This window comes from Mobula hypostoma, chromosome 13 (assembly GCF_963921235.1).
Source record: "Mobula hypostoma chromosome 13, sMobHyp1.1, whole genome shotgun sequence".
NCBI classification, from domain to species: domain Eukaryota; kingdom Metazoa; phylum Chordata; class Chondrichthyes; order Myliobatiformes; family Myliobatidae; genus Mobula; species Mobula hypostoma.
Genome location: NC_086109.1, coordinates 29,734,444 through 29,806,532, shown reverse-complemented (window position 1 = coordinate 29,806,532; position 72,089 = coordinate 29,734,444). Strand labels below are relative to the sequence as shown.

General features: G+C 39.5%; 1 long non-coding RNA gene across 1 annotated transcript; it reads right to left on the bottom strand.

Annotated features, from left to right (window-relative positions):
* Positions 1-24,737: 24,737 nt before the first annotated feature.
* Positions 24,738-71,402, bottom strand: LOC134355931 (uncharacterized). Its single transcript, XR_010020223.1, has 3 exons — positions 71,316-71,402; positions 26,235-26,358; positions 24,738-25,210 (listed from the first exon to the last, which is right to left on the bottom strand). It is a non-coding gene; the product is annotated as an uncharacterized LOC134355931 (long non-coding RNA).
* Positions 71,403-72,089: the final 687 nt, after the last annotated feature.

Below are 72,089 nucleotides of genomic sequence, written 5' to 3'. Positions count from 1 at the left end.
TGCCAGATTTATAAACTAACCCTCTGCTCCATGTTGACAAATACAGTACTGTGCAAATGTATATTCTACTCAAAGTGGTAGAATTTCATGCATATCATTTGTTCTTTCTGTGATAGCCAAATGTAATATGCATTGTTCTATACTTTAGACGTAGGATAGAGATTTTGAGAAGATTTTGAATGAGCTGACATTCAGAAATGATTATGATCTCATCCTGTGATGAAAAGACGCCCTTTGTTGCAGACAGCACGTTAAAATTGCTTTGCTTGTTCATCTTACGGATTGTTTTGGACGGTCTTTGAGTGTATTATTGTTGCAGGATTGTTAAGTGAATTATAATGACCACTTTGAGGAATGCCATTGAAGAATACAAGAAACCATGACCCAAGTGTCTTTGATGATTCACTGAAGTCTTTTACGAATAGTTAGACAGAAGCAAGCACAGAATCTGAGGATCTGGTTAGTTGAAGTAGAAGAGATGCAAGCCAGATAACTCTACAAGCTTTAATCTTAGAAAAAAGGCCTGACACTATTGCTAGGGTGAGACCGGTTGTTAACTGCTCATTTCAGAACTTTCCCCTTCTCTATTTACCAAAAGATTTCTTTCAATATGTATATTTTATCTCAGCCTTAAGCAGTTTGCATTATTGCAAATCTCGCCTCCATAGATCACAGTGAACGAACACAGGAAACTTTGTAAAAAGTGTCAGACATTCATCTTGCTTCTGGAAAAGATGATTTATGACTGAAGATAGGTGTGTTCAACTGGAGGAAGAGAAAGATGCCAGCACATTCCTCAGGTCCCTTCTCATAGAGCTACACCCAAACCCAGTGATAATGCAAAGAGGCTTGAACCAGAAAATTGGGGTAATGAATGTTCGGACAATCGTCACATTTCAAGTTCAGAAATGCTGTCTAATAGAGATCCATGAGCTCACTTTTGACATTTATTTAATTGGGTGTTTTGCATAGACCATAGAATTGACAAAAGAAAACTTAATTTGTTTCATTTAACAGAATGGGGAAGAAAAGTTTAATCACACTTGAAGTGAAACCTCACCCAGTGTGATGCTCCTTCTTGTGGTTTTCTGGTATTTATGAGAATTATGCAATGCATTTCCAGTGCTTGCAGATGCAACAAAATGATGTATATGACAGAGTCCTGATGCAGGGGGTGACTGTGTGTTTGGAAAACATTTCGTTCATTTGTAGAATTCTCAGCAAAATTCAAACTTGATTTTATGTGTTCCAGCTTCAAGACATCTAATATGAACTACATTGAAAGCAAATTCATTGTCTTTGCTTTTTTTCTTTATGAGAAGAACTCAGCACAGAACTGGTCAAATTTATTGACGGTTATCAGATCTCACCATTCCATTAAGGGATAAGTTTAGAGTTCATCTGTCAGTTTTATCCAAATGGAAGTCCTTTTAGGTTTTTGCTCACAATGGCAAATCCATAGCTGTCTTTCTCATCTGACTGATTTTAAAATGGGATTGTTCATATCAAAATATTGATTTTGGTGCATTATTGCATTTCACTGGTTCTTTTATCAGAAAGTAGTGTTCTACTACACTAATGCATAAACCACATGATACTTCTACCTCAGTTGTGGTTTCTTTGCTTGACCATTTTGAAAGTTCATCCTCCTCAAAGTTCGGGGAAGAGTTAACGGTACCCTAGTATTTCTTTGCAACTTAGATCTGTTGAAGTACCTTTATATCAGGTTGTCAGGTGGGTGGCAAGCTATTTCAAGCTGATAGTTTAGCCCTGTTGTAAGTAACCAAGCTGGACACCAATGCAAATGGTGATTTTCCTCTAAAAACATCAGTCAACAAACAAGTTATCACTTTAACTCTTAACTCCTGCTTAAAAGCAGGCATGTCATGGTGAAAGTCAGATGTTTATCCTCAGTTTGATTTATCACACAATAAAATATGTGCATGAACATTCAAAGTGAGAGGTAACTAGACAGCCTCCACAGATCGTTATTTGAATCAACTGCTATCAGACAGCCAAGGCCAAGGTAATTGAAATGCAATGAAAAGAAACATAAATGGGATTGAAAATAGCAGAAATAAATCCCAGCTCACTTGTTTCCAAATTAATTATCCTTTTTTTTTACTTTAACAGTGGTATGATTTTACAGCTTTAGATTTTTTAAAATCTGTCGCTTATCTCACTTATCCACCTGGTACAGTTTTATAGTTGGTAAATGTCTGGTTGAGCCTACATTGTGCCCTACAGCTCTTCAGAGCAAGACTACAGCGTTGGAAATATTGATGTTAAAATGCACAAGGTTTGTGTTATACTTTCATTATTAAACTTTAAAGGTCTTCTATTTTTTTTAAATAATTAGATAATTATCTAAAACATTCAGGCTGATTTAAGGAATTTTATAGAGATCTGAGCATGATATTTGCAGTTATAATAACAGTGAAAATATCAAGATGTTATTATTAAGCCTTGAAATTGTCAGCAAATATGCTGTTCCATGCATTTATGATTTTATTCCTAATAGTTGTATTCTACTCCACAACCCATTATCTAGGAAATCAAAGGATCAATGACAATTTGAGATTATTATGAGCTGTTGTTAAATATGCTGAAATTGTCAAAATTTGCAGCCTGAGGCATTAATGACTTTTTAATGGCATCTATATCTTTTATAAATATCATCTATAATTATTTCTCAACAAATTTTCTAGAACCGAAAAAAGTATTTTTATGTTTGTGAATTATGAGTCCCTTTAAAAAACTTCAAATTATATTGGAGCAACACACACAAAAAATGCTGGTGAACGCAGCAGGCCAGGCAGCATCTACAGGAAGAGGTACAGTCGATGTTTTTGGACCGAAGAATCTCGGCCCGAAACGTCGACTGTACCTCTTCCTGTAGATGCTGCCTGGCCTGCTGTGTTCACCAGCATTTTTTGTGTGTGTTGCTTGAATTTCCAGCATCTGCAGATTTCCTCGTGTCTGTGTTTTTAAATTATATTGGAGTTAGTTTCTATTTTATTTTTTGAAATGAATTTATGTACTTCAACTTCCAGTTTTATGTAATGTTCACATTTCTCCCTTTATTCTTCATCATACATTCTTAGATTTCTGCATGTCCCTTCTCTGGGTGGTCATGATGAGAATTATTTAATAACTGGCTGTTCAGTCAATTTGATTATGTCATTGTTGATGTGCCCGACAATCCCCTTGAACTACAAAAATTGAAAAGGTCAAGTTCATGTTAAAGAAAGGTCTGGATATTTGCTGTTGGATTTCTTCAAGGTTAACAACAAGTATCATTGTTTTGTAAACACAAGAGATCCTACCAATGCTGGAAATCTTAAGCAACACACATACAAACACACAATACTGGAGGAACACTGCAAGTCAGGCAGCATCTATGGAGAAGAATACCCAGTCAGCACTTGAGGCTGAGACCCTTCAAAATTGCTTTGTAGTTGATAACAAAATCCCGGACAATATTTGAGGTTATTTTAGACCGTAAGGCATTGGAGCAGAGTTAGGCCATTCAGCCCATCGTGTCTGCTCTGCCAATCCATTTTGGCTGATTTATTATCCCTCTCAACCCCATTTTCTTGCCTCTCTCCTGTGGTAAACCATATATATATATATATATATATATATATATACGTTGTAACTGGGTTACCTGTCTGGACATGCCTGGCTCTGCTGACTGCTCCTGTGGCTCCTCCTACAGACCTCTGAATAAAGGCGATTGTGCCATTGCTCCTCCCTCAGTCCAGGGCAGATACTCAGCACGGACGTTGGACCATTTACTGTTAATAAAAGCCTTTCAGTATTTACTCTACTTCCAGTCTTTTGGAGTAATTGATAGTGCATCATCCCCGTAACCTTTGATGCCCTGAATAAGACCAATTTCATATCGTTATAAAATTCCTTAAATCAGACATTTTCATGCCACCCGACATTTCGTGACCTTATTCTAATTGAATATACAGACTGATGATGGACCAATCTGCAGTTTGTTCTCTTGAATATAATGACTGAATATAATTGCAATTCAATGAATGTTACAGATAAGCTAAGGGTAAGTTAACATATTTTCCTCAGTTATCCCTTTTCATATAGTTGCAGAAATTAATGTTCCAATAACTTTAATGTTTTCCTTCTATTTATCATTCTCTCTCAACACCCAGTGGTCAAATTTTCTCTGATTTTTCTTTTGGCAAAAATATTTTTAGTAAGTTAATATATAAATTTTGGCATGAAACAAGCAGAGAGTAATGTAATGCACAAACTAACAAGATTAAAAATGCTCTGGTTAACAGCAAACCATCGTGAACTGAGTAAATTAAAATTATTTTCTTGTCAGCATGCTTAAGAAAATACAGCAAAGCGGAATACCGTAATGCAGAATTACCTAAAAATAGCATCTGAACTTAGAAAATTCCATAGTACCTCATGTGTTTTACAGATACATCCACAAATACTTTACTGGTCAATTTATCAGTGTCTGGAAATAGAATGTACATACCTTCTTTGCAGAAGTTATTTCAATGCAGTCAGAATGATGAACGACCTGAGTGAAATGATACTTGGCATATCATCCCACAGAGACCCTGATGCAGTGAACTGTGTTTATGGAGACTGTGAATTAAGCATCATTACCAATCCAACAGAAGCAAAATAACTAATGCTAAATAGAAGACAAAGATTCCATTAATATATTACCTTTCATTATCACAGGACAAAATATTTTACAGTTCAGTAGAAGATTTTTGAAATGTAGTCTCTCTAATAATGGAATAAGTCCAGCTAAAAACTTGCACACACTGAATCTGGATAATACTGAGCCTCAGCCAGGTATCAAGGTCCACAGAACTGTAAACTCAGAAGTTGGCATCTTCCTCAATCTGACTCTTTCTATCAGACTTTTCTGTGTCATTATTGGGGAACTTGCTTCGACAGATAGTAATGGATTCAGCTCCAGTGTCACGACGGACACCTTCTGCAGATGTGCAGTTGAAAGCATCCTAACCCGCTGAATCACCGCGTGGTGTGGAAAATACACTGCAGCGGACGTGCGGGCTGCAGTGCATTTTCCATTCCACACAGCGATTCAGCGTGTTAGGACGGTTAAAGTTGCCCGATGCAGCACCAGCACCAGTCTACTCGCTATCAAGACAGAAAGGTGTTGGGAAAAAGCACAAAGGATCCCGCCCATGCTGTTTGCCCCACTCCCATCAAGGAAGACGCCACCCAGCATCCATGCCAGGACCGCCAGACTCAAGAAGCATTTACTTCCCCTAAGCTGTCAGGCTGATCAACCTCTCCACCCATGTACCCACCCACCACCACTACATCCCCCTTTTATAGGATTGCTTTTCTATTCATATTTATTATGTTTTAATGCTTATTGTGTTTTTAATGTTGCGTCGGATCCAGAGTAACGATCATTTTGTTCTCATGTACCAAAGAATGACAATAAATAATAAACAACGTTGATCTCAAACAATTACTCAACTCCAGAGCATTGATCCTTCCCAATCCGGTCACAACCATTTTAAAACCGGCTCTCCTCATGATAACTTACCTTAAGCCACCCTACTGCCTTCAGCAATGGAATTCCCCTCTGATAGCTTCAGCCACAACATAGCGTTAAGTGGGATACATCTTATTTCATGTGCAATTCCTTTTGAAAATTACACTCACATCAAAGTGTTGCAAGCCCCCATGTGACGTCATTTAACAGCTGCTTTTCAGATTCAGATTCAAATGTCTTTATCACATGTATATTGAAAGATATAGTGAAATGTGTCATTTGTGCTAAGAGCCAACACACCCAAAGATGTACTGGGGACAGCCTGCAAGTGTCGCCATATGTTCTGGTGCCAGCATAGCATGCTGACAATGTTCAACATAGCACAGAACAACACAAGCAGTAGTAGCAGCAACAACAACAGAACAAAACAAGACAACAGTAAAAACCCCTCTCCTCACATAGGGGCCTTCAAGCCCAGAACAGGCCACCTGTGTGCTTCCAGTCTTTGGCCCCGGACTCTCTATCTCACAGACATCAGGCCTCTAACCACAAGCCTCCATCTAAACACGCAGACTCAATCTTCGGCTTTAATCTGTTGTTAAAATTCTAGGCCTGTTGTGTTGCAATGTTGACTGAGTGGTAAATATTGGTCAGAGTACTGAGAGTGACTTCACATCTCTTTGCTTCAAATAAGTGCCACAAAATCTATTTTGGTCATCTGAACAATCAGGCAATGCTTTGGTATAACACTTTGAAGGATGATATCTCAGGTTCTTTGGCACACCATCAACTACTCCCCCTAATTCACTGAGGAGTTAGTCTAGATTTTTTGCACACAAATTTCTGTTGCAAGACTTGTAAGCATAATCTTCTGACTTAGAGACAAACAAGTAAGTCATAGAGATTCAATGAAAGTGAATGGAAAATACTAGTAATTTAAGCAAAATATTAGAAATTGCATCCAAGATTCTAACTGCAAGGATTGAGTCAAATGCAGAAATAGTTAAGACTCATAAAATTGTAATTTAGAGTTTCTCTGAAGAACAAAACTGTGGTGAACATGGTAACCATTTTTAAATGGATGCAGTTGCATCAGACGACGATGGTTCTGATAAAGAGTCCTGGGTCTGAAATGTTAATGGTTTCTCTTTCCATGGAGACTGCCTGACCCACTGAGTATTTCCAGCCATTTCTGTTTTTTTATTTCAGATTTCCTACATCTGCCATATTTTTCAATAGTTAATCAACACTAAGGTGACTAAGTACTGAGGTGAAAAGGATATAAGTTGAAGTTATCACTGTGGGACAAATTGGAAATTTATTAGGATTCTTTGGGGTGGTGATAAAATGTTGGACAAGGTAAATAGAATGGTTGTGCTGATTGGGAAACTTCAGAAATGTTTTTCAAAGAACCACCCAGGATACTTTGGGAAAGGAATTAAAGTGGTTAAAATTTATGAAGGTTGGAATAAAAAATAACTGACTAAAAAAGCGGAACTATAGCAGTGATGGTATTTTTTTCTATATTACTGAAAATGAATGAATAATTCTGAGAAACAAAAGAAGTTGTAAGACACTGCTGGTAAGATAATGGGTGGTTAGAGTTGATTCAATTCAGCTAGTCTAAGTACATTTTACTATAACAAAAATGAACTTTGAAAGCTTGGAAGCTGCAGAAGAACAGAATGTTCAGGGAAATCAGGTAGAGAAAACATGAAAACAACACTTTATTTGAGAAAGTAACAATAATTGAATATAGTATTATATTTCATTTTGTATTCAGGTGAGAAAATTCCATCATAATAATGGATCTGTATGTAATCTTAAAAAGCTACCTGCTGGAAAACTGTATTCAGTTTTGGTTTCCACACTATAAAATGATACTTAGTTAATGGAGGGTGTCCACAGTGTCATTAGAATATTGCTGAAATTAAAAGATTAAAAAATTGGGAAAATGCTTTAAAAATTATGTTGATTTGTTTGCAGGAAGTTGCTATATAATGCGATAGAAGTTCTCAAAATTATAAATATTTGAGACAAACCATCTCCTGTAGATTGAGGTCTTTGGAAAAGGAAATGGAGATAAATAATTCTAAATAACAAAGAGATTTTGTATGTAAGGTAGAGATTTTTACTTATATTTAGGTAACACTGAATATTCAGAGTTAGTTGCAAAAACGTTTAAAAATAAAAAAAAATAGATCAATAAAGAAAAGAAGATCAGTTGAAAATTGGCCACTCACATTAAGGGCAATTGGTTAGTGAACGAAAAAACACTGATGTGGATTGGTTAGAAAGAAATGATGGTGTTATTTTTCAATTTCTGTGCAGTTCAATGCATTTTTGAGTTTACAGTGTTACGTACCCTGTAACTGGGTTGCCAAACCAGCAGAAATGGATCACTCAGTTGGGGTCTGGATTACTAGAACTAAGAAAGTTTTATTAAAGAAACAAGCAACACAGTACTCTAATCAAAAGGATAATAAATGCAACAGTTCAGCAATGATAAACACACATGTACACAGAATTAGGATAACAGGATCAATCAAGCTCTATTGTCGTCTAGGGGTAAATGACCAGTTTCAAAGTGACGCAAAGTTCAGTTCAATTGACTTCAGTTCAGTTCACCGTAATCACTGCCGTGGGAGATGGACAGTGGGGGGAAGGAGAGAGAGAGCAAAAACGAATGAATATTCAAACGGCTTCCACACAGACCTTCGATATTCTTTGCAGTCAGCTTTCGGGTGAGCCCTTTGTGATGTCTTCTGAGGTCACCGACCGTGACCCCTCCGTTTCCAGATACGATCATTTCTCTGCGGTGAACCTGGCACCCAGGCAAGGGCGGACCCACACCAGGTTCCCGCCGATCGTGCCTTTCCACCCTGTGCGTCTATGGCTTCATCCCGCGACCAGCCCTCCAAAACTTTTCACTGACTTGTGGGAGACGCACCGCTTCCAGGGTCTTGTTACCTCGGGGTGTCGTGTGTTTCTTGCCTTAGCGAACCTGTCCCTTTTTATCCCCCTGCTGGGGTATCCCCTGTCCATCACTTCAAACAGTTCAGGGTTCAAAGGGGGAGCCGATCTTGACAGCTCTCCTTCCGTTAAACTCTCCCGTCCTTTCATTAACATCTCCAAATGCTGCTCCATTGTTTTCCTTATCTCTCTTTCTCCTGAAGACAGGTGGCAGACCAACTGCTGATCCCACTGGTGCCAGCACAGGACAGCTAACATCTTAATCTACATGTATTCTCGTCACAACAGATCTCCGTGGCTTTTATTGACTGTTTATCTAGAGGAAAGTCTGGATAGTAAATTTTTCCACAGTACTACAGGTTTCTTCTCCTCTTCTCTTACCTCCAAATATTAAATCCTAAAGAGGGGAGTTCCCATGACAGAAAAAAAATTGTGACCTTCTGCTACATTTGTTTAAAATCTCCATATCAATGTGGGAATTTTTCAAATAATACTAGGTGTCTTCAGAATATTAAAAAGTGAGCAGATACATAAGGAGACGTTAGGTGGCTAAAAATGCTGAATATTTATTTATTTTATTGAGATTTGGCATGGAATATGCCCCTCTGGCCCTTCGAGTTGCGCTGCCCAGCAATACCCCGATTTAATCCTAGACTAATCACAGGACAATTTACAATGACCAATTAACCTCACAACCGGTATGTCTTTGGAACGTGGGAGGAAGCTGGAGCACCCAGAGTAAACCCACACAGTCACAAGGAAAATGTACAAACTCCTTACAATCAGCAGAGGTTTTCTCAAGAAAAACTGTAGTACACTGTTCCTTCTGGTCACAAAACATCCCAGCCTACCTTATGACATTTGAAGGTACAAAAGATACTAGAAGCTGGGTTCTGGAGCAAAAACGAGTTGCAGATCCATTCCACATGAATGGTCTCGACCCAAACTTTCAATTGTCCACTTCCCACCATGGGAGGGAGGGATCGTCGACTCAGACCATGAGAGGCCTGCGCGGGCATTTTCATGCCTTACAAGGCGTAGATTGGAAGTTTGTGTGGGGCGTCACTCCTCGTACAGACACTAGAGCAATGTTTGGTTAAGTGCCTTGATCAAGGGCACAAACACGCTGCCACAGCTGAGGCTCGAACTAGCGACCTTCAGATCACCAGACGAACGCCTTAACCGCTTGGCCACGTGCCCAACACATGATGCTGCCTAAACCTCAGATTTCCTGCAGCAGTTTGTTTTATGCTTATTACATTTGAAGTTTGATTATATCAAATTAAGAACTTCGACTGATGGCCAGTGCGAAGGACCAGGAAGGCCCAGTCAGTGCTGGCCAAAGTGGCAGTAAAACATAATGCTCTGATCTGACTCCATTTTCATTTGCGAAGTAAAAATAAAGTTAGATTTATTTGTCACATGTGCATCAAAACATACAGTGAAATACATCATTTGTGTCAAATCAAATCAATGAGGGCTGTCCTGGGCAGCCCACAAGTTTCGCCATGCTTCCAGTGCCAACATAGCATGGCCACAACTCACTAACTACAACTGTATGAATTTGGAATGTGGAAGGAAACTAGAACGCCTAGAAGAAACCCACATGGTCACAGGGAGAATGTACAAGCTCCTTACAGGCAGCAGTGGGTATTGAACGATGATCGGTGATCACTGGCACTGAAAATTAATGCGATGGTCAATTGATCAATTTCTCCTTGGCCTTAAACCTCACATGCAGAATCCAACTTGACAAACTTGCATTTTACAGCCATTCTCACCTCCAGATGAAGATGGGCTGGATTTTAAATGGAATATAATTGAGCTATATATTCTCTGTGTCTTGAATTCTGACAGTTCTGGTCAGAACTCGCACTAGTGAGATTAAACATTACCAAACTATCACAATTTTAGAGCACAGAGGTGCCCCAAAGTGGATAAGAACTGAATAATTACCCCTTGTGCAGTGAGTATTGGGAGAATATGGGGATGAGTTGATTGACTTGTGAAAGTTACTGTACATGGAAATAAGTGTGAGGGTAGAATTTATGGAATTGCTATAAGAGATGGTATACTTTCAGTAGGTTAATTGGCCTCCTTCTATGTCACAAGAAACATTGAATGTGCAAAGATACTTACAAAGAAAGCCATTCAACAGTCAGTGACTTTAACGATAGGAGAGGAAACACTCACTCCCCCAAAAACAGTTGAAGAAACACTGAACCACAGTACATATTATATTATAATGTTTGAGTATTGCCCAATTAAGTAGAGTCCATTTACAAATTTTCACTAATATGCTATTGTCTTGTTTTACAGTACCTTTTCTCAATTTAAAGATCAATTTTCACTATAGCAAATAGAACATCAGTCTCTACCCATCGGAATAACTGTACCCATACTAAATTTCCATACTCCATTTACTAAATTTTTCTTACAACTTTCTTCTACAAACCTAACCCTTTTGTAAAAGAAGGAGTAGCTGAATGGGAAATCCAGTAAATCTGAAAAAAAAACACACACGGTTTTTGGTCATGAGTATCCTTTATTCTGGGTATATCGACCTCCAGAACTGGCAAATGTCACAAGCAAGTGTGGGTTGAATCATAGCAGTGGGAAACAATCAGTGCTGTTATTTCTCACAGCTATTAAGCACTATGATTGAAGGTAGGCTATAATGTAGGTTACATTGTGGGTTAGGGCTTTTCCAGGTCCGTGTGACATTCTGCTCGCTGAAATGGGTCACCAAATGACATAAAACCCATGGTGGTAGAAAAGGTACATCCATCTGTAAATGATTATTGCTAAAACAAAAAGCATCATGCTGCAAGTCAAGCAGAAAATGCTAGTTTGATGAAAGTGGAAGTTGTTTATCATTAGTAAATAAGCAAAATTAGTAGAGCCATGACAAAGAGAAATAAAGATGAACTAATTACTACTCTTCTTTGATTTTCAATTAAAAAATAGATTTGTTATTCAAGCCCAACTAAAACATCTTCATCTTTCAGTTCATAAACATGAGAAAGTCTGTAAATCCAGAGCAACATTTACAAAGTGCTAGAGGAACTCAGCAGGTCAGGCAACATCCATGGAAATGAATAGATAATCAATGTTTCCGGCCAAGACCCTTCTTCAGGACTGAGAAGGAAGGGGGAAGATACTAGATTAAAAAGATGGGGTGAGGGGATAGAAGCTAGCTGGAAGGTGATAGGTGAAGACAGGTGGGTGGGAAAGATCAAGGGCTGGGGAAGAAGGAATCTGGTAGGAGAGGAGAGTGGATCATAGGAGAAAGGGAAGAGGGAGGTGACCTAGGGGGATGTAATAGTCAGGTGAGAAGGAGTAAAAGGTCAGAGTGGGGAATAGAGGAAGAGGGGTAGGGAATTTGTCTACCAGAAGGAGAAATCAATACTTATGTTGGAGGGTATCCACACAGAGTAGAAGGTGTTGCTCCCTCACCCTAAGGGTGGCCTCATCTTGACACAAGAGGAGGCTATGGATCGACTTGTTGGAACGGGAATAGGAATAGAAATTAAAATGTTTGGCCACCCGGATATCCAGCTTGTGGTGGATGGTGGGGAGGTACTCGACGAAGCAGTCCCCCAGTTTATGAAGGGGCTCACCAATGTAAAGGAGGCCTCATCGGGAGCACTGGACACAATAGACGACCCCAGCAGATTTGCAAGTGAAGTGTTACCTCACCTGGAAGGACTGTTTGGGGCCCTGAATGAAGGTAAGGGAGGAGGTGTCTGGGCAGGTGTGGCACTTAGGAAGCTTGCAGGGATAGGTGCCTGGAGGGAGATTAGTGGGAAGGGATGAATGGACAAAGGAACTGTAGAGGGAGTTTGGAGATGGCAGAAGTTCCGGAGTGTAATGTATTTCTGTTACTAGGTGACCATCAATAATGTTTTTAGTCTTTTTTGTTTTGAAGGTAATGACTTCAAACACAGTTCTTTAGTAAGAATGAAGATTGAGGAGGCTGATTTTAAAAAAGTGCTCCATTTTTTCATCACACTGCATTCCCTTTATTATGTGCTATTATTTCTTGAAGTTGATAACTAACATAATGTTACATAAATGTTGTAGCCATCATTCCGGAGCGTTTGTACTTTGGCTTGATTAAGTGCAGTATGTCCACGTCAGTCCCCTACAAGATTCAGGGTAAAATACTCTTACTAATTAGTTAGCAAACTTACTCAAGAACATTGAACATTCTAGATCTCTTCTGAATACCTAAATACAAAACCCCACACTGACATTTTAATGTATTCCTGAGAGGATGTGAGGCTGTTAAAAGTTTACTTCTTTAGTATGAAATATTAAATCTAAGTCCCAGATTTCAGTCTCAGGCGCTGCAAAATATCCCACCACTATGAAGATGAGCAGAAGGGTTACCTTTGGTATCTTAGTACTGTTTATTCCTCAAACAATATCAATGAAGCAAATTATATGATCATTGCCCTCAGACAGGTTTTTCCAACCTGCTTCATGCCATGGACAAATACCATTAAACAAAGGTCCAAGGACCCTAGGTTGGGAACTCCTGCCCAAATATCAAGTCAAATTCTGTCAGCTTCACCACCATCCTGAGATGTTCACTCTGGTTAAAACACCATTAAATACTCTGACATGCACATTATAGTGGACGAGCTCAGCAAGTGAGGCAGTATCTACGGAGGGGAATAGGCAAATAGCATTTTGTGCCGAGACCCTTCATCTGATTCCTCCAACATATTGTGTGTGTTGCTCAAGACTTCCAGCATTTGCAGAATCTCTTGTATTTATTATTTCTTCTAAGAAAGCTATAGAGATAATGTTATTTCATCCAGTGCTTGTTCAGATAGGATTGGGTTCTAGCAATATTTTAAAGCAGACAACATAATCAAGGACAACACCCACCCTGGACGTTCTCTTTTCCCTTTCTCTATTAGACAGAAGATACAGAAGCTTGGAAGCACTTATTACCAGGCTCAAGAACAGCTTCTATCCCATTGTTATAAAACTACTCAACATTCCTCTAGTACGATAATAGAGTCACGGACTACTACAGCACAGAAACAGGCCCTTCAGCCCATCTAGTCCATGCTCAACTATTATTCTGCCAAATCCCATCGATGTGTACCTTGACCATAGCCCTCCCATCCATTTATCCAAACTTCTCTTAAATGTTGAAATCAAATTCACATCCATCACTTCCGCTGGCAGTTCATTCCACCCCCTTGCCACTCTTTGATGTGAAGAAGTTCCCCCTCATGTTCCCCTTAAACATTCCATCTTTCACCCTTAACCCTCTAGTTCTAGTCTCATCCAGTCTCAGTGGAAAAAGCCTGTTTGCATTTAGTCTATTAACACCTCTTATAATTTTGTATACCTCTATTCAATCTTCCACCATTCTCCTACAGTCCAGGGAATAAAGTCCTAAATGATTCAATCTTTCCCTATAACAAGGAAGGGTATGATTCTTGATACTGGCAGCTTTGCAAGGTGGATTGTGAGGTCAAGAGTCTATCTTATCATACAAGGGAACCATTCAATAGTCTTAGTAATTTCTTTGAAAGTTTGTTCCATATCCTCGTCACACTGTAAGTGAACAACTTGCCCATTGAAATTTCTCCCCTCTCCCACTTGCTTTAGACTTCCCTACCCAAGGGAAAGGATGGTGATCATTCACACTATTTGTGTCCCTCATTCATTACGTGCGGAGTCATATGAAATGTGTGATCATGGTCTTTGACCATAATTGTTTTTGGCAAACTTTTCTACAGAAGTGATTTGCCATTGCCTTCTTCTGGGCAGTGTCCCCAGCCATCATCAATACTCTTTGAAGACTGTCTGCTTTGCACTAGTGGTTACATAACCAGGACTTGTCATGATCCTGACAGCTTGCCATAGAAGATTGAGCTTCTTGAGTTTTTGAGCACCTATATTTACTAAATAATCCCTTAACTAGAGTTGTTAAGCCCTTGTGTTTTCTGTTTAATATTGTTAAGTTAATTGTGCCTGGCACGTGTTTCCCGCATTCTACAATTATTTAAAAAGGTCTCCTGTTCAGCGCCTTAGTGGGGTCACTGTGTTGCAAAGGAAGAATTGCCTCGTAGTGTTGTTCAGTTGCTCCTCCGAGGTTCTGATTCCGATGTTCAACCTTTTGGTTCCATCTCTTCCTCAGGATTCCGCTGTCCCTCTGCACCTGGCTCCAGTCCTTCAAGAGCACGCTATGACAGGACTTGTGATATGCACCAGTTGCTCATACGACCATCCACCACCTGCTCACATCATGACTTCATGTGACCCTGATCAGGAGGCTAAGCATGTGCTACATGTTGTCCAAGGATGACCTACAAGCTAGTGGAGGGAAGGGGTGCCTTATACCTACCAGAGACATATCTGCACCCTGTCAACCACTGTATCCCTCAGGATTTTATAAATCACTGTCATCTTAGAGCCTCCTTTGCTCCAGGGAAAACAATCAAGATTGAAGATTGTTTAATGTCATTTCCAGTACACAAGTACAATGGAGAATTAAATAGTTGTTACTCCAGATCCGGTGCAGTGCACAAAAAAATAGAGCTTATTCGACTTCTTCTGATAAGTTAAACTGTGCAGTCCTCTGTAGCTCTTTTCAGCACCCTGTCCAGCTTAATAATGTCCTTCCTAGAGTGGACGTGAATAGGATGTTTCCATCAGTAGGAAAATCTAGGATCCGAGGGATAGCCTCATGTAAAGGCACGTCCCTTTAGAACTGAGATGAGGAGGAATTTTAAGGCAGAGGAATTTTAAGCAGGAAATTTTAGTGTTTTTAAGGCAGAGACTGATGGTCTTTACGGTTACAGAGAGAATGGTGTTCACAAGAAAAATAAAATCAGCTGTAATGGAATGGCAGAGCAGATTTAATGAGCAGAATGACCTGATTCTGGTCTTGCTCCTTTCAGTTACATGTCCCATCAATAAATGTACAGGGGATTCTAATTTAAAGGATCTGGGTTCTTAGAAGGTTGTCGCTCTAGGGATTGTGCTGCTCGTGAATCGGCTCCCATCTTCACTATGTGATAACGTTGAGATTGTTCATTCATTATGTGCCGCGTAATTTGACCTGGGCGATCATGGTCTTCCCATGACCACAACTGTTCTTGGCTAATGTTTCTGCAGAAGTGGTTTGCCATTGCCCTTTTCTGGGCAGTGTCTTTACAAGAATGGTGATGCCAGCCACTATCAATACTCTTCAGAGATTGTCCACCTGTCATCAGTGGTCGCATAACCGAGACTTGTGATATGCACCAGCTGCTCATACGACCATCCACCACCTGCTCCCATGGCTTCATGTGATCCTGGTCTTTGGGGGAGGGGGGGAACTAAGCAGGTGCTACATCTTCACCTTGCCCAAGGGTGTTCTGCAGATTAACGGAGGGAAGGAATGTCTTACACCTCCTTTCGTAGAGAAATATCTCCACCCACCATAAAACAGACACTTGATCTCACATTGTATCTCTTTATGGTCTTGCACTTTATTGCCTATCTGCACTGAACTTTTTGGGTGTCTATGATACTTTATTTTGCATTCTGTTGTTTGCTCTTGCACTACCTCAATGCAGGTTGTACATGATCTGTATGGATGGCACACAAAACTAAGTTTTTCACTTTATCTCGGTACATGTGTCAATAATAAATCAACTTAACCAATTACTCCGATTTTACAAAATTCTGAGATAAATGAGGGAGGAGAAGATGGCGGTGCGACGCAGCTCGCAGTGGCCACTCCGGTGGTGATGTCTGTTATTTGTCAAGTAGGGTGCCGTGCACAATCCTGATTTGATGGAGATGGACGTGAGAGCACAGAGGAACATCTGTTGAAACTTCTGAAATGCCTTCTTCGCTGCTGCTGCTACTGTGTGGTCCAGAATCTCCGGAGGAGAAGGCCCCGAGTCCTTGGCTTTGCTTGTTGCTCGGTGGCCAGGGTGGGGTTGAAGCACTCGGCAGAGGATGGTACTCGGAGAGGCTGTACCGGAGAGGCTGGTCGGAGGCTCGAAGTTTTCGGACGGACTCAGAGACAGCTGCGGTCGGGTGCTTCCAACGCATTGGCAAGTTGTCGGCGCTTGGAGGTTCATGGCAGGGAGAATTTCTCCCTTCTGCCACCTGCGTTAGATGATGAGTTGATCGGGACCTTGAGACTTTTTTTTACTGTGCCCATGGTCTGCTGTTTATCAAATTATGGTATTGCTTTGCACTGTTGTGACTATATGTTATAATTACGTGGTTTTGTCAGTTTTAGTCTTGGTTTGTCCTGTTTTTTTTTGTGATATCATTCTGGAGGAACGTTGTATCATTTTTTTAATGCATGCATTTCTAAATGACAATAAACGAGGACTGAGTGTCCTCATAACCTAATCTAATCTAAATACCTCGAGATAACTTTAAATAATTTGCACCAGCTCAGAAAACCTAGGCAGATAAAAAGATGTTTAAACTTAGGAATTAGATGAAATTATTTTCTAGCTTAACTACTTAAAACAGAGCCAGATATAGACACAATAGATTCTGCTGATGCTGGAAATCTTGAGCAACATACACAAAATGCTGGAGAGAATCAGCAAATCAGGCAGAATCTATAGAGGGGAGAAAACAGTCGACATTTTGGGCCGAGATCCTTCATCATGACTCAGATATAAAGATTTCATTCCTTTTTCGAAAAACAATTCTTGTTTCAGTGTCAAATGGGTCCACAAAATGGATTGAAGAACTTAGACAGCATTAAGTACAATAAGTATTACACAAAAGAAAAGCCAAGAGCTTTTGATGGTCTTATTATCAACATATGAAAACTTACCCTGAATTCCCACAAATGCTAATTATTGTTATAGCTTTGACATAAATATTATGTTTTGTCTTTCCTGTTACCCAGACATATTAGTATTTTTGTTTATATTTTATCCATATTCAGCACTTTTTACATTCATTGTATTATGAACTGCAAGGACCATCTGTCCTTAATAATATCTAAGAGTTCTATACAAGTAGGACAAACTGTTTGTTAACTACTAATTGTGCAATTCCAAAAAGACAGCTATGTTATGGGATATTTTTTTCATACATATTAAGTAAAATATAATCTTTGCTCTGTTTATTAGTTACAAATAGAAACTGACAAAAAGAAAACCGTAAGATCTGTTTGTGTTGCATTCAGCAGACATGTTGTGAGGCACATGTTTGATGTATATAGCACAAATGAATCAGGTTGATCATGTATAATTTTTATTATATTTCATCTTTGGGTCAGTGAAATCAGTAAAATCTGCTGGGTAGCCAATTCTTGTCAGAACCAATATTCGCTTAAAGATTACAGCTGAAATTTTTCATACTAACCTAATGACATTCACCTGAATATCACATAGTACAACATTTTCTTGGCAGAAATCCTTACGGAATGATTGCTACAATTTATATTTTTCACACAGAACTGTATATGTAATGACACAAAACTCCACAATGAATTCTATTTAGTTTTGATTAACAAATTGTTCAGAGGGTTTTACAGGAAGTTAGGAAGATAGACAAGTTAGGGGTGGAGTGCCACATTATCAGTTAAGTGATGACAACATGTAAATGGCAGAGCCAAAACATCTCAATAATAGTCCCCATGTGGTTGATTTGTGGATTCTTTTCTGGATAAAGCATGGTTTCTATTTTATTTGAGGATCGCTAAGAGACAGAAGATAGTTATTGTGGCAATTTGAGGATTTTCAGCTGCCTCTCCAAAGTAAATGACATTCAATAATAATTTAAGAAAAAAGAAAGCCAGAAAGAGTAGATCATTGCAGAAAGAATACAAGTCATGTCCTATCTAGACTGAAGCTTCAAAAAATTTTTTTGACTTGTATACTGGCCTAGATACACTGACAACAATTTTTAAAAAACAGCTGTGACTTCATAATACTGTAGGTTTTCGCAAATAAAACGATGTGAGGCATTTTATGTTTAAGTACAACAGTAACAACTCATTTATTGTATTCCGAACATTGAACACAAAGTGGGGTAAAAGTACTTTATGTATTTACATCATAACATCTGACTAGCCTCTTAGAATGAACCCCAAATGTTGGTGGTTGAGAATTATGTACTTTTCCAACAATTAGTTTACCCTATAACATAACCTTCAAAATCTAAGAACTTAACCTCACTTTCTAATTCTTCTTTTTGAGACTTTAGCTCCCAGTAGAGCTAAGCCATTGATGACCTCCCAACTCCATCATCTAAAGTTGATGGTATGGTTGAAGTTCATCCATTGCATCCACTGTACAGGGGAAAGGGCTGTACAACTTCACCAGAGCCCTTTTGGGTGTCCTCACCTATTCCACCTCTCGTAGGGTTGGACTTTTGAGAGGCTCACTTTCGGGTAATTTTATAGTAATGCTCAAATTCTTTGGAAACATACAGTGTTATGTTTTCTAACTTTGAAACATAAAATTAATTCAAATAAAGACACAGGAGTCCAAAATGTGAGTCTAACTTCGTCTTTACTTCCAGTGAGGCATGCATGTATGACATGATAGCACGATAGAAACATAGAAACATAGAAAATAGGTGCAGGAGTAGGCCATTCAGCCCTTCAAGCCTGCACCACCATTCAGTTTGATCATGGCTGATATCCAACTCAGAACCCTGTACCTGCCTTCTCTCCATACCCACTGATCCCTTTAGCCACAAGGGCCGTATCTAACTCCCTCTTAAATATAGCCAATGAACTGGCCTCAACTGTTTCCTGTGGCAGAGAATTCCACAGATTCACTACTCTCTGTGTGAAGAAGTTTTTCCTCATCTCCGTCCTAAAGGGCTTCACCCTTATCCTCAAACTGTGACCCCTCGTTCTGGACTTCCCCAACACCGGGAACAATCTTCCTACATCTAGCCTGTCCAATCCCTTTAGAATTTTATATGTTTCAATAAGATCCCCCCTCAATCTTCTAAATTCCAGAGAGTATAAGCCTAGTCGATCCAGTCTTTCATCATATGAAAGTCCTGCCATCCCAGGAATCAATCTGGTGAACCTTCTTTGTACTCCCTCTATGGCAAGAATGGCTTTCCTCAGATTAGGGGACCAAAACTGCACACAATACTCCGGGTGTAGTCTCACCAAGGCCTTGTACAACTGCAGTAGTCAAATCCTCTTGCTATGAATGCCAGCATACCATTCGCCTTTTTCACCGCCTGCTGTACCTGCATGCCCACTTCCAATGGCTGGTGTACAATGACACCCAGGTCTCGTTGCACCTCCCCTTTTCCTAATCGGCCAGCATTCAGATAATAATCTGTTTTCCTGTTTTTGCCACCAAAGTGGATAACCTGACATTTATCCACATTAAATTGCATCTGCCATGAATTTGCCCACTTACCTAACCTATCCAAGTCACTCTGCATCCTCTTAGCATCCTCCTCACAGCTAACACTGCCGCCCAGCTTCGTGTCATCCGCAAACTTGAGGATCTATGCAATTAATTTATTTTTACATTTAACCCGTAATTAATTAGTTAAACAAACAAGAATGCTCAATCAAGCAAAATATACACAAGATTATTCTAATATTATTGAATTATTAAATATACAACATACATTAATGTTCAATGTAGCCTGCTTTTAAGTGTGAAAATCTAAACAATTAGTCAACTACTTTTTTTAAATATGATATCAAATTGAGTTAATACTGGGCTGTTGTAATAAGTTACATGCACATCCATCTTCATCATTATTTATACCAGTACAGTAGATGCCAATTCAATTGCCCAAATTATATGGGCATGAGCCAATGCTATCACATCTGAAATTGATTGTCTCCAAACGGACATGAGAAAAAAAGCAGCATGAAGACCACATTCCTCACTGTCAGACCTCACCCTCAATAACCAAATACAAATTATTACCATTTGTAGTGCTTACAAAACATCAATCACTGGTAAGTGTTTTCATTTTAAGATGGTGTCCTCAAGTACTGCGTATCGCTTGAGAGAAGGAAGTAGATTTTCAGTAGGATCCAGGATTTGCTAATGATTCTTTCTTGATATGTTTCATTCTGCATTCTGCATCTGCAAATGACAGAGGCTTTTATACAGGTCAGCTATATAAAAGTTGTGAGTATTTTGTGACAGTAAACTCTGTTGAACGCATGCTCTAGAATGTATCCAGGCAATGGGCCTAGTCCAAAATTCAGTTTACACCAGCACATATACTTCAGAGTATTTTATGCTGAAACTTCATACATTCCTCTTTCTTTGAATATTTCATAACCCACTTATTTGATATTTATTTTGTTGATTGCTTTCAAAGATCCTCATTCCCCTATTGATCGCTCCGAGTTACGCCTGTAGTAGATTTTCAAAGTAATCAGGTACTCTTCTGTTATCAGATAAGCCCGTGAATGCCAGTAGGTTCCCTAACCATATAGGCATAAGACTAATCTAGGAAACTAGCTGAGGCGGACTAACAACTTCATAAAGAAACGCTATCTTCTCAGCTGTTCTTTATGAGCCAACACCTGTTGGAACAACCAAGTTACAGTGACTTAAACAACAAGTACGACCGCTTGTACAGGAGGGAATATGCCACCAATGCACTGAATCCGAATGTTAAAAACATAAAAGTAGTTCTAGACTTTCCAGAGTTTAGAAGGCACATTCCCCAGAAATTTTGTATCCTTTATCAAAAATATATTATGACTATAAAACCAGAAAACCCAGGAAGAGAACTAGGCCCTTTGGTCCATTGAGCCTGTTCCATAATGGGTAATTTATTTTCCCTCTCAATCCTATTCTCCTGCCTTCTCTCCATAAAATTTGATGCCTTACTGATAAGAACCTACCAAGCTCCACTTTAAATACACAGTCATCTATAGCAATGAGTTCCACAGATTCATCTGGCTGAATGAATTCCTCCTTATTTGTGTTCTAAAGAGACATCTTTGTAGCCTGAGGCCGTGCCTTCTGGTCCTAGAGTCTTGGAAACATCCTCTTGTGTACATTCTACCTTGACTTTTCAATATTAGGTAGGTTTCAATGAGATCCCCTTCAATCTTCTAAACGCGAGTGAGTACAGGCCAAGAACCATCAAACACTCCTCATACATTAACCTTTTCATTCCCAGGATCATGCTCATAAACCTCCTCTGGACCCTCCCCTAATGCCAGCATGCCATTTATGAGATTTGGGGCCCAAAACCACTCACAGTACTTCAACTGTGGTCTGATCAATGCCCTATAAGTCTCAGCATTACATCCTTGCTTTCATAGTCTAACCTCTTGAAATGAGTGGTAACATAGCATTTGAATTCCTTACTACTGGCTCAACCTGCAAATTAACCTTTAGGAAATCCTGCACTAGGACTCACAAGTTCCTTTGCATCTCTGAATTTGCGCCCAGTTTAGAAAATAGTTCATGTCTTTATTCCTTCTACGAAAGTGCATGACCGTGCCCTTCCCTACACTATATTCCATCTGCCACTTCTTTGGCCATTCTCCCAATCTGTGCAAGTGCTTCTGCAGACTCCCTGCTTCCTTAACACTACCTGCTCCCCCACATGTGCAGACCAGGCCACAAATTCATCAGATCATGAACACGTAACGTGAAAAGTAGATCCAACATCGACTGCTGTGGAAAACCACTAGTTACCAGCAGCCAACCAGAAAAAGGTCCCATTTCTTCCCACTATCTCTCCTGCTAGTGAGCCAAACTTCTGTCCATGTTAGTGTCTTAGTATATCTTCTATAATATCACGGGCTCTTAAGAACAGTAATTCTCAATAATATTTGATACCACAGTAACATTAATAATTTGGCACTGCTGCATCACAATGAAGCTACTGACATGATGAAGGTAGCCTTGAACACCACCAGAGACGGACCTTTATTGCTGCCCTAAATGCCAGCGCATAACAAGCAAAAGAGAGAGAGAGAGAAAGAGAGAGTATACAAAATATACAGTATACAGTATACAAAATATCAATATGTTGGTCATTATTTGTATTTCTATCTTCAGCCATCATGTCGCCACTGGTGAGACTGTCTCACCACAAAGCCCAATCCCCCTCTCCACTTTATACTGGCTACCTTTCATCTACGCTCTCAGTCCTCATGCAAAATGGTGACAATTCTTTTCTCCCTTTGACCTTCTGAGCTCCTCCAGCAGATTATATGTTCTTTAAGTAATTAAAAGATTAAATTACCCTCAATCACACTTGTTGTCTTTGGCGCAGAATATTTGGCCCATTTATTTGGCCAGCTGTGTGAATACCAGGCTGTAGCTGTGTACTTTGACAACAGCTGTATTGCAGTGTTACTGATTGTAACAAATGTACGTATTTTTCCCAGTTCATCCTCTCTAAGTTCTCCCCATATCTCCTGGATTGGTAGGAAATTTTCTGCGGTGTTTGCTGTATAACTCCAAAGTTTTATAATCAAAAATATAAATAAAATTGGTTCACTTACAGTTTTTTTTCTCACTCATTGTTATACCTACTGCTGATAGTGCAACCCTACAATACTCAAAATATTGATCAATGCATACTGCTTAATTTCTGCTGTTATTGTGCATTGATACACTACACTTGGCGACAACTTTAAGTACTGGAGTAGAGCCTAGTGTGGTCTTCTGCTGCTGTAGCCCATTAACTTCAAGGTTTGATGTGTTGTGCATTCAGAGATGCTCTTCTGCACACCACTATTGTAACACGTGATTATTTAAGTTACTGTCGCCTTCCAGTCAGCTTGAACCAATCTGGCCATTTTCTTCTGACCTCTCTTTCTTTTTGCCCTCAGAACTGTTGCTCACTGGATTTTTTTTGTTTTTTTTTGTACTATTCTCTGTTAATTCTAGAGACCATTGTGTGTGTCCCCAGGAGATCAGTAGTTTCCAAGATACTCAAACCACCCCATCTGACACCAACAATCACTCCACAGTCAAAGTCACTCAGATCACATTTCTTCCCCACTCTGATGTTTGGTCTGAACAACAACTAAACCTCTTGACTATATCTGCAATCTTTAATGCAATGAGTTGTTGCCACGTGATTGGCTGATTAGATATTTGCATTAACAAGCAGGTGTACAGCTGTACATAATAAAGTGGCCACTGAATCTACTTTCCATCTATGCAGTGTGGCTCTTCTCTGTCTCATCCAAGGAAGTAAAGTTTTGGATGAGATAGTAAACAGAGACAATTCCAGCCCATCAGGTGGACATAAACGATTTTGTGACAATTTCTGGAGAAAAACAGGCAGGCTACCTGGTGTCCTGGCCAACCTTATACTTCAAACAACTTCTTAAAAAAATGATTTTATTGTTTATTTCATTACTGTTGGAACATTTCTTTGTGAGAATTGGCTGCCACATCTTTCTACATTTTCACATTGACTGTTCTATAATGCTTCATTGACCAGAAGATGCTTTTAGGCACCAAATTATGATCTCCCTCCATAAAGGATACAGTATTATTTCAACTTCTCATGTTTTAAATATTTATTTATTTATTTATTTTCAAGGGCATACATGAAAGACACAGCAAGACAAATGAAAAATGTTACAGCATCAGTAGTGATATGAAATCTTTCATTGTCGATCACTTTGGCAAGAATCCCAGAAGTGTCTAGTTTCATGCAGATGTGCGAATATACAGCTGGCAGGTGACTGAGTTCACTTCTGTTTTTGTTTTGAAGGGTTGTTGAGGCTGTATGTGATGGTGAATACACCATTTGGTGAAGTGTTAATATATAATCTCAACTGGGGTGATGGCAAGATACTTAGAACATTCGGTCCCCAGAGGAGTAGATAAGCTGGCATTCCGAGGAGACAATGCCCTTAACTGCGCACTGATGATGGCTTCTCAATTGGAGCTGAAAAGTCATGCAAACATTTTGATCAACCAAACTTCCAAATGCTTAGAACTGGTTTGATGTCACGGTGTTTGCCAAGCTTGGCAATTAACTTGCCGACATTTCATCACCAGTTGAAGTGATGTTCTCAGTACACAGTTGTTGGACGTCACCTCAATTGGTGATGAAACGTCTACAAGCTAATGACCAAGCTCGGTGAATGCCACAACATCAGATACCTCAACCAGAGCTACCAATATTCACCACCATCCCAAACTAAGAACTGGTCTCATTTCTAACTATGGTGAGGATGAAATTTGACCAACATTTTCTTTTGTTTCTTAATTATCAACCACAGCGAACTAGATTTAAGTCAACATTGTGTGAAAATCCGGCAGGATTGTGACATTCTCTGACTATCCAATAGTTTGGGAAAATAAGTCTTGCACTCACACAAAAAGTTCAAAGTACGAAGTATGTATACTGTATACCAGCTTGAGATTTACCTTCTTGCAGGCAGCTTGAAAACAAAGAAACACAATACAGTTCATGGGAAACCCCTCATTACAAAGACAGTCAGACATCCAATGCGTGAAAACGAAAGAACTAATTGTGGAAATAATTTAAAAAGCAAACAAATATTCCACAAAACGTGAAACGTAGGTCCCCAAAAGTAAGTCCACAGCCGTGAAGCCAGTTCAGTGCTACAGGCCACAGTCATGGAGAAAGGTTCAGTGTTGAGGAGCAATTTTCATGTAAAGCTCCAGAAAGCTGTAATGCTAAACACCATGAGAATAGTCCAAAAGGTCCTTGCAATTGAGAAATGAGTGTGTTTGGCTATGTTCGTACCTCAGGTTTTACCACCTTGAGCTGTGAAAATGAAAAATATAATAATAATAATTATAATAACTGAGTTAGAGAGCACTTTTCATACAAATGATGTATTGTAGTCAAATTTGTTTTACAATAGGATTAAGTGAAAACATTAAAAAAAGACAAAATTATGTTGGTCAAAGGCAAGTTTAAATAAAAAGGGTAGTAGAGTTTTAGAGGGCTGTGGGACAAAAGCAGGCGGATGTGACTAGCTTGCAGGGCAATACAGTTAGTATGGACAAGTTGGGTTGAAGGGCCTACTTCCTTGTTGTAATTCTTGATTTTTTTGTTTTCCAATAAGTATTTCTAGCATTTTCTTTTTTTTAAATTTAACTTTATATAAACCATATAATTTTCTTGCATAAACCTAGGAACTGCACTGGAGAAGCATATTAAGCCCAAATGGCTAAACTTTCTTAATTTATACTTGTATTTCATATTTAAATTTAAAAGTTGTATGTTTAAACCAATAAAGGCCTCAATATGCTTGAGAATCAAAGAGGAGATTGATAGATGAAAAATGCTTATGACACTCACTAAAATTAAATTGCCTTTAAATAAAATTTGGCATTCAAAAGACACAGTTCTGTGGTCACTACTATAAAATCAGTGGGAATATTAAATGCGTACATTATTATGAATAAGCATTTAAAGAAAAGTTGAGTAGTTCCATTGTCAGTCCTAAGTAGTCAGGAACTTGATTTTCATAAATTCCACTGCCCCAGTTTATTTATATAATCTCTTGGATGGAACATATCCTAAGAGAATGTAAATTATTGATTCTGTCAGCTGTTCAAGAGCTCCTTGTCATCACCAATTAACATTTTCTTACAGATTGCATTTCTCATTTTATGAAAATATAAAGCTGAATATAATAAACCCAAAACAACGTTGCAAAAGGTCAAAATTTTAAACAGAGGTGACATTCATCCATTGCTATTATAGAAACATAGAAACATGGAAAACCTACAGCACAATACAGGCCCTTCAGCCCACAAAGCTGTGCCAAACATGTCCTTACCTTAGAAATTATCTAGGGTTACCCATAGCCCTTTATTTTTCTGAGCTCCATGTACCCTATCGTATCCGCCTCCACCACCGTCGCCGGCAGCCTGTTCCACGCACTCACTACTCTCTGCATAAAACTTAATTTAAAAATTAGTTATAACTTAAATATAGTACCTTTTGCAAAAAGCTAGCAAATTTCATCAGCCAACTCTTAAATACATAACATTAAAATCAGTATTGAGAGCAATTGCATGTTCTCTAGTTAATTAAGCAATCTCTAAATTATAGTTTATCATATATATATACACATAAAGGTTTTGAATTTTTACTTAAGTGTGTATATTTCCTATTACAGTATTGTTAAACAGCAGCTTTTACAATACGACAGAATTTCAATGACTAGATGCAGTGTGTATATGATATGAAAACTGTGGAAGTAAGCGATCTATTGATTACTTAAGGCAATCTTATCTCATAAAATCTCATAAAAATGACACATTTCACGGTGTAATAGTTAGATATATCACTTATTTGTATCGCTGAAGTTTACCAGCATAGGTCATCAGTTCTTGCAATGAAAGAGATGAATCTAAGGAACAATTGCTAATTTCATGGATTATTAATTTAGATGTGGTTTAACACAGAGGATCTAAACTTTCTCACTCCAACTTTACACATGTGGAAATGATACGAAAACAGTGATGCCAAATTATCATAATAATATCCCTTTGTTGCCTGGAGAGATAGATTACTTCGTTTGGTGTTAGATGCAGGACCTTTTTGCATTCAATACTGGCTTCACCTCAAAGGTTTGTTTGAACGCGATAGATTTTGTTGCCAAGTTTATTGCACTGCAGAATCCGTACTCCCAAGAAAACTGCAAATATACGTTTGTTTAACTGCCGAAAATATCACCTAAATGATCAAAATATACAAAATGTAAAGACATCAATTATAATAATGGACTACATTTGCCCAGCTACACACTCCTAATTATGTGCTTAAAGATTCTACATCAGGGTTTCTCAACCGGGGTTCCGTGGAACCCTTGGCTTCCGTGAGAGGTCACGAGGGATTGTGATTAAAAAAGAATTGTTTTTTGAACTTCACGCGACACACGATGATAACACTCATGGTGGGCAGTGACTGAGCTGACCTGTTAGAAATCCTGTCAGAGGTCTCTCAGCCCTCTATGGCAGTGCACAGTTGGACCATGGTTATTTGTTTTGAGTCCATTCTCAGTTTTTAATGTGAGATAGGGGAGGCCATTGATAATTAGTGAGTGTTGTATTGCACACAGGAATGGTAGGCTGGTGAGGAGCGCTGTATTGCACGGAGGGGAGGATGGTAGGCTGATAACTGGTGAGTGCTGTATCGTACAGAGGGGAAGATGATAGGCTGATAATTGGCGAGCGCTGTATTGCACGAAGGGGAGGACGGTAGACTGATAATTGGTGAGCGCTGCATTGTACAGAGGGGAGGACAGTAAGTTGACAAGTGGTGAGCGCTGTATTGCATGAAGGGGAGGACGGTAAGTTGATAATTGGTGAGTGCTGTATTGCACGAAGGGGAGGACGGTAAGTTGATAATTGGTGAGTGCTGTATTGCACAGAGGGGAGGACGGTAGGCTGACAATTGGTGAGCGTTGTATTGCACAGGCGATGGCATTAAGCTGTTGAGAAGTGGGAAGGATGTTTTCCAAGCATTGAATGCAAGCCCCACTTTGGGCTGTGTGTCAGTCTCTCCCTCCCAAATAATCTCCCCCAACTTCCCTTTATGCACTGCTGAGTGACTTATGGGAACAAACAAACTTTACCGTTGTATTAGAAAATTGGACGCATTTTTTTGTTTTATGTACTGTCCAGTGTGGCGATTTTTGAAGAGGAGCTATGAGATGGAAGAGGAGGAGGTTGATAATGAAGAATTAAAATCTTCTGAGTCATTTCACTGCACTAGTACAACAGTGGACACAAAAAGTCTGTCTTTTTTTTACAAAGCTATAAAAGTTTATTTATACAACAAATGCACAAAGTACAAACTTTAAATATTTACAAGATGGTGAATAAGTTCAAATTAAATTATGATTACTACTGTCTATAAAACAGTCAATTCCCAGGGGGGAGGAGGGCACTGCTCCCAGAAATCCCCTACTGTACCCACTGTGACTGAATGCTCCTTCTCTTAGATCAGCAGAGCATGAACGTATCTTCGCAAGAGGGGCAGGCTGTCAGCGCTGGCAGAGCCCTTGACTGTCTGCCGCCTAGACCCGTGAATGGCCATCTTGGCCAGGCCGAGGAGCAAGCCTATCAGTAGATCCTCCTCACCACCCACACCCTTCAGAACTGGGTGCCCGTATATGAGGAGTGCGAGGCAGGAGAGCAACCAGGACCTGAGCAGCAGCCTCTTCAGGTACTCAAACAGGGGCTGCAACCTCTCACTCCATAAAAGCATGGTACACTGACTTCTCCTGGCCACAGAATAGACAGGTGGATGGGTGTCAGTGAACCTGCTTAAAAACCTGTTGCATGGTATTATGCTAAACAACACCTTCCACCCCAGGTCCCCAATGTACAGGGGAAAGACCCCTGCATAAAGAGATCTCCACTGGGGACCTCTTCCATTTGATGGTAAAACAGATTGCCAAGGCAAGTCTGGTTGGCAGACGAAGGCAAGGAAGTGAAGGGTGTACAAGAACAGCCCGTACAAGAAGTGCTTTGGAGTGTCATGGGAGGACATGGTAGGCATCCTGGCAAGACAGCTCACGTCGTGTGAGACTCTCTCCCGCGTGGTATCCCAAGGGCTGGGTCCAACGAGTGGTGCAGGAATCCCTCCATTTCCCCGAACCCCCCTCGACATCCACAGTGAAAGGATGGAGACCAGTCCTCCTCGCATCTAGAGCACAGTCCCCCACCGGTGCCTGAGCACCCTGTCTGGGTCAGACGAGACCCCATACCCTCAACAGCTCTCAGTTAAAGTGAGGCCGTTCCCTCAAAGCAGCGTGGCTGATGCTGTCTGCTGGAAGCCACATGCCCCCCTGCAGGTAGTGTCCCTGGTGGAGAAAGCACGTCACCAGTGCATGCGATCTATGAGGGTGGTCACTGTAGAGGTATCTTTGAGGAGTCCTGAGGCAGAAGGCCACCAGCTGTGTGTACACACACCAGTGACAGGTCACCCTTTGCAATCAAAAGACTCCAGACCACAGCAGAGATCCATTGCCTCCTGTTGCCCCAGAAGAAGCTCACTAACCTTTTCTGGGATCTGGAGACAAAGGCAGTGGGTGGGACTAAAGTAACCAACTAGTACTATATCTTTACAATGAAAGCTACTTATCAATGGGCTTTTCATGGACTGGTGATCCAAGTTGTCCCATTCCATTGTAACACACACAAAATGATGGAGGAACTCAGCAGGCCCGGCAGCATCTATGGAAAAGAGTACAGTTGACGTTTCGGGCCAAAACCCAGTTTCAGCCTGAAATGTCGACTGTACTCTTTTCCATAGATGCTACCTGACCTGTTGAGTTCCTCCAGCATTTTGAGAGTGTTGCTCGGGTTTCCAGCATCTGCAGATTTTCTCGTGTTTGCTATATCATTGTACCTAGCCTGTGGCAAAGAACTTACAAATGCAGAAATGGCTCCAGCAAAATTGAAAAGACCCTTAACTACAAACCACAGCCATGTGACACGTAAAAGTGCTGGTTCTTTTAAACGACTCTTTGAATCTCAAATGAAACAGATTAAGGCTTCTGAAAATAATGTTACAGTCAGTAAAAAGACTCAGGAAGCAAGTTATTTAGTAGCTTTAAGAACTGTTCACTCGAAAATGTCTAAAAGACTGTGAATACCTGGACAAAGAGCACATCAATCTCCTGCTACAAACAGAAATCTGTTGACTTAGCAGAGGAAGAATTCTCAACAGGGTGTTCGAGTTGAAAGGTGAATTGCAGGAGTACTTTCAAGAAAATAGTAAGTCAGATTTTGCTGAATTCTTTGAAGATGAAGAATGGTTGCACAAACTAGCCTACTTAACAGACAATTTTCATCATATGAACTAGTTGAACAGATCTCTGTAAGGCCCTGGAGAAAACCTTTTGACTTCAAGTGACAAGATTCTTGAACTTGAAAAGAAACTGAATCTTTGGAAAAATTATGCTGCAAAAGGAAATCTTGAAATGTTTCCACTGCTGTTTGGGCTTGAGAGTAAGGAAGGATATCAGAAAGTCTCGAGTTTTATTGAAAACCACCTGGAAGAACTGTAGAACAAAATTGAGAAGTATTTTTCCTCTCTTTCAATACACTGTATGACTGGATGAGGGGCCCTTTTCTGAATCTTCTCTCAAACTCAAGTTCTCAGGCTGAACAGAAGAGGAAGACCTTCATGAGCTACACTCTGATCATGTAGTCGAGATTTACTGACCTGCTCCTGGATAAGTTCTGATTTTCTGTGAAAGAAGAGTAACCTGCCATTCGTAAGAAAGCAATGAACATCTTGCTGCAGTTTTCAACTTCTTATATGTCTGAGGAACCTTTTTTTTGTTGAAAAGCAAGGATAGAAATCATCTCATTTCAGCTGAAGGTGAAATCCGTGTGTGCTTATTTCAAGTTCAACCCAGAATTGAGAAATTTATTATGTTTACCTTATGAGTTTTTAAAATTTATGAAAGAGAAAGAAAGAATAATATAAAGAAAGGTAAGCTAAACTTAACTACGTTTTTTTTTCAAGGAAGGTTGGCTAAAAATTCATTCTTTACTCAAAAGAGCATTGACAATTAATTTTGGATTATTGTATCTACAACATAATGATCATGCTAATGTACAGTGAGCTGTAGATAAAATAATTTTTATGTAGTGGTTCCCTGAGACCTGAAAATTATTTCAAGGGTTCCTCCAGGGTGAAAGGGTTGAGAAAGGCTGTTCTATATTATTATTTACTCATCCATATGTTCAGTAAGGGACTCATTAATGCTCTGTCATACTTATGTTTAAATTGATTTCCAAGGTAGACTATCTGCTGAGTGGACATGGGAAATTTGAAAACAATCGGATTTCCATGGTTGAAGCGTAGCAATAATTCTTCTCTGTAATTACTCACAATGTCATGGCAACTACTGTATATTTACTGACAGAGAACACTTTAGGCTATTGACATTATAAAAACCTCTCATTGATTACCCGTCAATGAAGTGCATTAGGCCTGGCAGGAAATCCCCTTGGTACTGTCAAGGACATGACAGTGCACTTGTAACAAATGAAACTCTTAAATGTACTGAGAAGCTGGCATGGATTGCCTTTAGTTCAAGCTGTATATGACAGAAGTTAAAACACTTTTCATTGCCAGAAATATTTTAGTGTATATTTGAGTTCTGTATGTGTTGGCTATTTTGTATTTTTGTGTTATCTACTACAATTTGTTGTTTCATGGCCATAGTTTGAATAATTATCAGCATTCAGATACGTCTTCTCATAATCTTTGTCTCTGGAAACCTACTCCCTAAAATCACAAACTGAAACCTTAAGTGCTAGAAATCAAAAAAAAACAGTGGTACTTCTACAAATACAAAACAGGCCAGTTAGCAGCTGACGTTCGAGACTCGAACAATACATTTGGTAGATTTCGCTAGAATGCAGCAGCTTTGCCAAAACTTTAAAACTAATCATAGAATTGAAATAATCAAATAGAAAATGCCTTTCTCTAATTTTGCGATGTGTATCAAATGTAGCTTTTAACAATCCCATTTGGAAGTATGACAAAGAAGACTTGTTGATGAGCTTGTTGGGAGAAGTTGACTAGCCATGGTCACAATACTAATCTCAACATCAAATTTTAAGTGAGGGGGTACAGGATTGTTCATTCAAGTACAGATCATACTATAAATTTCAGAAATTATTGTTTATTTCTCCATTATCCAAACAAATATGTGGAGGCTACTACAATCCATAGTTAATATACTTAGAACTGGCACCTGATGATTTTTCTGTCTTGTATTTACTGCACTCAAAAGGTAAATTGCATTGCAATTTTCAGTACTTTCATTCTGTAATTGCTAATAATGAGTTTTTACCAGAATATACAAATTTCAAAGAATTATTTTCATTCTCTGTACATGTGTCCTGTGTCCTGTGTCTCCGAGTACTGTGTCCAGTTCTGGTCGCCTCACTATAGGAAGGATGTGGAAGTATTGGAAAGGGTACAGAGGAGATTTACCAGGATGCTGCCTGGTTTAGAGAGTATGGATTATGATCAGAGATTAAGGGAGCTAGGGCTTTACTCTTTGGAGAGAAGGAGGATGAGAGGAGACATGATAGAGATGTACAAGATAATAAGAGGAATAGATAAAGTGGATAGCCAGCGCCTCTTCCCCAGGGCACCACAGCTCAATACAAGGGGACATGGCTTTAAGGTGATGGGTGGGAAATTCAAGGGGGATATTAGAGGAAGGTTTTTTACTCAGAGAGTGGTTGGTGCGTGGAATGCACTGCCTGAGTCAGTGGTGGAGGCAGATACACTCGTGAAGTTTAAGAGACTACTAGACAGATATATGGAGGAATTTAAGGTGGGGGGGGGGGTTTGAGGGTCAGCACAACATTATGGGCCGAAGGGCCTGTACTGTGCTGTACTATTCTATGTTCTATGTTCTTGGTTAAAGGATAATGAATATTATTTTCTCCTGTACATACAATGAGTTATCATCCATAGGCAAAAATGAAATCTTTAACAAGAAACTATATTGAGGCTGAACTTTTGAAGCAACCCATGGGCGATACAGAAGGAACACCTCATCCATTTGTGACCAAAGGTTTAATTCTTGGCGCACACCAAAAGTCCAATCTGTTTGCCAGATGTGTAATGGGCTTTGTCAGAATTTCGTTGAAGCCACATAATGGGTCTCACACCCACAGAAAATCTGAACCGTGGCTTCTAGCCAAGGCTGGAGAGTCTGACTCACTGACACTAGCCTTCAGGCAACACACCTTAGTGCAATCTCTTTTCGAAAACACTACACAATGTCCTAAATCTGCAGCATTCAGAATGTCCCTGGTTAGGAAATCCCTGTTCATAGCCAACGACATTCCTTTTGGAGTTATGTTACTGTGTTATATCTAGTATCCAATATCTATGCTAAGTAAACTGAAACATATAAAAATGACTGCACATGAATGAGAAAAACAAAATGATGTGATTAAAATTGATAGGGTACTGAATTGATACTACATTATAATGATGGAAGATTTACAAAGACCGTTGGCCAGCATTCAAATCCAGAATCTCTAGTGAATTCTGACAGTAAAATAACAAAATCTGTAGTTAAGAGCTTTTCTTGTCAGGCAATTAGAAAGGAATATAAAAATGCAGTTTGCTGCAGGCAAATAATTACGATTAAATGTCTTCGCAGAAGAAAATGAGAAACAGATGTCTGGTGATTAAGGACAACCAAAGAGATGACAGTTTACTAGAGCCAGACACAATATTTAATACAGATTTTAAGTCATCAGATGATAGAAAGCTTCTGCTACCAGAAAATTAAAAGTGGCACCTTGGTAGAATCAAAATCATTCACCCGTAATTGTTTACTATTGGCTTTTTCCAGAGAAATGGAGAATATGTATACACCAGAACAATTTGACATTGTAAGGTGCATTTTTTATTTCTACAGAAGGTAAGTGTGTAAAAAAAAATTAATAAATTTCTAAATCAGGATAATCTCAAAATCACAGCACAGAGGCTTCATTAATAATTGTTATATCATTAAAGAAATAATGCAAACCACGCAGGAAACAAAACAAATTTAGAAGAGGTAAAAAAAATAGGATCAATATTTTATTCAGTCACAGAAATTCATGTTACCACTGAGATAGAGCAAAATTAATTTTAGGGATAAATCATAATGGATGTTTTTGACTTAATGGTGCCATTCCAATTTGGATTGTAAGCAACTGTCAAAACAAAGACTATAAGCTAAATTAAATATTTACCTTTAATATGATTTACAGATTCATCTGAAAGAAGACCTTGAAGCACATGACGATCTGTAACAACTTATTTTAGTGCAACCTTATTGAATCCCCTACTATCGACATCCTAGGGGTTATCATTGACAGGAAACTGAACTGGTCTAGCTGTATAAACACTGCGGCTACCAGAGCAAGTCAAATGCTAGGAAATCTGTGGTGTGTAACTTACCTCCTGACTCCACAAAGCCTGTCCACCATCCACGAGGCTCAGGTCGGGAGCGTAATGGGATATTCGCCACTCACCTGGATGAGTGCAGTTCCATCAACACGCAAGAAGCTTGACACCTTCCAGTACAAGGCAGCCCACTGATTGGTACCCCTTCCACAAGCATCCAATCCCTCCACCATCGATGAACAGTTGCAGCAGTGTGTGCTATCTACAACATGCGCTACTACAACACACCAAAGTTCCTAAGGTAGCACCTTCCAGACCCATGACCATCTAGAAGGATGAGAACACCAGATACCTGGGAACACCACCACTTGGAAATCCCCCTCCAAGTCACTCTCCATCCTGACTTGGAAACATATTGCCACTCCTTCTTTGTCATTGGGTCAAAATCATGGAATTCCCTCCCTAACAGTACTGTGGGTGTACCTACACTTTAGGGGCTGCAGCGGTTCGAGAAGGCAGCTCATCACCACCTTCTCAAGGGCAGCTAGGGTTGGGCAGTAAATGCTGGCTTCGCTGGCAAAGCCCACATCCCATAAATGAATAAATAAAAAGAAGTCACAGCCATATAGATTATTCATTATGGAAATGAGAATTAGCTTGCAAAATATAATTCTACATTACAACTATCATAGATTCCACTTTGCAGAAAGAAAAAAAACTCTTCAGAAGCTGTCCCAAAAGTCTGAGGGTGGTGTGCTCCTTCTACTTACTGCAAAGGGCTTCTTGTACTCCTGATGCATCGGATAGACATTCCCAGTACCATTCCAAATATTTGTTCTCTGCTTTGACTGGTCATTGGCCAGAGATTTCCAGTATTTAGGAAGTATGGAGGTCTTAAGCTTATCCTTAATCTCTTCCTCTGTCGGCTAGCAACCTCCTTGCATGGCAGAACTTGCAACAGACTGTTTTTTTTAGTCTTGTGAATGGCGTGCAAACAACATGACCTAGGCAATGGAGCTGACTAAATTGAACTGTCCTCCAAAAGGACCACTACCTTGTCTTTGGGTTTGGAGGCTTGTGTGGCTCAATAACCTGGAGAACAATGTTGGCTGGAGTCAGGGTTTTATGCTTTGCCTCTTGATAGGGTCACCCATGCCAAACAGGTCAAAGGGTGGAGCCAGACTAAGAGTGGTCCACTGGCCCTCCAGGTTTGGAGGTTTAACTTGGGGCTAACAACCCTGACTGGTCAAACAAAACTGTTATGGAAACCCACAAGATGAAAGCCCTCGACCTTCAATGAAGAATCCTTCTACATCCAAGTGTGACAATATTCCTGAGTTTCTACCCAGGACTTACAAGACTGACAGTAGTGAAAACCAAGAGGATGCTACTGGCATGATGAAGGAAGCCCGGAACAGTGCTGGACAAACAGAGATGGAGGACTTCCATTGCTGCCCTAAATGCCAGTAAGTAATGAAGTTGAACTGTGGCCTCAGTTTTGGAGATGAGGGGACTGTTGTTATTTTGTTGGAGCATTGAAGGTGACATTGGATGTCAATGTATATCGTTGCTGAGAAGTTGTTCCCCAGGTATAAGAAGCGGTTCATGTTTTCCAGGGTTTTATTATGAACCGTTGTTGTCAGGAGGCACTGTTAAACAATGGGGCAGAGTGGTAGAGGACCTTGCGACTGTCGACTGTAAAACCCATTGTAGCACAGGAACAGCCCCTTTGGTCTACAGTGCCTGTGTCAAACAAGGTGCAAAATGTAATCATCTCCCTGCACCTGACCCATATCCCTGCCTCCCTGCATATTTGTGTGTTTATCTAATAGCCTCCTATATGCCACTATCATTTCTGCTTCCATCACTCCCCCGGCACTCTTTTCAAGACACCTACCACTCTCTGTGTACAAAAACTTGGCTAGCGCATCTCCTTTAAACTTTCCCCTCTCACCTTAAATGCATGTTCTATATTATTTGACATTTCTACCCTGGGAAAAAGAATCTGACTGTCTACCAAGTCCATGCTTCTTGTAAGTTTATAAATTTCAATCAGGTCTTCCTTCAGCCTCCGACACGCCAAAGAAAATGATCTAAATTAGTCCTGTCGAAGATTAGCTTCACTCAAGCGATAAGATCGTTGGAGGTGAGGTGAATTGAAGCACTATGACACGAAAGACTGAAGGAGATTTGGGGCAATGATACAGCCTGCTTTTACACAAGTCTTGATGCAATCTCAACCCAAAACATCGATAATTCCTTCCCTTCCCCACCCCCCACAGAGTGCTGCTCAACCCATCAGAGTATTTGTTGCTCTATATTCCAAGACTTGCAGTCTCATGTTTCTCCATTGACACTAGTCTTCAATGTTATTGGCTCTGTTTTTGACTTGGATCTGATCACAACTTTTTCTAATACTGTTGACTGAGGAATGAATATTGGCCAAAGCAACACCAAATATTCTTTAACTGAATGCATGGGATAACTTTGCCATCAATGACCTCAAGTCTGGCTGCAGAAGAGGAGGGTTGGGCATAGGACTAGTAACCCCATCCTATAAAAACCCTGTGGTACAAAAATGCCAGCAGAAGCTCCAAAGTCCTCATCCCTGGGAGAAAAAGGATTTTCAATTGGCTTTACCTTGAAAGAAAACTGGCCTGGGACAGAGGACTAGCAAGCTGCTGTTGGTGGCCTATATCCCAGTTGGACTGATGGGCTTAAAAAGAAGAAAGTGCACGGGATCCATCCAAGACTGAAAGTAGAATCTCAGCTTATGTCTAAAATCTAACACGTCAGTACAAAATGTTGCTTGGGTTGGATGCCTGAGCATTTGACCTGCAACATAAAGTTGTAACATTTGGATGCAGAGACAAAAGTATCTGCATTGCCAGTAAACCAGTCTTGTAATTGGACTGTCTTACTGAAATCAGTAAAAAGGTAAACAAAATACTGCCTAGTGTTTGATTCCTTTGCTACTCACTTTTTAACTTTGAAAATATGCAAAACTTCATGATGCATATGGCTGAAGTAAGTTTTGTTTTGAAGATTCAGCCACTGGGAAACTGCACTGGACAGGTCTGTTGGAGTAGGTTCTAGAATGGATGACATTTTCTCTTTACCTCATGACTTCCATTGATATTTAAAAAATACAAGCTATGAGTGTGCTTTCTCCACAGATGGCTGCAGCATGTTGTAACCACAATATTTTGATACCTGCATGTTTTGTATTCACACACTTGAGGCTATCTGGGTAACTGAAAAAAATGTGTGAACATAAAGGTGGCTGCTGGCAGATATAGTTTAAAAATGTGTCACCTCCTCCCCTTATTTTCATTTTTCTTTATAACACCCTTTACTTGTGACTGTGATTTAGAATCAGATTAGTTTTGTGTTAGCAGACCATAATAGGTAAAATAAAACCACAATAGTTACTATGAAATAAATTTCATCAACTTCCTCATTGTAAATGGGCTCCTGGTTTTGGACATCTGGTCAAAATGTAGCATTTACCTAATGCACAATTAATGGGTGAAATCCAATTCAATGGCACGTTGACCATAGTCAATGATGACCCCATTAACATTCATAAGAATTTTTGACCTTTCACCTGGTGGTAACAAAGCTTAATTACTAATTTGGTTTTATAAGGCAACATGTTTGCTGGTGTTGATTTATTTATCTAATTGTTCTTTTTCAAATATTGATATTAGTATTCAGCTTATTTTTATTTATTTGTCACATGTATATCAAAACATTTAGTGAGATGCACCACTTACATCAATAAACAGCACACTTCGAGGATTTTGCATGTGGCAGCCTACAACTATCGCCAGGCTTCCAGTGTCAACCTAGCATACCCACAACCCACTAACCTTATCCCTAACGATATGCCTTTGGAATATGGGAGGAAGCCGGAGCACCTGGAGGAAATTGGTGTGGTCATAGGAGAATGTATGAACTCCTTACAGACTGTAGCCAGAATTGAACCCAGATCAGTGATCACTGGCACTGTACAGCCTTGCACTAACTGCTACTACCTTATTATGCCAGTATAATTATTGTGACAATAAGTCAAAAAACAGTAAGACTCCCAGGCAGATCAAACAAAAACCTTTTCAATGAAATCTGAAAAATTAAAAAGTTGAATCATTAAATCGAAGCTTCTCTTATCCTTTGGAATAAGTGTGCAAGGTATACAAATTTCTTATTTTTTTGCCTGGATTTAAATTAATAATGCCATGGAGTGAAACAAACTGCATCCTTTGGATTAGGTAAACACCTTAGGAACTTAATGAAAATTAGGTTCCACCAGAGATAAACATAACTATCAGGATGGGATGAATCTCTTGAAAAGAGATGTCAAATAGTGATATAATGTAAGGTGACGGGATGACATAATAGAGGCCATTAAAGTTAGGATGGCCTAATAGGTTAGATTTACCACAGTACATAATTATCTATTTAAATGTTTATTTTGCTTTTATATCATCTCAATGTGTACTTAAGAATGTATAAATAATTGTAGTTTTATACATATAAAAAAATGGAAAAGGTTATATGTGTGAAAAAAGTACATGATAATTGTGAACTCCTTATCCAAATAAAAATAAAATTAAAAAAAAAATAAAATAAAAAAAAAGTTAGGAACACTTGCCACAGAGGACATACTTCCACATGGAAGAGGGAGCAAAACTCAAGGCCATCAATAGTGTTGCCAACAGTAGCATCTCTTGAGATAATTAAGAAATGATAAAGCTAGTAATTGGGAGTTGTTCTGATAAGGAAAGGCAAGGAGATATTCAAGCAGAACAGGAACCTACTGAATTTTTGGGTCAAATGCCACTTTATAGTCTATGCAATGCTATGTATACCATGTGCACTAGATGAGCTAGAATGATAGATCATACTAATACCAGCATGTTCTGCAGATACATAAGTATCATGAGGTCTGAATGGGAATTATAAAAGAGAGAACGTGTACATAGTTAGTATAGAAAATAATCACAACCTGCTTTCACTCAACAGAGATAAAAGATAGATCAAAAATCTTTGCAGTGGGCAAGCTGACAGGCAAATTATAATGTTTGTCCTTTTTATAGCCCTTAAAATTCTACAAACAGAGAGATATTTCAGCTTGTCTGCAGAAAATTTACCTCCACAAAAAAATGTTGTCCAAAGAAGCTGCTATTTGACGCTCACATAACAAAATACGAACAATATTCCATTTATTTCAAATGATGTTAACTGAACTATATGTAAATATTCTGAAACAAAATACAAAACATACTTAACAAGAAAAATGGTCTCACATGTAGTGTAGCTCTCTGTGGGTGCAGAATTTCTGTTTGATACCCTGTCATCCTGAGCTTTAAAAAAATTACAATGGTGAAATTCAGAAGTTGATGCTTATGGTTTATAAACACAAAAATACCTTCTCCATTGGAAACTCATAAGGTGGCTAAGAATTTAGTAAGATGCTTTTGGCTTTTTTTCATTTCTGTGACAGAATAAGCTTGCCTTATATACACATTTCATAATTTACTGCTGTGAATTCATTAAATATGTTATTAATTTGCTGGTGCCAATAAAATTATTAGCTTGGAGATAATATTAGTCCCATATTTCCAGCTTGTTGTTCCTTGGGTATGGTTATCCTCACATTTGGATAATTCTATCGATGGGAAATCAGAGCAGAAAACACATTACTGCTCAATTCCAGATGATTTTCCCTCCTTTCAAAATGTGCAAACACTGATTCCACCAGTGCCTGAGATTTTGTAGTCCAGTTTTTATGAATGGCATAAGTATTTTATACAGCAACATAACATGAGTAGCATGCTAGAGCACAATAAAACCTATTGATAGCTCCAAGATCACAAGGTAGCTTATCCATCCATCATTCTCATTTCTTTAAGTTCAGGGGAAATAATATTTTACTTTCCCATGGTCAGACGTCCATTATGAAGGCACAGAACATGTCAGTTTTGACATTTGCATGAGTGCTATTTCAAAATTTAATTTCCGCTTATGTCCAGATGACAGTCTTCAGTTAAGTATTATAAGTGGCATTATCCTACAAGAAAATGAAAAAGTAATAAATGTTTCTAAGGAATTACACCATCACATAAGAATTTTGAAAACATTCCAAAGGACTAAGTAGATAGTAAACCCAGATGTGATTTACTATCTGTACTGTCTTCTTGCATCCAATTTTCTTTCCTTAAAAACTCTGTCAAATTCCAAATTCAAGTTCACAATCAAATTCAGAATTACTGTTGCCATAGGCAGACATGCACCAGGCATAAACACCGTGAAAATGAACTTTTTACTGCAGCAGCATGGTACATTACAAGATGAGGACAAATATAAATTAACATAAATTATACACATACACAAGATAAACAACTAAACAAGCATAACCACACATTCCTGTCAACTATTTGTAACTTCCTGGAAAATAATGAAGAAGTCATTTTCAGTTTAGAATTTATATGGACAGATTTTCCATTTTGCCTTCCATAATGAACATGAGATATGTCATTTTAATCTCATGCAAGCTTCTTTTAAAAATGTATGAACAAAAATCTCTAACAAGTTCATTTAAAAAGTAGGAAAATACTTGGCAAAGGAATACTTGCTTATAAGACCATTTTTTTTCTTGTTTGAAATTTCATCCCAATCAGAATTCTCAACTAATTGTGCCCCCTACTTCTGCTTCAGCAATGATCTTCTACTGACCACCAAAGGACACCTTGTTCTAACAAGCAGCTGGCCAGTACTAGGGTGTAGTTTAATGATCAGTTAGTCAGTTGGGAATTCTATAATGTCTGGAAGGAGTACGAGAACTCATTTACCTTTAATTTCATCATTTTTGTAAATTCCCAAGGGAAGCTGCAGGCCGGAGAACTATGAGCTTTGTCCTTTCAAGTGCAAATGGATGACTTGCAGTAAGAATAAAGTAATGAATTTAATGACTTTCTTTAAATGATGAATTAATTTCAGTGTACTGGATTACAAGAAGCTGCAGAGGATATAGACTCATGGGCATAACCTTCCCCACCATCAAGGATATATCTCAGGAAGGTGGCATCGATCCCTAATGATTCTCACCACACAGGATATGTCCTCTTCTCACTAAGACCAACGCGGAAGAGGTAGCCTTAGGTATGCCCAAACTCAATGATTCAGGAACTGCTTAAAGAACAAAGACATATGAAAAATGATCTGGAGTAGGCCATCTGGCCCGTCAAGTTTCTGTGCCATTCTACAAAATCATGGCTGATTTGGCCATGGACTTGGCTCCACCTACCTGTTTCCCCCCAAAACCTTTAATTCTATTGCTATGTAAAAATCTATCTAAATGTGTCTTAAATATATTTAATAAAGTATCCTCTACCACTTCCTTGGGTGGAGAATTCCACATATTCAGTACTCTGGGAAAGTTATTTTCTTCTCATCTCCATCAGAAACCTATTCCACTAAATTTTGAGGCTAAGTCCCCTAGACTTCGTTTCACTTATCAGCACAAGCTACTCCACTGCCTCTATCCTAATTATCCCTTTCATAATTTTATATGTTTCTATAAAATGCCTGTCTCATTCCTTTGAATTTCAATGAGTATAGGCCCAGACGACTCTACCTCTCCTCATAGGCCAACCCCCTGATCTCTGGAAACAAACCTGGTGAACGTCCTCTGCGCCACCTCCAAACCCAGAATGCCTTTCCTTAAGTAAACAGACCAGAACTGCACCAAGTACTTCAGAAGTGGCCTCAACGGTACCTTATAACTTTACAGCATAACTTCCTATTTTAAATTCAACCTTTTCAGCAATAAAGGCCAACATTCTATTTTAAACATGCAATAGTCTGCAGTTACTGGAAATCCAAAGCAAAATGCTGGAGGAACTCAGCAGATCAGGGCAGAGACCCTTCTTTAGGACTGTTTGCCTTGTAGATAACCTGCAAACCAACCTTTTGCAATTCATGCGCAAGCACTCCCAAGTCCCTCTGCACAAAAGCATGCTGCAATATTTCACCATCTAAATAATAATCTAATATTCTATTTTCCTTCCAGAATGTATGACCTTGCATTTATTAATACTGTATCCATCTGCCAGATCCTTGCCCACTCACTTAACCTATCTTGGTTTCTCTGAAGACTCTCCACATCCTCAGCACAATTTGCATCTCCACTCAATTTAGTGTCATCAGCAAACTTAAATATGTCACACTGAGCCTCTCTTCCACATCATTAATGTACATATATTGTAAACAACTGCAGTACTCCACTTACCACTGAACTGCCAACCAAGAAACATCCACTTATCCCAACTCTCTGCATTCTATTGGTAAATCAATCCTTTATTCATGCTAATGCATTACTCCAAGGGTTCCCAACCTTTTTTTGTGTCATGGATCAGTACCATTAAGTAAGAGGTCCATGGATCCCAGGCTGGGAGCCTTTGCATTACTCTAACTCCATGCATAATTATTTTATGGGTAAGTCTTTTATGTGGCACTTTATCAAATGCCTTCTGGAAATCTAAGCATACAACATGCGCCTGTTCCTCTCTACCCACTGCACTAATTATAACCTCAAAGAACTGCAGCAAGTTTGACAAGAAGGACATGTCCTTTTTGAATCCATCTTGTGTCTACCTGATGGAACCACATCTATCCAGGTATCTCACAAGTTCTTCCTTAATGATGGTTTCAAGCATTTCCCACCTTCAGATGTTAAGCCAGCTTGTCTATAGTTACCTGCCTTTTGCCAACATTCTCTTTTAAATAGTGGCCTGATGTTCACTCTCTTCTAGTCTGCCAGGACTTGCTCAGGACACAGAGAATTTTGATAAATTATCACAAACATAGCTACTATAATTCCTGGCATTTCTTTCTGTACCCTGGGATTCCTCCGATCAGGATCAGGGGACTTGGCTATCTTTGGTCTATTAGTTTGCTTATCACAACCACTTTAGTAACAGCAATTAAATGGAGGTCCCTACCAACCCCCCTCACCCTAATCGCATCCATAACATCTCTCTGACATTTTGGTCATGTCCTCCAACATGAAACAGAATAGTCATTCCACTTTATTCAATATTAATTCCCCTTACTCATTTTCCAAGGGACCAATTTTGACTTCCACCACATTTTTCTGCTTTATGTAATTATTAAAAAAACTTTTACCATCTGTTTTTATATTTTATTCTAGTTTACTTTCTTAATTTATCTTCCTTTTCCTTATTGCTTGCATATTCGTTTCTTGTTACTTTTTAAAGATTTCCCAATCTTAGAAAAAGATTGGGAAAATTTTGGCTACTATACTTGGCCACTTTGTGTACATAAGCTTTTAGTCTGATGCCATTTATTTCCTTAGTTATCCAAGGTGGGCACAGGGTCAATATTATCTGCAGAAAGTTGTAAACTTAGTCAACTCCATAATGAACACTCAGCATCCAGGACATCACCGGAGAGCGGTGCATCAAGAAGGCAGCATTCATCATTAAGGACCCCCATCACCAAGGTTACACACACTTCTCATTGCTACCATCAGGGAAGAGGTACAGGAGCCCAAGTGCATACACTCAACGATTCAGGAACAACTTCTTTCCCTCTGCCATTCGATTTCTGAATGGACATTGAACCCATGAGCTCTACCTCACTACTTTTTTTGCACAACTTATTTAACAATATATAATATAAATTAAAATATATATAATAAATTACACCCTCTATTTGTATCAGAAATTCAATCAGATTGCCAATTTTACCTGTCTCAGTGCACAGTACCATCTTTAAGATAGCATTTTCCTTTGAAGGTTCACTAACATGCTATTCAAGGAAGCCTTAGCCCTCTGCCATCAGATATCGGATTTCAAAAATATATTTATTTTTGTAATTTATAAGAATTTTATGACTTTGCACTATACCATTGCCGCAGAACAAGTTTCACATCATGTACGTCTGATTCAGACTTAGTGTGAAAACGGGTCGCTCCTTCAGATGTGTCCTGAATAGTGCAATGTGATCATAATTTAGAACAGGTAAAATATTTGCTTCAATTTTCCTTGTCACTTTCCTTGAAGAAGCACAAACCATATAGGGTCTTGAGAAATGTAGTAAAAATAAAGCCTTATTCAAATTAAAAATCGGAGTGTCACATTTGCCAAAATAGTTGGAAATCCATAATAAAGTTTTTTAAAGGTAGAATTTTTGCTAGAAGTGTATGAAAATATTGCATTTGTTGGTATTATTTTGCACCCTTCTTCAGAATTGGAAAGGAAGAGGGAAGATGCCAGAATAAAAAGGTGGGGGTGGTGGAGGGAGGAAGGACTAGCTAGAAGGTGATAGGTGAAGCCAAGTAGGCAGGAAAGGTAAGGAACTGGAGAAAAAGGAATCTGATTGGAGAGGAGTGTGGACCATGGGAGAAAGGGAAGAAGGAGGGTCACCGGGAGTGGGGGATTGGCAGATGAGGAGAAGAGGTAAAAAGGCCTGAGTGGGAAATACAAAAATGAGGAAGGGGGAGGTTAAAAAGGAGAAAGAAATGTTCATGCCATTAGGTTGGAGGCTACCCTAGACATGAGCTGTTGTTCCTCCATGTTGTTCCTTCATGAGCTGTTGTTCCTCAGCATGTCAAAAGAGGTGGCCATGGACCGACATGTCAGAACAGGAATGGGGATAGGAATTAAAATGATTGGCCACTGGGAATTCCGCTTTTGGCAGATGGAGTGTAGGTGCTTGACAAAGCAGTAGGCCGATTTACGTCAGGTCTCACCAGTGTAGAGGAGGCTGCATCGAGAGCACTGGCTGCAATGGATGGCCCCAACAGCTTCACAGGTGAACTTTGCTTCAGCTGGAAGGACTGTTTGGGGCCCTTAATAGAGGTAACAGAGGATGTGAATGGATAGGTGTCACATTTCTCTCACTTGCAGAATGATATTTATTGAAAGTTTATTTTTTGTGAATTGAGAAGTCTTTGAACAAAACGGGGATAACATGTATGCCATTCCTATCTACTTGCTGCAAGTAGAGTGACATTATTTGAAACCCAGTCCTGCAGATGGTAAAAGGGACAAGTACAACACTCTATATGTAGTCTGTGCAGAATTTGTGGGCTAATAGACGCTGCATCATTTAAAAAACACTAATGGCATTACTGTGTTCATTTTATCACAAATTAGGTGCTCAGACACATCTCTCAAATATTTAGATGCACAGTCTCTGCCATAAAGTTGTCCAACCATGGTTAACTGACTTTCAAGCAGGAATGAGAGGTATGTTATCACCAGCCAGAAAATCATGAGTACAATATTGCATCTTTGCACATTCAGGTAGAATACATATGATGCTTCAAAATGATAGGATAATACTTTTCTGTAAGATGCTCCAGGCATCCTCATTGCTGGATATTTGTAACCGAAAAGTTCCAGCAATACTTACTAGAGCAGCACTTTGGCAATATCACCATTAATTTTCTTTAATAACAATTTTATTTGGTGCTATCCATAAATAACATGCTGTTTACCCATCCACTGACTCACTGGACCTACTGTATATATTTGACCACAATCATTTAGTTGCTTTTCCAGATATGGATTCAACCACTCTACTGTGATTTGTTGCCATAAAAAGTCATTACACCAGGAGCACCTGGCTATTTAAGAAACACTTATCCTAAGCTGTGAAGGGATGCCCAATTTGTATAATTTCTCTGTGGCACCAAATAAAACAAAAATAACAGATGTTCATAGCAACACACAGAAAATGCTGGAGGAACTCTGCAGGTCAGGCAGCATCCATGGAAATGAACAGTCAACATTTTGGGCCAAGACCCATCTTCAGGACTGGAAAGGAAGAAGGAAGATGCCAGAATATAAAGGTGGGGTGGGGGGGCACTGGGGAAGGAGGATAGCTAGAAAGTGATCAGTGAAGCCAAGTGGATAGGAAAGGGAAAGGGCTGGTGAGGAGAGTGGACTATAGCAGAAAGGGAATGAGAAGGAGGACTAGGGGGAGGTGATAGGCAGGTGAGAAGAGGTAAGAGGCCCGAGTGTGGAATAGGAAAGGGGGAGGGAAATTTTTTTTTATCAGAAGGAGAAATCGATATTCATGGCATTGGGTTGGAGGCTCTCAGATGGTATATAAGATGCTCCTCCACCTCCCGAACAGAGGTTCTTTTTGTTTCTGAACTGTGGTTACCCACTTCGTCCTGGAGCTCTTCTGAGAACAAAATAATCATCAGCATTTAGATCATTCTCTGAGTGAGTATTCCATGGTATTTGCCCAGAAATACCTTGTGGCTGATAATATTTTTGTAATAAACTGGAGTTATCAATTTCTACTGCAAAGGTTTGTTCCAATAACTTTACCATTTATTTAGTATACTAATTGGGATGAATTTTCAGGCAAGTGTTTGAATCAGCCATATTGATATGAAGTCTAATTTTTGTTTAATTTAGGTATAATCACCTGGAATACTGCCTAGTATTTCACTTCAATATGTTAAATCTGTAGATAAATGGTTGGTATAAGCACTTCAAGATAAAATGTCGGTTTAGGTGTTAAAATTGGCAGAGAATGGGAAACAGCTGGTGCTGTTAAGGAAGTATTGTCAGAGGAAGGGGCTGGTAAAATGCCGTATGGTTTGGGTCAAAGCTTCCTGCTGTTCCTAATCTGTATTAATGTATTAGGTAGACACATCCAAGTGTGGTCTAGTGCCAAAAGCATTCTAAGTATGGGATTATGAGTGAGAGAAGCCAAGGATCTTGCAAAGAAGTTAGACAAAATCTGTGATCTGGCTAATCCACAACAGATGATGTCCATTACAAATAAATACATGATTGAATACAATAGGAGGAACAATGGATGTTGTAAGTTCCAAGTAATTGTAGCGGAAATTGTAACGATGAAAGAAAAGAATATGCAGATGCATTAATGGATTGGATGTCATATGTACAGCAAGCAATGTGAAACGTTGTTTATGTTGTATGTCGGTGAAGTTGCAGGGTATTGGCTCCAGTTTTGGATGCCAAAACATAAGTCATGGAAGAACAGCAGGTAAATGCTACATATTAAAATCTGGGATGAAACATTTGAGTCTTGGGAAAATATTGGAAAAGATGTGGCACTTTAGCCAAGAACTGAATACATTTGAATGCTATTTTGGGTCACTGATCAGTCGTCATTTACCTGAATAAGAAAAAAAACTCAAGAGGAAGAATGATTTGTTTGTGTCCCAGTGTTCCTGTGAAATAATGGGGGTGGCTTTTGTGAGTATATATTATGTCTAACTTAAAACTTGGTGGATACATCAAAGTATTGATTAAAAGTCATCAAAGACAAGGACAACATCATACAAAGTTAAAAAGATTTTCAGTAGAGAAGTAGATGCAAATATTATTGGAGTTAATCCTGAAAAACATTGTGATCCAAGGCAGACTGCTGCTACGACAGCAGGTAAGGCCCCAACTTTCTTTCGTTGACTAATCACCATGATTGTGGCTTGCAGCCAGTGTTATCTGTGGCTGACTCAATAAGAGCCAATGTCACGATATAGAACCAGCTTGCCCTCATTAGAGGCAGCTTTTGCCTCTTGAAAGAACTGTGGTGGCAGCAGATTTTGGTAGATTTATCTCAGCTGTTTGAGATTGGAGCTAGTTTGAAATGACACCAATTAAGAGGAATTGAGAATTGGAACGCACCAACATTATACTAACATATTGTTGGAGGATTAAGGCTCCATCTTTCACTGTCGTGTCCTGTAAAATTAAACAATATCAAGAAACCATATTTGTAGTCATCCAGTAACAAACGATTTGTATTTATATCCTTTATTAATGTAAGTTATCATAGCCGGGCTGGTGATCGTGGAGATAAGCTCCCACTACCTATAAAGTTCTCTAAATGGCGAGCAACTCTAACAGCCTCTGACAACTGTGTGGCTTAGCTACTACGCCCAGCGGAACTGTTTCTACAGACAAGAGAGGGGCAAAGGCGGACCACTAGTGCCTCGAAACCAGTTGCTTAGGGCAGGTGGGGCTCGTCAGCCTTGGCAGCAGCCTGCCTAGAGGAAGGAGAACTCTGATTTTAAACCTCCGCTGCCTTGTGGTCATACCCACCCTTCAGACAGGCTTTGGGAGTAAACCCCAGGGAAGAATTCTGGAGCCGGGGTCCCTAAGGCAGTTTGATGTTGTTTACATCCTCATTCTGGCAACCTCTACGACGGCACTGGTGCCAAACTGTATCGACGCTTGCCCTTCCCTTGGACTACATCAGTGACGCGGAGAGGGGGAACCCATTGCATGGGCAACAGCCGGTTCTTCAAATATTTCCGGCCAGGCTTGCGCCCTGGAGAGGACACAGTCCACCAGAGGCGCAAACCCATGATCCCTGGGATTAATGGCTGCCTACTACTGACGCAAGTTAAAATTCTACTCAAACAACAGGAATTCTGCAGATGCTGGAAATTCAAGCAACACACATCAAAGTTGCTGGTGAACGCAGCAGGCCAGGCAGCATCTATAGGAAGAAGCGCAGTCGACGTTTCAGGCCGAGACCCTTCGTCAAGTTAGTCCTGACGAAGGGTCTCGGCCTGAAGCGTCGACTGCGCTTCTTCCTATAGATGCTGCCTGGCCTGCTGCGTTCACCAGCAACTTTGATGTGTGTTGCTTAAAATTCTACTCCTTGTGTTCATGGCAATTCTCTAATTGTGCAATCAAGGCAAATTTTATTAGACTGCACAACTGCTGGGAGGTTTTGCCCTCCACAAAGATGTGTGAAATCCAGTGATATATCCCCTGTGACTATTTTGAACATTTATTTAATGTTTAAAAATAATGAGCAGCATGTGCTAAAGTTTCTGGTGAGCTCTGCCACCAGACAAGAACACTGACTCATAAAGCTGCTTGTTTGAGACTTTCGCACAAGTTTCCACCAAAGACAAGGAGTGCTTACATTCTCAGGGGAATAACATACTGGTGAATGTTCATCAACTTGAAAATTAACCCTTATTCTCTCTCTGGACATGCTTCCTGACTTGGGGAGCAGATCCTAGAAAATTTCTGTTGTTTGTGCCTAGAAAATTTCTCTTTTGTTTTAGATTCCCAGCATTTGGTAATTTGCATTTCAAGTTGCATTTTCAGTTACAATGTGTTCTCATCCTGTCACAATCGCGGACATTGCAGCAGAGTCTGGGGGCTCTCGCATGCGGGCAGCTGAAAGAAGATGGCAGTCATTTTCGTGAGAAAGCCAATTAGGGTTTCTTTGCAATTGTATTTAACCCTTTTCCTTTTGTGTCAGTCTTGTCAAATCTTGATCAAAGCACAGTGACAACACTCCCTCTTTACCTTAGTCCACATTCCATGAAAGGAAATTTGTGTTTTAGATAGACGCTATTGAAAGAGTGGTATTAGATTACTACTGCTTTCATGGAACTCCTGTCACATTCCAAGAATGAGTCTGGTAAATCACTTTTGTATTGTCTCCAACGTTACTTCATCATTTTTTTTTTGGTAAGGGACCAAATCTATATACTAGATCATAGAACAGTAGAGCACAGGAACAGAGACTTCCACCCACAATATTGTGCCAAACCAATTAAACACTTAATTGAATTATTCCCTACACAGTACCCATATCCCTCCATTCTCTGCACATCATGTGTCTGTATAAAGTCTCTATTATACTTGCCTCCATCGCAACACTCTGCCACCACCTTCCAGGCTCATTCTACTTTCTGTCTAAAAATCTTGCCCACACATCTCATTGGAACTTATCCCTATCACCTAGATACATGTCCTTTAGTGTCAGAAATGTGGAGAAGGATACAGGTTGTACACTTTATTTATTCCTCTTATAATCTTAAAATTCTATCAGCAAACTGATACGCAGTATTGCACCAGCACTATACAATTGCAACAAAGTTTCCCTATTTATCTCCAGCCCTTTTGTAATGAAGGCCGAATAGCCATTTTCCTTTCTTAACTACCTGTTGGACTTAACTTCTAACTTTGTTATGATTCATCGTGGAATACCTGGATCTTTCTGTACTTCACTTACAATCAGTCTCTGGTAGTCTCTGTTAGGTACCACCTGTCCCCAAAAAATAGCCACTGGGTGCATGTTTGTGGTCTTCTGCTGCTGTCGCCCTTCAGCCTCAAGCTTGGACATGTTGTGCATTCTGAGCTGCTCTTCTGCATACCACTGTGGTAATGTGTGGCTATATGAGTTACAATCACCTTCCTGTCAGCGTGAATCAATGTGGTCAGTCTCTGCTGACCTCTCTCATTAACAACGTATTCTTCTCCACCACCCCGCCCCCCCACAAAACGGCCACACACTTTTTTTTGCACCTTTCTCTGTAAACTCTAGAGACTGTTGTGCATAAAAATCCCAGGAAATCAGCAGTTTTTGAGATACTCAAAGACACCCTGTTTGGCACCAACAACCACTCCATGGTCAAAGTCACTTAGATCACATTTCTTCCCCATTCTAGTGTTTAATCTGCACAACTACTGAACTTCTTGACGATACCTGCATGCTTTTATGCATAGAGTTGATGCTGCATGATTTGAAATAATAAGGTGTACTGGTGTACCTAAAAAAATAGCCACTAAGTGTAGATAATCATCTGTCCTTGACATTTCTTACTGAAATGCATGGTCAGTCAGTGCTCGGTGGAGTCCCCACCTTCATCCAGAGAGGGAGGAAGAATCTTATACTTGTAAGGCTGCTCTGGAACTGTCCTCTGGATCCCTGTACATGCCTCTTTTCTGCAGTCACACTGTCTTGTTCTTGACTATTTCCTCATATAGAGGAATTTAAGAGCATAGGAGAGGGTAGATTCGAAAGAGGTATGAAAAATTATGAGGGGTATGGATACGGTAAATGTAAGCAGGCCTTTTCCACTGAGGTTGGATGAATCCAGAACTAGAGGTTATGGGTTAAGAGTAAAAGTTGGAATGTTTAAGGGGAATCTGAAGGTGGTGACAATGTGGAATGTGGAAATGGTGTACGCGGGTTCAGTTTCAACATTGAAGAGAACATTGGATGGATACATAGATGGGAGGGTTATAGAACATAGAAACTTACAGCACATTACAGGCCCTTTGGCCCACAATGTTGTGTTGACCATGTAACCTACACTAGAGACTGCCTAGAATTTCCTAGAGCTTTTCTAAGCTCCATGTACCTGTCTAAGAGGCTCCTAAAAGACCCTATTGTATCCTCTTCCAACACCACCACCGGCAGTGCATTCCACGCACCCACCACTCTGTGTGAAAAACTTACCCCTGACATCTCCTCAGTACCTATTTCCAAGCACCTTAAAACTATGCCCCCTTGTGTTAGTCATTTCATCCCTGGGAAAAAGCCTCAGACTATCCATACAATCAATGCCCCCTCATCATCTTATACACCTCTATCAGGTTACCATTCACCCTCCATTGCTCCAAGGAGAAAAGGCCTAGTTCACAACCTATTCTCATTAGGTGTGCTTGCCAATCCAGGAAACATCCTTGTAAATCTCCTTTGCACTCTCCATAGTATCCACACTCTTCTTATGGTGAGGTTACCAGATGACTAGAGGTTATGGAGGGTTATGGTCTGAGTGCAGGTTGATGGAACTATGCAGCATAAAGTTTCTACACAGACTTGATGGGCTGAAGGGCCTGTTTTTGTTCATATTTTTTATGTTGTGTGTAAGGTACAGAGTTGGTGGGATTCTAATCTTGGTTGTAGTTTTTTAAAAGAATTGCCAGTACTGTATTGGTATTGTATATTTTGTTTTAGTTATTTTCATACTGCATACATAATAAGGGTGTGGTCCAAAATTAAACTGAGATTGTAACAGCAGGGACTGTGTTTTTAAATTCCTTTCATCATTTTTATTTCAATACTTTCTTTCTGCATTAAAACAGATAATTAATAATTAAGGAATTAAAGACCAAAAAAGTTTTGTTTTTGTTGTGTGTGTGTGTGTGTGTGTGTGTGTGTGTGTGTGTGTGTGTGTGTTTGTGTATGTGTATGTGTGTGTGTGTATAATTTTCCCCAGGCTACAAAACTTGAGTGGCCACTACTTGCCAACAAAACTCACTTTGTGATTCATGTAAAAGGTTGAAACTTGCTTTTATTTTTTTTTAATGTTCTTGTTTACAATTTATGCTCTTATGTCATGACATGAATGCAAATTAACATTAACTTGCATTATGTCAACACAGAATGGAAAGTGTAACGTTAGCCTCTGAAACACCATTATGTCTTTTTAGTGAGCTATATTGTAGCACAATCAAAATAGACTCATACTTTCAGATGTTCACTTCAAGATCAAAGTTTAACACTGCTGTACATCAGCAAAATCTCATTTGAACATACTGCCACCTTTTAAAACTTGTCCTTGTATATGCATTCAGAGTGATTTATTGAAACCACAACCAGCAATGGGCTGGAGACAATGAACATTATGGGGTTCTAACCCTTCCCCTCACGTCCCATGTTTCTGTCATCATAAAATCCTTTTGGATTTAGAAGCTGCCAGTTCTGTAACCATGCATTTTCTCCTCTAACTATCTCTTGTTCTTTTCTGCTTTTAGATTCCCTCCAAAAGAAAAAAAACAACAGCAAAACAGGTAGTGAAGGATCAACAGGTAAAAATCCTGGAAATATTACAAAACAGTCCATTAATTAATTCCCTACTGAATCCACCATTTCATTTCCTGATGTTCCATCCAATTTAGAGGATGGCGTCAGAGAAGTATTTGATAGCAGAGAGACAACAGGCTCAAGTGTCTTGCAATTACGCCTGGAGGAAATGTTAATCTTTTGCTAGTCTCCTGCCGTCAAGTATTATTGCAGAGTGCTCGGAACTGTTTGGTGGATAGAGATTAATGATGACATGATAGATGCATTGGTCACCCTTCAAGAAAGCCCATGTGCACAGGGAAACAGAGGAATCTAGGAACGATCTTGGTAGGACCCTACCTCAAACTAATCAGTTCTAGAATGGAGTAGAGTGTAATTCCACTATCAAAAGAAAGACACTTGCTCCTGAAAGCTTTTGTCCTCCTCCCTTTCCATCAACCTATCCTGATTCCTATTGCCTTTTCTTATTTCCAGATCATACTATGTTCCAAAAAACAATTCCAGTTCATGAACAAAATGTTTGTTCTGAAACCGATACAAATTTTAAGCAGCTGGCATTGTTACTTACTGTAGACTCCCACAACTTTAGAGAAGTCACCTCTGACTACTGGTAGAAATCAGTCAGCAGCCAATCTGAAAGTAGTTGACGATCCCGTTAAATAGTGCTGGTGTATGTCCAATACTCTACTTGCTGTGTTTTCAATTGTGTAAAGTTTTGAAAGGCTTTTGGATTGATCCTTAACTTCCAAGTGAAACTCAGTGCTCAGAGATGAAAATATAAGCAGTAAAATGTAATTGCACACTGACTAACAACACGTTCTGTCTCTTTTCAGAGTGTTAGCTGTGCCCTTACCAACTCCTTTAATAATTTTGAATTAGGAGCAAAGTAGATCAGCCTCCCTGACATTAAATAAGATGCATATAAAGACAATCATTTGCACTGCCCGTCAGTGTGCTGGCTTTATGGGTGAAATATAGATAATTTACTCAAAATGGAGTTTCTTTTTGAATAGTCTTTAATCTGTCTTCTAATAAAAATCTATTTCATCCAAATGGCTTATTTGTTACTGGGGATGCTGTTGTGGTTTACAAGTTCCTTAGTTTAAAACAGTAGTTATTAATTAGATAAGTGTCATTATTGAAAAGACTATAGGAATGAAATATTTTGGCATACATATCTCAGCTTTTCTGGGTTGGTAGTGTAGCAAGGAGGATGCTCAAACTAAACATAGCCAGATTGGTCAAAAAGTCAGAAGACATCAAAGTGTGAGCAACCAAGTGAATATGGGAACAGCTGTTGTAACTGGCCTAGTAAACACTAATCACCCAATTTGGGCCACCCAGAATAAACAAGAAACCTCACACCCTGAGACAGTAAGTAGGAATGTGACTTTTTCTTGAGGAAACAAATCAATTTATCACAAACAGCAGGCGAATCATCTCCTTTTGAAAGTTGACTTTGATTGCCAGTGTCAGCTGGAAGTCATTTGTGTTTAGTCAATCAGTTTTTGGCCATTGGTAGCACCTAATCCAACCTTTTAAGGACATTACTGTTGAAAATAGATATGGAGGTTCCATCTGAAGACCAGAACATTGTTTACCTAGAACACAATGCAAACTGACATCTGTGTTGTTTTTAGCTTGTCCCTGAACTGTAGAAGAAAGTAGGTTTCAATAGTAAGAGAAAAAGCATGCTAAGTGGTCTATTGCTATCCAAGATGAAGTTTGAATGCCAAATCAGCATAAGCAATAAGTGAGGAATCAGGGTGTTTTCCACTTGTGCCTGCTCCAACTTTCAATAAGATCATGGTAAATAAAATTGATAATTGGTTTATTATCATCACATGTACTACGGTACAGTAAAAAAAACTTGTCTTATTTACTGCACTTACAGATCAGTTCATTACAACAATATGCTGAGGTAGTACAAGTTAAAATAATAATGTTACAATTGCAGAGCAAGTGCAGTGTAAGTAGACAAGGTACAAAATCACAATGAAGCAGATTGTAAGGTCAAGATTCCATCTTATTGTATTAGGGAAACAATCAATAGTCTTATAACAGTAGGATAGAAGCTTTCCTAGAGACTGGTAATACATGCATTCAGATTTTAGTATCACCAACACAAGAAAGTCTGCAGATGCTGGATATCCAAAGCAACTCATGCAAAATGCTGGAGGAACACAGTAGGGCAGGCTGAAAAAAAAAAGAGTAGTTGACATTCGGACCAGATCCTGAAGAAGGCTATCGGTCTGAAACATTGACCATTTACTATTTTCCATAGATGCTGCCTGACCTGCTGAGTTCCTCCAGCATTCTGTGTGAGTTGCTTTAGGCTTTTGTATCTTCTGCCTGATGGGGGGAGGGGGTGTGGTGGAACAAGAGGGAATGTCAAGGCAGCAAGATGTGTAGAAAGAGTATATGGAGGGGTGGTTGGTTTCCGTGATGCACTGACAATGCAGACACAGGACAACGATATTCTCATCCTGGTTTCCAATCTAATTTCCTGTGACCCCATAGTATCAGTTGCAATATCTGTCTTGCTTTCGTTTACAAGCACTTCTATGGCTCACCTAGCCTCATTCACCTCCAGCCATCCATACTCCAAATTTGTACCTGGTACCAGTGGCAACAAAGATGTCAGTACATTGAGTTCCACCTCTGCATTCTGGAAACACTTCAAAATGCCTTTTTCACCTTCCTATTCCATGCCATCTTTCTTTCTCACATTCCTTTTGAAGTATCTGGTACAAGATTTTCTGTGTACAGAATTGTAATATTGTCATATGTTATTGCTTCATTAGTGCATCTCACATAACTTTCTCAGTCCATTCTCTTCATTGTGAGACTGTTAATAGATCTGTAAACTTTAACGCATCTTTGCACAAGAACACAGAATTTCTTATTAATCATCTGTAAAACTTGGTTGCTCAATCATAGAGGTTATGCTCTTAGCTGCCAAAGCCTTAATGCCTGAGTTTCCAGCTCATCATTCATTCAAGATGGTTCTTTAACACTTACCTTGACCAAACCTTTGGCCCTTTGCTCCAATGTTACATAGCTGGGTGTCATTTTTAAAAAAGTAAAATAAAACAATGCTCATGTGTGGTGCTCTGGGAGAACCTAAAGTCCCTTAATGAGCAGAAACCCTGGTTATTATTTTGCTCTTGAATCTTATTGATTGTGACTCAAAAGTCACTTAATTTTGTCTTCAGAGAATAGTACAAGGCAATTATTTTTGTGATCAATTGTGCATTTTGTTCTTTAGATAGCTGTATATAAAAAAAAAACAGTCAAACACAGAAATGGTCCATTAGTGCTTTGGGGTGACAAAGCTCTAAAATAAAACTAATGCCGGCAAGACTTAATGGATTCAATTATATGTCATGAGGTCTTAACTATCAAGATTTGGTCATATTTACAAATTGCTGCAACATTCACCTTCCAATATTTTGCCTGAAATTATCTGGTGATTTTAATTAACTCAACTTGTACTATTTTCTTGATTAATTCACACCTAATTCAATCCTATTGGTTCTCAGATGACTGATATGAATTTGGTAGACTCTGCAGCATGTGGAATAGGAGATGCTTGACAGGGTGAGCAGTTGGATAATGTAGGAAATCCAGTATACCTTCTATCAATTACTTTTGTTGGGATTCTGGGTGGTCCTCTCCATTTTAGCTGACATATACCAGGGCTTCCTTTTTATTGTTCATTCTCCAGGTTGCTACAAGCAGTTACCATTACAACACACCCCAGTTAATAATTTTCTACATGGAATAACATCAGATATTTGATAACATTAAATGATAATGAGGTCAAACTTGCTATAAGAACAAAGTTGGGAGAGAGGATTTGAATGTTGTTATTACATCACTTGTAACAGTTAACAGGTGGTGTAGGAATTGATCATTAGTAGTGTGATGGAGATAAAAAGGGGTCAACAGAAGGTGATGGTGGGAAAAATGAGACAATTGAGAAGACAGAAGATTGGAAAGCTGACTGAGAGAGGTTAATGTTCCAAAACACTTCAATGAACAAGTGGGGAATATTATTATTCTTCTTACCTGAAATACTTACTTTGATATCAACACATCCTCAATTGCTCCCTTTATGGATTGCTGGTTAGGAAATTACTTTCTAAAAGCTGCCAAAGCAGTGGTGATGCACAAAATGCTAGGGGAACAAAGAAGACCAGGCCCCATCTATGGAAAGGAGTAAACACTCGACATTTCAGGCGCCCAAAATAATCGACTGTTTGCTCTTTTCCATAGATGCTGCCTGACCTGCTGAGTTCCTCCAGCATTTTGTTTTTCTGTTGCTTTGGATTTCCAGTATCTACAGATTTTTTCATGGCAGTATTGATACATTTACCAAAGTTCACTTTTGCAAAAGTGGGCTCAAAATCAACATTAGAGGGACTCGATATCAGTAGATGATTTATTCACACAGGTAAAGGACAATGAACACAGCAGCAAAGCCCATGTGACCCTCCAGCTAATACTCACAGGCTGCAGGGTTTTTATGCCTATTAAAAGAGAATTGAATGAAGGAGGAGGCTTAATTCAGAGTTCCATCAAAATTTCCAGGAACCAAGCTTAGAAACAGAAGTACAGTTTGTAAATTATCAGAAACTTTGGATCAAATTCAGGGCTTTTGCAGAATACACTTCCGTGGAAAGAAATCCAAGTTAGTTTTATGCAAAGCGATAGTGCAGCTACGCCAACCTATTCCCACTGATCAATTAAAAAATATTACCTTTGTGTTCCAATGGTTTTACTGGAGTGCACACAGAGCATATGCCATCCTATTCCATCTTAAAATGATGGCTGCACTTTCAAAGTCTCACTGACTATATTTGATTTGGCTCTAAGGAACATGGTGTTTGTACAGAAACCAGATGGTAAGCCATTTGTGGGGTCACTTGAGCTTCCTTCATGGCATGCGGCCCAGGTTACGTACTAACCCCATGTTTCATGGACTAAATGATTGTCAATCTAGGGGACAGAAACCCACCAAATCATTTTAACCCTCTTCACAGGGCAGCTGGGGACGGGCGCATTATGTGTTTCTGGAAGAATGCTGTCCCTCCAGGAAATTAATCAAGCAGATATGTAAATATTGCCAGATGTGTAGCCAGAAAATTAAATTCAGATCATCTGGGTACAAATAAAATTGTCTCTGATCTTAGTAATGGGATTTATAATTGCATTTGATAGTTCTGTTGATTTTTAAAAATTTATGACTTTTAAACATAATAAACATTCATCCAAATTGGAGTCATGGTACTCTTGCAAATGAATTTGCCCCTGTATCTAGTGCTTGTTATTCTCCATCTTGATTTGAGGATAAATTGCCAAATACTCCCAGCCACAGCATGAGAACAGGACTTGAAAATATTGCTGAAGACATTTATAGAACATCTGTGTTAGATGTTTGGAGGAGCCAGTACAGTTCTTAGGAGGTACAATAAAAAATAAAACTGTACCTATTCATGTTAAATTCATGTCATTTAAGGTTTACACTGTTCATTCTAATTGCATCACTAAAGGATCCCCTGCCCACAAAATACATGATTCAAACTGGAAGTTTTATTTGGGGGTGGGGGGGGAGTTCACAGTTGAAAGGAAGAATGCACTTTGCAGTCATAAACAGGAGATTCTGCAGAAAACACACAAAATGCTGGAAGAACTCAGCAGGCCAGGCAGCATCTGTGGAAAAGAGTATAGTCGATGTCTTGGGCCGATACCCTTCAGCAGGACTGGGGAAAAATGATGAGGAGTCGGAGTCGGGGGTTGGGGGGGGTAGATTCTGCAGATGCTGGAAATCCACAGTAAAACACACACAATGCTGGAGTAACTCAGCAAGTCAGGCAGGATCTATGGAGAGGAATGAACAGCCAACAGTTTGGACTGAGACCCTTCATCAGGATTGGAAAGGAAGGTGATGGAGGGGGTGACGGAGGAGAAGAAAGCCAGAATAGGAAGGTGGAGGGTGGAGGGAAAGAGTATAAGCCCCACGTGATAAGTGAAACCAAGTGAGGGAGGGTGGGGTGGGGGGGGGAGAAAGGATGAGGTAAGAATCTGAGAGGTGATCAGTGGAAGTAAAAGGCTGAAGAAAGATCAGAATAATATTTTTTTAGCTAGGAAGGCACAGCAATCTAGATCAAATGGCTCGTATGCAATAAAAACAGAAACCGCTGGAAAATCTCAGAAAACCTGGCAGCATCTGTGAAAAAGGAAAAGGTTAATTTTGCTTTATTTCAGATATTCAGCATTTGCAGTGTTTAAATTTTTGTTTAGCTTATATACAACATTGGACTTTGACCTGGAGGACCTACTGTAGCTAATACATCTGATCCTTTATAGGTCATCCCACATTGTCAAAAGCTTGATGAGAAAATCATGTGCCTGGGAAAATGAATTCTGGATGTTGTTGCCTTCTCTGTACATGCGTATGATAGATCTTCATTAATCTAGCTTGTGATATCCACCTTTCCTGGTTTCCAGTTGCTGCCAAAGCTCTGCCCTACCAGGAGAAATGGACTTTATCCATGGAGTGGTCTTTAGGATTATGGTAATATGCTTCTGCAGTTCACGGTGAGAAATGTTGGTTAGCATTCCAACTCAAGGCTTGATCTGTAATCCATCCAATGAAATTTCAAATCTATCCTTAGCAATATTTTGTTAATTACTTCTCAGGGGAATAGTGAGGCAGGATATGACTGAAGAGTCCTGATGAAGGAACTCAGCCCGAAATGTTGGCTGTTTATTGCCCCCCAGCATTTTGTGTGTGTTGCTCAGGATATGAATGGAATGGAACATAGATGGAATAGAACAGAAAGAAGACTTTAAGACCAAAAGATTCATGCAGTTCTTGGGAAGCAATCTCATTAGACCGTCCTCTCACTCCTTACTGCCTTGCCGTATATTCAGTCTCGGACAAGCCTATCAACTCCACTTTGGCTCCTTTTGTCATTAACCTGCATTAAGGAATAATTAATAGTAGCCCGTAAAAATTCCACTGTGTCTTTGTGTTGTGTGAAAGAACTGAAGCACCCACAGGAATTTATATAAAGAATAGGAAAACTCTACGCGGCCACAGGAATATACACTGCAGGTACTCCAGTTCTGAGATAGACGCTTTTCAGAGCCTAGTGGATTCTAGTCACTGCAGCGTTCACAGAATACAGAACTCAGGGGTTCTAATGTTGATAACTGATCAAGGCACTTAGTTCATCATCAACAAATATGAGCAACGAAGTCAACAGACACACACACTTCCAGCATCTGCAGACTTTCTCATGTTTATGATTAGCAACAACAGTCCAATGTTTTGAGCCAAAACATTGTCTGTACATTTCCCTCCACAGATGCTACCTGACGTATTGAGTTCCAGTAGTCACTTGTCTCTTGTTTCAGATTCCTGCACCTGCAGTCTTTAGTGATTCCTCTCAGTTCATCAATTTGACCTGGAGAGAGAAAATCTTACACACTGTTGGCTGGGGACTGTTTGTCATGCAGATCCCAATTGTTGTTTGCATTGCTGGGAGTGCAAATCAGTAGAGCAATGAAAAATCTTTCTTTTTGTGTAAAAACAATTTGATACAGGCAGCACAGTTTTAGATTATAAACTGCAAGTTCAAAACAATCACTTACCTAACTACAAATTCAATATAATACAAAATGGACTGGAGAATCTTATTAAAATCCTTACATCTAGCTATGTTCTGTGGTCATAAGAAATGCCAAAGATAACGTGTGTTATCCTGAAATGCAAATAGATCTGGATACCCTAACATTTGATGCACTTATTCAGAAAGCAGACAGTATATTAACGTTTATTGATAAGGAAGCTGAATACCAAAATTGGGAAGTTATGCTTCAGTTACATATGAAATTGGTGAGAAATACTTTTGAATAAATTGACATGTAGTTTATCCCCAAGAATTTGGAAAATATTAATTTCAAGGGATTATTGCTTAATCTCTCTGGAAAAAAAAGCAATTTCATTGAAATATCATACTGCATAGCTAATATGCCAAAGAAAGCTAAAGTGTCACTGATTTTCTTAACTTTCCCAGCACACTTGGCAAATGTACTTAACTTTATCCTGGACACCTTACCTTTCCGCTTGTCCTAGAAACTAGGGATAATAAATTTCTTGATTAAAGTTAGACTTCATGTCTATAAAATCAGTGGATGAAAGAAAGGCAATTGATAATTTCACCTGCTACAGCCTTCAGTAACGATGCAAATGATAACGAAACAAACAAATATACTGAAGCAGATTGCCGCAGCAGTGAATTAATACATTAAAATTATTCTTGATTAACTAATGGGCTCCACATAGACCCTTCGACCTTATGAATTAAAAGGAGCTTGACGCACCAGCAAGCTTTTCCAAACAAACTGTTAAAACCTAATCTGCTAAAATAAATCAGATTAACTCATTGTCTTTTGCTTTGGAAATGGCTCCAACACCACTCTGTTGAGGTTCATTATGATTCTTCTTTACACTGCTTTATATTGTTAAAGGACTTCTTTTTCAACCATGAACCTTCCTCCAGCTACAATACCTCCACATACAAATGACAGGAAAATAAGAAGACTGCAGCTCATAAGAATTTGAAATTAAAATTGAAGATGCTGAGAAAGTCAAGCAGAATCTGTGGCAAGGGAAATTGAGTTAATATTTCAATGAGAAGACCCTTTATTTAAAAAAAACTATGCTATCAGCCAAGATGAAAGCATCCCATTGTGAAATTAATCAACTGACAAATAAAACCTAATTCTAACTTCCACCAGATGTAATGTCCGTTGGCTATGGGTCACACAATACTTGAAGGTTTTGGATTCTTACTCTGCAACTTGTGAATTAGCATTCCTGAGGTAGTATCCATATGTTTAACTGGTGCTCTTGTCATACATGGGAAAATAAAGCATTGGATCTCTTGTATGCAAATGTTAAAGACGCATACAGCTCCACAGCTCTCCTCTCCACAGCCGACTTGGAAGATCAGATCACAACCTGGTTCACCTCATGCCCTCATATAACCCCAAAAGTACAGCAACAGCTAGCTACCACCAAGATAAGAAATGGTCTCTAGAGGCCATTGAGGCCTTGAAGGGCTGCTTTGATGTTACTGACTGGAATGTGCTTTGTGAACAATAAGTGAGGACATCAACTTCTGTGTGGACACTGCAATACCATCAAGGACTGTTTGCTGCTTCCCCAACAACAAACAATGGGTCACCAGTGACCTGCAGACTCTTCTCAACCACAAAAAGAGAGGCTTTAGATCAGGAGACAGGGAGGAACTGAAATGTGCAGAGGGAGCTTAAGGAGGAGATCAGGGTGTCTAAAGAGGAATGCACGAGAAAGCTGGAGAACAAGCTTGGGCAGAGTAGCACAAGGGAGGTGTGGAGAAGCATGAAGAACATCACTGGCTTCAATCAGTGTAGCTGTAGAATCTCGGAATGCAGCCGTGAATGGGCTAATGATTTAAACCAATATTTCAATAGGTTTAACAATTGCCCTGCTGTTCACACCATCTTTAGCACACCAGTACAGGTGCTGAAGCATCCAATGCTCCTTCAGCACCAAAGCATCCCCTCCTTCCTCCTTCCCCCTTCCCCACCAACACCACCTCCCCCCCCCGCCAGTTCAACATGCGGATGAACAACACAGGCTACCACTGTCTACATTCCCTCCTTGATCTACACCTCCACATACCAACTGCTATCATCCCATCCTTCACCTCCCCCAGACCCCATATTCCATCAACTCCCCAGTCATCATGGACTCACTTTCACTACTGAGCAGGTGAGAAGGGCTCTGGGGAAAATTAGGCACGGCAAAGCATTGGGACTGGATTTTGCGAACCCTCAGGTTCTGAAGGAGTGTACTGAGCAGCCGTGTGGAATTCTCCAGTGCATTTTCGATCTGAGCCTCAGCCTGGAAAGGGTCCTGACTGTGGGGAAAATGTCATGTGTGGTCCCAGTACCCGAGAAGGCCCAACCAAAAGTTCTGAATGACTATTACCTCACCTTACACGTCATGAAGACCCTAGAGAGACTAGTTCTGGCTCACCTCCAACCCCCGGTCAGATCGGACTTGATCCCCTGCAGTTTGCCTACCAGGAGCATATTGGAGTCGATGATGCTGTCATCTACCTGCTGAACAGAGCCTGCTCCCATTTGGATAAGCAGGGCAGCACTGCAAGTATCATGTTTTTTGATTTCTCAAGTGTCTTCAATACCATACAGCCCTCATTGCTGGGGGTAAAGCTCCATTCAATGCAGATTGGCACCTCCATTGTATCCTGGATAATGGACTAGCTGACTGGCAGACCACAGTTTGAGTGGCTTCAGAGCTGTCTGTCAGACATGGCTATGAGCAGCACTGGGGCTCCACAGGGGATTGCATTGGCTCCCTTCCTGTCCATCTTGTATACCTTGGACTTCAGATACAACACCAAGTCATGTCATTCGCAGACACTCCACATGCAACTCCTGCAGGTACTCCAGTTCTCTCCCACAACCCAGTGTTGGGAAAGCTGACAAGACATTTGTGTTTATTAATAGGGAAACTAAGTACTAAAAATCAGGAAGCTTTGATAAATCAGGAAACTATTTTTTACTGCAGTCGAGTTGGGGATCAATTCGAGCCATCAGGAGCTGTGTCGCAGCAGCTGCTACACCATCTTGCCACTTTCTCTTGACTGTAAGAAACAGCAACCAAACTACTCCTAAAAATCTCTTAAACAGAAAGCCATTACTTATTATTGTCTTGCTGAGGCCAGAAAAGGAAATCATATTGGTGAGGAACCAAAAAAGATATACAGCAAGAGGAAATTCTCTAGTGCAACACTGGGAAATCATCTGTGCCCAGAAGCCCAGGACTTATTTTAATGTTGTTTTAATTGGACTTTAAATCAAGTGTATGTTTCCACCATGAATGAGCATGTACTAAAAGCAGAATAGTTACTAAATTAAACTACACAAAGTAAATCGATATCATTGGCAGTTGCAGTGGTATACGTTTCATTAGGAAAATGTACATACGTACTTGGTTCCTTATGGTTTTGAAAAGCCAGGGGAGGTAGTGGGCTCAAACTCCCAAAACCTATTAAATGCTTCCAATGGTATGCGTTCAAATAGCCTCTGCTAACCATGTCCAGCTCCTGGCCTTCATTTGTGGCCTAGCTAATAGGAAATGGTGGAACTATTTCTATTGGCAGGAGAAGGAACAAAGGCAGGTTACTGGCACTTTAAAACCAGTTGTTTCGAGCAGATGGGGCTTGTCAGATGTGGTTGACAGCTCACCTAAGAGGAGGAAAACTCTGATCTCAAACCTCCGTTGCCTTGTGTCTATACCCACTCATGAGGTAGGCTTCATGAGTAAACCCAGAGGGAAAAATTCAGAGCTGGAAACCCTAAGGCGGTCCAACATTCAATGCTGACTGGAAGGTCCAGCAAATGCTGCTGGTGCCAAACTGCATCGATTTCTGCTGTTCCTTTGGGTTTGTCAGCTACATGGAGGGGGGGGCCTGCTGCATGGGCAACAGTTCCCCCCCCAATATCGTACTGCTCTGGCTTGCATATCACGTATACAGTTAGGATGCAATAGCTATGGTTGACCCCAACCTACATGAGGCCTCATGTATAGTACATACTTCTTAGAAAGACCTGGTGTAGGATTGCTGCAAACAATTTTTCCTTTTGCGTTTATTCTCAGCCCGCAAGTGGTGAAGAAGTGCTGCTGTTAATCTCTTTTCCTTGTTCCCTGAGAAGGTACCGGACCCTGTTTAAACTATTTTAGAGGTTTTAATTCCAATTACTGGATTTATAGCTCGCTTCAAATGGGAGTTTAAAGCCAACTAGGTTATTACAAGAGTTCTCCACCCCCCTGACTGTATGTCATTAGCAAACCACTATTTGGATACCATTTGTTACTTTATTTCTTTTCGTCACCGTGGTCATTAATGGTTCTGGATGCCATTGTGAATTTTGTATGCCAGTTGTAGGTTGTTGGTAGGGCTACTCTTATGTGTTGGCACACAGCCAAGTGGTTAAGGCGTTCGTCTAGTGATCTGAAGGTCGCTAGTTCGAGCCTTGGCTGAGGCAGCGTGTTGTGTCTTTGAGCAAGGCATTTAACCACACATTGCTGTGTGACAACACTGGTGCCAAACTGCATGGATCCTAATGCCCTTCCCTTGGACAACATCAGTGGCGTGGAGAGGGGAGACTTGCAGCATGGGCAACTGCCGTACAACCTTGCCCAGGCTTGCGCCCTGGAAACCTTCCAAGGCGCAAATCCACTGTCTCATCAGACTAACGGATGCCTATATGTATGTATTGCCAAGACAATTGTAAATGTCAATTGAGTATCTGGCCTTAAATAGGAGAGAAACAACTCTATTTTAACTCAATATATGAACATCAGTCATTTGCTAGAAAGTCAACTGTGAACCAAGTCTCCTTCCTGACCCTTAGATACTAAGATCAATAGGAATAGATATATATGCCTGTTGTCCACTGGAGGTCATCCAGAGATGAGCCTGGTCTGCTTAATGTGTACTTCGTATTATTCAATGTTACTGGAATGATGACTCAATCTATTTATTAGAATCATATATAGGGTATTAAAGTTCAGTCAAAGCATTGCAATTTTTAAAAAATATTAACACATTTGTCAAGAGATCAAGTTAGAGAGATGTGAGCTATTTGACAAGCCCCCTGAATCTTTGACCAGACATTTCAGGAAAATCTGAATCCAAGGATCCTGATTTCACTCCTGTTTATTTGAGTCAGGGTTAGATCCATAATTCCCAGGTTAGTTCCCATAGATTCTGTTGCTCCCTGGGAATTAATAACCCCCATCCTCCCTAAAAATTATCAATCATCTAAAGATGCCTCAGTGACAAATTTGTCATGATACGTACATGTTCACCTGTGGGAATTTGCTGGCAAAAAGACTCCAAGTGCCTAATTTGAGAATGAGAGCAATCTTATTTATTTGACGCTTAGTGTTGACTAATCCTCAGTGAAACAGGTGGCTGCTTTATAAACGAGGATCTTTAATCCTCAATTAATCTGTCTAAAATGTTTCATTTCCATGTCATCAGATGGCACATGAGAAATATGCACTTGGTTCTTTCTTATATGACACATTATTTCACTGTGGAAATTAATTTGAAAAGGAAGTTAACTCCTGAGGTTAGCTCTTTGGCATTTTGCTATGTTCATGTGAATGATCTGAGAATCACTTTATACATGGGTGGCCTTTGTATTGTGGGAGATTAAATCACATGGAATGATTCATGCAAAGATCTATAAATCTGAGTTTCACTGAAACTCTTACCTGTGTTCACGGGTGGGTCATAATGACTTCATCAGCACCACACCTTTGCTAACAGTCTGCTGCCAGGTAAAGCACAGGAATTTCACCCTGTTGTTTCATTTGAGTAATATTTATAAATATTCATTCAAGCAAAAGGGCTGTAAAATATACTTTCTTGCAGGTTAAGAGTTAAAGATATGAATATGGAAGAAAGTTTGATCATTTTGTAGATGAAATGCAATGTGCAACAACAAATTCTTCAGTTGATTCACTCATTTGAAATTTTAAACCTTTTCTCACCCGCTCATGTCAGCATATCCCATTTTAGATTTCCAGATCTGCATTTTTTTTGCCAGAAAAAAAATAGTGTAAACGCTTGGGTAAGAAATTGTTAAGTTTGAGGTGTGGGGCCTGGAGTGCACATATACCGACAGTAAAGTAAAGGAATGAATGACGCCAAGAATTTGTTGAATAATTATTTGGTTAATAGAAATCACAGAACTCAGGAAGGGTGGGACAATGAAAGCAAGTTCCAAAACACCAAAGATTCGCTACCCTCCATGAAGAAATTTTTAATGCCCAGCCCCTCTTATTGTAATTGTCTCCTCATTGAAGATTTTCTCACCGGTGAAAATGCCTTGGCATCCTATCCTGATATGCACACTTGAGGATTTTTTAATCTTTCAAAAAATCATCCTCATTTGTTAAAGACTGCAGGTCAATCAGGCCCCTCGCAATAAGTCAAACCTCTCATCCTGTGTTTGATGATTTATTTTGTATGTGAAATGGAAGTTATTATTTTTAATCCTGGTTTTCTATTTTATTTTTGGAACATATGTACATAATTATCCTTCAGAGAACTTGTGATCATATGTAATAAGGTAATAGCAGTGATGCACAGCTTAAATAGGAGCTGAAAGGAACACCAGAAGATTTTAAGCAGGATCTGACTTTCCAGGAGGTTTTGAACAGGATATTTAATCTTTTGAGCACATTGTTGATAATAATTTTATTTGATTATTTCACATTTTGGGAGGATGGCTGATTTTAATAGTTTAGTCATAAACAAATACATTAGAATTCTGGTTTATTTTTGAATTACTGACATTTCATATTTGATATATTCAGTGCCAAAGAAGAGAACAGCATACAATGCAGATTATTGTGATTAAGGTAAAAGTTAATTCTATAAACCATGCACCATCTGCAGAACCAGTCTACAAAAACTCCTAATTCCAGATAATAAAAATCGCTGAGAGAAAAAAAAAATGTAACACCCCATTTGAACAGGGAGTTTCATTTGGGTAAATAATATAAAATTAAATGGCATATCATGTGCCCAAACAATATTATTATTTCCCTGGTTTAACATAGTCCCTTTTATGCTTAGGGCCAATAATGTATGTCTCAAGTGCAATTGAATAATTTTACATCCACAAGGATAAAAAAAGGGGATATTTGCTGGTTATTGTGTTGTTCATTTGCAGGCACATACCCTCAAATGTGCAGACCTAGTCAATATCTACAATTGGACTGTTAAGTGACAACACAACAGGTCAGGCAGCATCTATGAAAATGAAAAAATGGTTGACATTTCAGGCCTAGACCCATTCAAAGGAAGGGGGAAGACGAAGTGACAAATAACATCAGTCTGGCAACGTTGCCTATGTCAAGAGGATGTGTAAACATCTCCACAAGTCTTAGTGAATCTTCCACCTTCAACGTCCTGGGTGCCTCCACTGACCAGAAAATTGATCACAAGGACAAGTGACTGTATCCTATGAAAAGTGATGCACCTCATGATTCACTGAACTCTTTCACTATTGAAAAACTGCGGGTCAGAAGTGCTGTGGAATGATTTGGTCTGGCCTAACTAATTCCAGAAACACTCAAGAAGCCTGGCATCACTTGTGAAGTTTTAATTTTTTTATATATTTTAGAGAGACAGCATGGTAATGGACCCTTCCAGTCCAAATAGCCCATTTTGTCCAAGTATACCCAAGTGACCAATTAACCTACTAACCCATACATCATTGACATGTGGAAGGAAACTGAAACACCCAGAAGAAACCCACAAGGTCAGAGAGAGAACATACAAAGTCTTCGGCCACAGTGATGGGGATTGAACCCAGATCGCTGGCACTGTGAAGTGTTATGCTAACCACAATGCTACCATGCTTTTCCACATGGTAGCGTAACCAACTGGCATAACCATTATTTATGACACCCATTATTTATGTCAGCGTTACAACATGACTACAATGCACACTGTTTACAAGATGCACTGGAGCAACGCGCCAAAGCTTTTAATTTAAAAAAAACAAGATCTCCCAGTCTTGCAGCCTCTACATCAGGGGTTCCCAACCTTTATGCCACAGACCCCTCCCATTAACCAAGGCGTCTGTGGACCCCAGGATGGGAACCCTGGCTCTACACTAAGAAAAAACTAACAAAATGTAAGCCAGCATTAAGAGCAGGAATAAGTCTTCCACACTTCAACCCTACACTACTATTAATCAAGATTAAAGCTGTTCTTTTACCTCAGCTCCATCTTTCTGCACAATCTCTTTATCCATTGATAGGCAGAAATCTTTCCTGTTTTGAATTGACTCAGTGAATGAACCTCACACACCGTCTTTCAGGGGAGAGAACTCCAAAGATTCACCATATCTGTTTGAGGTGGTTTCTCTACATTTCAGTCCCCAATGGCCCATCTTTCGTTCTGAAACTATGACCCGATTCTGGTGTTGTCAGACAGGTGAAACACCCTCCTTGCATTTATCCAGTAAGGATTTTGTAAGGTTCAATTTGATTTTCTCTCATTCTTGTAAGCTCCAGAGAATGCATGCCCAATCTATTCAATCACTTATCATATAGCAAAATAACGTCCCTCAAACTACTTGGGTGCACATCTTATACTGCTTTAGATAAGGCCAGCAAAGCTGTGCAATCTCATCAAGATCCTTTACAAACATAGTAAGGCATCTTAACTCAAGTCCTCTAGAAAGGACAACTTAATTATTTGTAAATACAAGAGATTTGAAAGATGCTGGAAATACAGAGTAACATACAAAATCTTGGAAAAACTCAGTAGGTCAAGTAGTGTCTATGGAGGGGTATAAACAGATGAAGGGTCTCGGCCCGAAATGTTGACTGTTTATTCCTCTTCGTAGATGCTGCCTGACCTGCTGAGTTCCTCCTGTACTTTATGTGCAATTTACTATTTGCTTTTGTAACTCTGGTGTGTTAGCATTCAGTGACATGTGAACAAAGACACAAAGCCCCTTGGAATATTAGTACTTCCTAGTCTTCCACAACTTAAAAAGCACACACTGCTTTTCTTCTATGTACATCAAAGTGTTGATCTCATTTTCCATTCTGTCAAGTTCTTGCCCAATATAGTTTGCTGATATCCTCTTGAAGGCTCTCGATATTCTCCTCATTGCTCACAACTGACTCCAACATTGAAAATAAGCAAACTTGAAAACTGGATATTCAGTCCCATCATTGATTTAAATTGTGAATACTTGAGGCCCAATTATTAAGCCTGACTGCCCCCCTAGTCAGAGGTGCTCAACCCAGGAAAGACTCCATCTACTCCCGCTCTTTGTGTTCTGTCCGTTACCAATTCATCCTTGTCAGTACTTTACCATTGCACTCCGCCACCCACCCCCAATTTAAGTGCTCTAACTATTCTGACCATCCTCCTGTGGGAGGCTATTACAGATGCTTCTGAAAATCTAAATACACAAGATCTACTTGTTCCCCCTTATCTAATTTCCATATGCTCAAAATATTTCAAGGGAAATAGTCAAACATGATTTCCAATCTGCAAGTCCACATTGAGTCTATTTCACCTTATTGTTCTTTACCATGTGGGCAGTTATTGCATTCTTCAGTCTAGCTTCAGCTCTTTCCCAACTGCTATTGCAGTAAGTCGATAATTCCCTGAGCACCACATGCATGTGAACACAATGACCTGCAAATAACACATCATCCTGATTTGCAAAGTTATTGTTGCTCCTTCACTATCGCTGAGTCAAAATCTTAGTGCATGGTAAGAGTTCCTTCACATATGGACTGCAAGAGTTCAGAAAGGTGACTCGACATGATCTGCCAAAGGACAATTACCCGGATGAACAATAAATTGTAACCTTGGCAGTAACTCACACATCCTGTGAATAAAGAAAAGCATGACAACTGTGCATAACAGCCTATTGGTACCAATGATATAAATGGTGAAATATACCATTGTAATAATTGATAAATATTAGTCAAAGCTACAGGTGAGAGAAGCAGAATTCTTCATGTTTTCAAATAACATCATAGGGTGTATTACGTCCTGCTTACAGGACAAATACAATATCTTTCAATGGACATCAGCTCAGGCACTTCCTCCGTATGATAGTGAAATCTTAGTCTTGAGAAGTAATGACAAATCATTACCAATAGACCGGTATCTATTAAATTAAGGTTCATATTAAACGATTTATGAATATAAATATAGATGATATGGAGTACAAATTTGAAGATTTCTGAATAATGTCAATGCCTTTCATCATGGTACTCCAGCAGATAAAGAGCATTAATTCAGTTCTATGATAATGGAAAACAGAGTTAATTATGTAATTGCTATTAATTACATTAAAATTATATTCAAACCATAAAACAATGAAATGTGATGGACTGAACAGATGCATAATGTATTAATTAACAAACCTAACATGAAAAAATTGCCAGGTTTTGCAAAATGTATTTGATTGGATTGCCAGCTTTTTAGTAATGGGAAATAGAAATAGATTAACTTTACACAAATGCTACACTCAGTAGTCTCATCAGATCTTTTAGCTTACTACAGTTAAATTTAATACATTCATAATGGCAATATTACTGGGCTGAACAATTTACAAATGATTAACTTTCTCACAAGATACACATGATTACCTCCCTCAAAGTGGGGAAGTCTCTTCTTGCACTCAATACCTTGTAAAGTGGCCTTCTGCTCCTGTAGTCCATCCACTTCTAGGTTCAAGATGTTGTGCATTCGGAGACGCGCATTTGCACACCACTGTTAAAACACATGTTATTTGAGTTAATCTCACCTTCCTGCCAGCTTGAACCAGTCTGGCCATTCTCCTCTGATGGCTCTTATTAACAAGGTGTTTTCATTCACAGAACTGCCATTAACTAGATGTTTTTCATTTTTTCACAGGGGATCAGCAGTTTCTGAGATACTCAGATTACCCTGGCACCAAAGAGCATTCCATGGTCAAAGTCACTTAGATCACATTTCTTCACTATTCTGATATTTGGTGTGAACAACAACTGAACCATTTGAGCACGTTGCATGCTTTTATGCATTGAGCTGCTGCCACATGATTGGGTGGTTAGATGTTTGCATTAACAAGCAGGTGTACGGGTGTACCTAGTAAAGTGGTCACTGAGTTTATGTGGAAGAATTCATGGGTTCATAAGGAGAGAGTACCAGGTGATAATAATCATTAAAGAATGCTGAAATGGCTGACTTCACCTGAAAGATTGACATGCTTGATTACACAGCGGGTAGTTGGCTCATGTATACTGAACTAATGGAACAGCATTTTGAAGCAAATGAAATAGCCAGTGAGAAATGAGCGTCAATTTTGCTGAATGCATTGGGTTTAAAGGCATCCAGTTTGCTTTGAAGTTTGACTCCTCCAACCGAAACAATCAGAAATGAGCTTTTCTACAAATGTAAAAGTGATGGAGGAACACTCA